Source organism: Hippopotamus amphibius, chromosome 1, assembly GCF_030028045.1.
Source record: "Hippopotamus amphibius kiboko isolate mHipAmp2 chromosome 1, mHipAmp2.hap2, whole genome shotgun sequence".
NCBI lineage: Eukaryota > Metazoa > Chordata > Mammalia > Artiodactyla > Hippopotamidae > Hippopotamus > Hippopotamus amphibius.
Genome location: NC_080186.1, coordinates 107,512,398 through 107,584,486, shown reverse-complemented (window position 1 = coordinate 107,584,486; position 72,089 = coordinate 107,512,398). Strand labels below are relative to the sequence as shown.

Genomic DNA, 72,089 nt, shown 5'->3' with positions numbered 1-72,089 from the left:
TAAGGATTCTTATCTTGGAAAAAGAGGTCTGTTACACAAATTCCTGCAGGTGAGATGGTGGCAGCCGAGATGTCGCCCTTATCCCTCCCCTTCCCCACTCTGGCCTGACCATACCAAATGCCTGCACTGGTGAGGGGGTCCAGGTGACAGAGGGTAGCCTGGGGCAAGAAGAAAGGAAAGTTATCTGACCCGCTTGATGCCTTTTAAAAATTAAATCCCAGAACCTAGTTCAAACCAACACAGGTCTGAGGGCCTGTTTACAGGGATGCCGCTCATAGCCTGTCCAGGTTGTTGGATACAAGCAATAGAAAGGCTACCTGGGGGCCCACTGGGAGTCGTATGCCCTTTACAAAGGAGTACTCACCATGTGCATCTGGAGCCGAGAAGACTTCCCGGTTATCCGATTGGAGTGAGGCACTTCTCTGAGGCCTACAGGAGTCTGACAGATGATGGTCAATAGAACCCACCAAATAACATTCGTCCAGTGAGTCCTGCTGGACTTCATTCTCTTCTCCCACCGGCAGCTCCATCCTGAGGCAGGTGGGATCAGAAGGACTGGTGATTACACAAGAGGGATTAGTGAACACAGAGTCCTAGGCGGTTTGGATGGGAGTTAAGGAACTAGTCTCAAAAAGCAAATGGGAAGTCCCCATAAAGGGAGACACAACAACCCTCCCCTATCTGGGGCTGGAGGGTGCTTGCAAAGGGAAAGGGGGGGGGCAAGGGAGAGTGAGGAGGAGGTACTTCCAGAACGGATCAGAAAGGAGCTCAGGAGGAGGGAGGCTGAACCACCCCCGTACACAACAGTCATCTCACACACACTCTCAGAAACCATAAAGGCAGCTTCAGCTCTTTTGCACAAGTCTTGTTGAAATTCACATGCATCAGCCAAGTGAACACAGGCTCTGGCAGCATAATGGGCTTCTAGAAATCCTGTATCTTCAGGGCCAATTTCTCTAATACTGGGATGTGACCTGAACGTTTTTTTCTCACTGCTTTCCTCGCCATGAAACACCCGCTAGTGTGGTAAGGCCAAGCAGGCAGAGGCAGAGACGCATCTCATGCTGCTTTTAAGAAAAAGGGAGAACAGGAGCGTGCAAGAGACCCTGTGACTGATTAGGACCCCTGCAGCAACTGACTGCAGGTTACTGTAACTGAGAGGGATTCACAAAGGGGCCCATCCAAGCACCACAGCAAAAGCAGACGACATCGTGAAAGGGACCCTTTGTGGTTGTCTGAGTGGAAGACACAGGCATATTCAGCACTTTCTGATTCCCCTGCAACTGAGAGGACCAGATGTCACCACTGAATTCAGACCCACACTTCTTTGAAGTTACCTAGAACAGATGAGGTCTTGGTCTTCCTCTTCCTCAAGAACAGCATGATTTTCTATGGATAAATTCAGAAACATTAAGCTGATCGTCCTGCGTACGTTAATAATCCAGTATCCAATACTACCACGGGGACCAAACGATCCCCAGTGGGACCGTAGGGTATTTTAAGAAGAAGATTCCAGGAGGCCTCAGGTTGGGTCTTGGGTACCTGCCTTGATTTGCTTTCCTGAGCCATCAGGCAAGCTCTCCCTGACCTGGCAGATCCCCACCACAGCATCCTCTTCCAATTCTGAGTAAAAACTTAAAAACATCTCAGACAGATGCTGGGCAACAGCTCACCTGCCTTCTAACAGAATCATATTCAGGCTTTTCTCATCATATGCTGGCTGGTTTAGCTGAATGATGATTGGAATCTACAAAACCTCGAATCCAAATGAATCTTTGCGGCTACTTTGAATCTTTGGCCATTCACCGGGTGGGGAAATGCCAGGACTCTGCCTTGGTTCACGGAAACATACAAGCAAGGTGAGGGTAGGGGTCTTCGTATCCTCATATCCAGATGATGGTTTTGCTAAGAGGACCAACTTAGAGGAGACAGACACTGGGGATGACAGCAGTGACACCAGGGAAACAACAAATCCAAAGATGGAGTTAAGGCTGTCAACATCGCTGGAAAGCCACAGACATCCAGGGATGTTTGGGGGTATGGAAATGGGAGCATTTGGGGTAAGAAGAGACATTTCATGGGTATCAGGAAAGAAGACAGTCATCTCTGCGCACTTGCACATTTGCAGCTGAGTGAGTTTGTCACACCTACCTCGGGTCCAGTGATCTAACTCAGGGCCTGACCCACAGGCTCGGCCAGGATGAAGAAGAGACACTGCTCTCTGACCCACCTGATGTCTGTGCTTAAAACTCTATCATAAAGCCTGATTCAGATCACTCTGTCTACGGAGCTTGTACACAGTGGGGAAAAATCTCAGCACCACCTGAGGCGTGGGGTACAAGGAATTCAGAGTGTACCTGGGAGTCCAGTTGGAGTTTTATCACATCGGCAAGAGAATACTCACTGCTTACATCTGGAGCATAGGGGACATCCACTTCCTCACATGAGAAGATGGCGGTGCTCCTATAAGGCCAGAAGGAGTCTGACCGACCAGGAAGCACTGAGTAAGTCAAGTGGTATTCATCCAGTGAGTCCTGTGGGACACCATTCTCTCCCATCTGCGGCAGCTCCCCGCTGAGCCTGGTGGGGGAGGGAGGACTGACGATTAACCCAAGAGGGATCAGCTATCCTAGAGTCCTATCTGGTTCTGATGGCATGTTTACGGGAGTGGTGAAGCAAGCCAAGGACCTGATCCACTAAAGATGGAGCAACTCCCTTTTGGGTGTGGGACAGAGTGTGTTTCTACAGGGGCAGGAGCTAGAAAGGACAGCAGGTGCTCAGTGCTCTGGCCAAATAACAAGCTGGTGAAGAAAGAGGCTGAATTATCTCCAGATGGTACAGCCATGACTCACAACATATAGGGTCACGTAACAGTGACTTTCACCTTCTCGTTTACATTGCAGTGAGTGTCACATGGAGGGGCCACGAGCATACAGCTTTTGGGGCATTCTGCTATCCCAGACATCTCATGCCACCAAGGCCTCTCTAAATATTGTAGCATTATATAATAATATTATTATCTATTCACTTTTCTTACTGTGACATACATGTCAACGTGCTAATACCAAACAGGCAGAAAAGAGCTATGCACTCACTCTCTAAACCATCCTGGAGATAACAAGTCTATGCAAGAAAATCACTCTCATTTAGTTCACCTGGGTCAACCGACTTGGGTTATGAACTTGAGATGTTACAAAGAACTGGAAAACAGTGTAAGTACCACAATGAAAGCAGAAGACATTATGATAAAGGATAATTCATGGTTGGCAACATTGATGATACAAAATATTCAGCACTTTCTGCTTTCCCCTGGATCAGAGGTCTGCAGGTGTCATCATTGTATGAACAGCCCACAAATATTCATAACTACCTGGGGGCAATAGCCTCTGGTCCTTCCAGGTCATCCTGATCACTTTGGTTTTCTGCAAATAAATTAACAGGACAATTACATGGGGCAAAACCCTTTCACAAAAGCCCAATTCGATGCCAACCTTCACACTGTCCTAACAGGCTTTGAGGGAAATATCCTAAGAGACCCCAGATAGAGCCTCATAAGAAGGCGCTGGGTTTCCTTCTTGAGCCATTGGACAAATCTGCTTGATATGACAGGTCATCAGCACAGTATCCTATGTCCTGAGTCTGTGCAAACAGCTAAACAAATCCTTCCCCTACAGATCCTGCGGAACTACCGAGCTACCTAGAGCACTGCTGTAACATTCAGGCTTTTTCTATCTGAAATGCTGTTTGTTAATGGGTTAGAAGAATTATACTTTGAGATTAGGTGGGAGTGGAATCCATACACCATCAAGTCAAAAGAATCTTCAGAGCTACAAAGAAACAGTGGCCATTCGTCAGGTTGGGAAGTTCCAAGGCCCTGCCTTGCTTCAGAGAAACATACCAAAGATGACAGTGGGGCTTACGTTCTGGTTTCAGAAAACTCTGGACAAGGTAATACAAATGAAAGGAGCTGGGATATGGGTTGACAGAAGTGAAACCAAGGAGTGACAACTCCATAGATATAAACAAGACTGCCAACAGCCTCGGACAGGTAAGGGAACTCAGGGACATTGCTCAGGAATGAAGATTAGAGCATTTCATGTGATATAAAAGATTCATTCAAAATTAGGAGGCCTGAAAGGTACTTCCTGTGCCACAATTGTAGTGGTACATGTGAGTCTGGCAGGACCACCTTGGGTCCAGTGATTTGCCACAGGGTCGTACATGACTAGCAACTGAGAAAACTTCACTAACCTGTGGAATGTCTTGTTTTAAATGCCATTGTAGTGCCTGGTTTGAACTTCAGTATGTTCGTATACTGTCTATCTAAGGAGATTCATTCTCTCAAGTAGACTAACAAAGAGGATGCAGATTACCTGGAAGACCAGTTGGAATTTTATCCTCTTTAGCATGGGAGCAACCACAGGCTCCTTCCACAGCAGACCCCACTTTCCCTTCATCAAATGCACATTTTCCATCACTGTAAGGCTGGTAGCAGTTAGCACCTTCCTGGACACTTGAAGGAGCCAAAACACATTCATCTTGGGATTCCTGGAGCACTTCCTTCTTTTCAACCTCCTGCAGCTCCACTCTGTGTCAGGTGGGAGAGGGGTGACAGAAGAAGATTAAATGAAGAGGATCAGACACCAAGCCATCCTGGCTGGTTTTGATGGGAGGCAAAGGGAGTGGTCACAGAAAGCAAAGGCGAAGTGGTCTTAAAGACGGAAATGACTATTCTTCTGTGTGTGCAGTGGAGTGTGGCTTCCATGGGGTGGGAGAGGGAGAGACCAGCAGATGCTAAGTGCACTGGCCACACAACTGGCTGTTGAAGGAGGAGAATGAATGCTCCCTGCACACTCTAGTCATGACCCCCAGCACACACGGAGAACTAAGACAGTGGTTCCAACTCTTTTGCATGCTTTGTATTGATCTGTACTTGCAGTGTCAAAGTGATACAGCTTTTGAGGAATTACAGACTCTAGATATTCTCCCTTCAGTAACTATTTTCTCAATATTTTGTTATAACATGAATTTTTTCTAGCTTCTTCACTTGCAGTCAAGTATTTACCAACATGCTGACGCCAAACAGGCACAAAGTAGGTGACTCTCGCCCTACTGTTAACCACACGGGGAAGAACACTTGATTACAGGAGCTCCCAAGTTTTCCTGTTCCACCTGGGTCAACTCACTGTACCTCACTGTACTTGAAGGATTAAGAAGTTGAAACACACACAACTTCTGAAGTGAAAATAGACAACATTCTTAAAAGGGATATTTCGCTGTTGACTGAGTGGATGAAAGAGTTATATTTAGTAATTTTTCCCCCCTGGATCTGAGGTCTCCTGATGTCACTCTTGACATTCACAGCCCACAGATCTTCAGAATTACCTGGGGGACACTGGCTCTTGTCCATCCACTTGCACATGATCATGCTGATTGTCTAGTAAGAAATTCAGACACAGTGGGTCACAAGAAACAAATTACACCTCACACGTACCAACTCAGTGAACACATTTACCACAAGGACATTCATACTCTCAGTGCAAGAACATAATACGATATTCCAGGACACTTAACTCCTAGAATCAGGGGGGACCACTTCCAGACCCATCAGGGAAATTCTCAGGAGTGCTCTCCCAATATCCTTTGTTCTGAGTCTGTGGAAATAGTTAATTTTCCCCAGTGATCCTAGAAAGTGAGCTGAATTATTTTCTAGAATTGTTTCTACAATATTGGTTAGGCCCATCAGATTTTGTTGCTGTTGATACTTTAGAGAAATTTATCCTTAACACTAGAGTGATGGATGAATTTTACAAACCCTCAAACTAAAAAGAATCTTTGGTGCTACAAAGAAACCATGGCCATTCAAGGCTGGAGGGACTGCCAGAGGCCAGCCTTGCTTCATGGAAACATCCAGGCAAGACAATGGTACAGTTGTTTCTGTCCTGGTTTTCAGATGACTGCTTAGCTAAGAGAAGCCAACATAGAGAAGATGGAGACTGGGGCTGAGAGCAGTGATACCAAAAAGAGAAATCACCTCTCCTAAGGTATAAGCCAGTCTGCCGTTGTGTTTGGATCAGAAGAGAAAGGCCAGGGACATTTACAAAAACAAAGTTAGATCATTGCAGGTGACAAGGCATATCTGATCTAAAGCAAGTCTGACAGACACCTCCTGTGGATGTCCACCCGAGGTGGGTGAGAGTTGTCACACTGATTTGGGTCCAAATGCCTGACACTGGGGCCAGGGTGACAGAGGCATGACCAGGGCCTAGAAAGGGGTGAAGGCTCCCTGGTCCACCTGATGTCTGTGTGTCTTAATAGATCCTTTTCCCTGGTTTAAATCAAGATGTGTCTATAGGGCCTGTCTTCAGAGACGAGCTTCCTCAGTCTACACAGGTTGAGGGGAATAAAGAACATGGAGGCTACCTGGCAGATCGGTTGGCATTCCATCCTCTGCAGCATGGGAGCAACCACAGGCTCCGTCCAGAGCAGGGCCCACCTCCCAGGCATCACATGCGAATTTGCCATCCCTGCAAGGCTGGCTGCAGTCAGAACTTCCTGGGAGACGCGAAGGAGTCAAAACACACTCATCCTGGGATTCCTGACGCACTGCCTCCTTTGCAACCTCCTGCAGCTCCAAGCTGTGTCAAGTGGGAGAGGGATGACAGAGAAGTAAACAAAAAGGATCCGACCCCTTGCCGTCCTGGTTGGTTTTGATGGGAGGCCTAGGGAGTGGTCACAGAAAGCAAAAGGGCAGTCCCCTTAGAGAGGGAAGGAACTATCCTGCTTATGTGAAGTGGAGTGTGGCTGCCATGGGGTGGGAGACGGAGACCAGCAGGTGCTCCGTGCACTGGCCACGTACCCTCTGATGAGGAATGAGACTCAACCCTCCCAGGATGGTACCTTCAGGAACATGAAGCACAAATCAGCTTCCACGCCAGGTGCTACCCCCTGGTCCTACGCCATGTTCAATGTAAGATCAAGTAGTCAAGTGAATACTGCTATTAAGGCAGTATACACTCTCAGAGACGTTAGGCCTTCTTTTTAGGAATAGAAAGGCCTCCAAGGCCTCTTTCTCTTACTCTTGTGAAATAGCAACCAATGTTTTGTCTAGATAGTTTTCCTGATCTTTAGTTTCTCTAGTTACTTCTCTGCTAATTCCTTTGCTAGGTACCTTCCTCCCAAGGACCTAAAACACCTGTGTAGGAATAGATATTCCTCTCCCCTTGGAGCTCCTTTAGGAGAGAACAGCTATCCTCTGTGTGTGCAGGAAATCCTAGGGATGGTGCGTTCAGCTTGGGTCACACGTACAAGTAGCACAGAGATCACAGACAACCAAGTTACCAGGCCATCTCCAGGTGGGTTGAGTGAAGTAACTCAGTACAGCCTGCAGGTTTGCTTATGCTTGCATCTGGCATCTATGACTCTCTTGACCTCACTTACTCTTTCTGTGACCCTGTCCATATGTTACCTACACATTACCTGCTCCTGACGGTTCATTGGTACCTGGGCGTGAGTGTTTCTTCTGCTGGTTCATCTTCCTCATCTTCATCAGTTTCTATAAGCAAATTCAGAAATATCCAGTCAGCTTCTTGCAACTTCACCCACGACAAACACAGCAACCCATATGGTCGTAGAGTCATGACTGTCTGTGTGTGAACTGGTACTGTGCGGAAGTTCTAGTGCCTTGTCTTTACACACCCCGCCCCCAGCATGGATTTCTGACCCATCAGGACGTCTGACTCTAGACCAGAGGATCACCATTGTGGCACCTTCTGCCTGCAACTGGGCAGACATTTAAAAGGTCTTTTCTTCCTTATATCACTGCACACTTGTCCACCTTCCATCTCGACCTCTACATCTGCATCATCCATCCTGCCACAAATTCTGCCAAAGACACAGGCTCTCTAAACCTTCTCAGCTCTCCCAAGATCCCTTCCTTCCTCTGAGGAGAGCAACCACGTCCCACATCCCTCCACCTGGGAACATCCTGGGCTCTTCAAGGTGGCTTCTGTGTGTTATCAAGGGAAAGTCTCTCTATGGAAAGGGGTCCAGTCTAAACAACATTCTCAGCACCAAGGCTGACTATATCAAGTACCTTATCGGACACCACACTGTGAAGGGCTTCTTTTTCTGCTGTGCATTCATACATATTTCCTCATTTTATCACTAGAGCTACCATCAACAGATTATTTGATCTATTTTACAGAGGAGGATACAGACGCTAAGAGAGGAAAAGTCAATCACTCGCTCGCTGTTACTGAAGGCAGCACTCAGGCTAAACCTGGAAACTTGCATGCTTAGTCCAGGGCTCTTTCCACTCTCACAAGCTGCCTCCTGTCACATCGTCCCTTCTGTGCTTTAACACTGGGTGGATGCTGCCTCCTGCCCCAAAGGCCATGGTCCATCAGGAAGGAATCAGTTGCAATACTATGCCCTCTACCCTGTGCATTTCTCCCCATCCTCCCACTCAGCCAGTCCTGCTCCTATCAGAGCCCCAAATGGGCCATGAAACAGGAAAGCTGAGAAAAAAGAAAACCACATCCTAGTCGAGGTGCAGAGTCTCTTGTGAGTGGCTCAGTGCTATCAGGTTCTGTGGGCCCCTTACCTGGGCTGAGCTTGCGGGCAAGGCGCTCTGCCAGCCTATGTCCCTCAGTCAGCTGCTCTCGGAAGCCCGGCCCCTGGTGGTTGTCAAGGTCATTGTGGGTGACGAGGTCCTTGAGGTGCTGCTTGAGTAGAACAGAGTCATCTTTCCCTTCCCGTAATGTCTGCCGTAACTGGGTCAGCTCTCGCGCCTGACTTCGAATTAGGATATCACACGTCCTAAGGTGGGACAGAAGATAATTTTAAAATGCAAAGAGTTGCATGACGACTGCGAGGGATTCCTGTGAGAACATCCTCAAGGAGCCATCGAAGCAGCATTGTGGCCCATATCTGGTGGCCAGCCTGTGCCAAAGAGAAAGAGGGACAACAAAGGACTCCCCTGAGACAGGGCGTGCGCCTATAAGATTGCCCATTCATCTTGTTCTGTAAACAAAACCTAGGGTCTTTCTAAACCTACATGAAGATGTCTCTTCATTTCCTCACTCAGCCATGCCCATTTCCATATAAAAATAGACAGAGGGCATGGTACAGTGGATGACACACAGCCACATATAGCGTGGACAGGTACAGCAGGTGTGAGTTGGAAAGAACAAGAGAATAACAGGGTCAAAAAAGGATGACAAGCTGTAGTCAGTCAGGAGGACATTGTGATTTAAAGGTCAATGAGGTACTGATTGAACAACACTGTGAAGGTACCAAATGCCACTGAGTTGACTTGTTCACTTGAATTTGGTGAATTTCATGCATGATATGTGATTTCAAATTAATAGTGTTTGTCAAAGCAGAGTAACTGAAGCCCTGAATAAAATCAGAGTCCATAATTCACCAGTTGGTGTCCTCCACCTGGTTGACAAATATTGTGCCCATGTGCCTGCCACGCACATCTCTGACCTCCTTACCTCAGCCTCTCATCGAGCGTTGGCTTCTCTGCCAGCTTCTCTGCCAGCCTCAGCGCCTCAAACGACAGCTTCTCCCCCAGCACGGATTCAATGATGTCCTTACAGGCTTCACACTCTGAGGAAAGAGAGACGCTGCCTCAGGGGAAAGCTGGACCTGCTGCTGTGGTCACGGCCTTCAAGGGAGGAGGCAGGGTCCACCCCAGGGGCAGATGTAACTCCAATACCAGGCTCTATGCAGCGATCTCCACATCTGATCCCTCAGCCTCCCAACTGCGTGGCCTTCGGTTACTTCTTGTTTGAGAACTGAGGAAAGAGAAGCTCCAAGGCCCAGAAAGTAACTAGACAAGATGAACTGGCATTTGGCAAAGTCAGAATTCACATCCCCTGAGACTGACTCTGAATCCTGGGCCACTTTACCAAGACCTGCAGCCTCTTGGGTGACACGCGGAACAGGGCCATGAGGTGGCGATTGCTGTGTGGTCGGGAAGACCCCTGATGGGGTCCATGCAACTATAGGCCTGATGGTTCCCTTCTGCTGGGATTTACTAATGAACAAGTGTCTCAAAGGTTTTCACCTTTGAGTAAAAACTCACCTGGATACACTTGTGTGAAATAGAATATGCGAAAGTATAAGGACCTAGAAAAAAATGTGCCCAAACACTATGAAAGCTTTTGTGATTAGAAATAGTATAGTGTGAATGTACTGTGCTTACACTGTGACAGGCACTATTTGCAGAGCTTTGACAGAATTTCTTCATTATTCATTACAACTGAAACAAGTAGCCCACAGTTTCAGTGAGGAGCAACCTCACCCTTAAGCTCCTTTAAAGCAGGTACTATCCTCTGCTTTCCCCAGTGTGTAACCACCACGTGACCCCAGTGTAACAAGCACAGGGCTTTGCCAGTGGGACCTCAGGGGAGCTGGGACTGATGCAGTTCATTAGTGCCAGACGTTCAGCCAACAGTGATGCAGGATCAGATACAGCACAGAAAAGATTCCAGTTGACACACTTTAGCTTGTTGCTGAGAGAAACAGGCAGTTCTGTGACTGCATCAGGAATCAATGTCTAGAATTTTAACTTGATTCTCACCCTACAACGCACCGCAAACTTGGAAAAGGGACTACACTCTTTGTACCTCAGTTTTCCCATCCTCAGGCAACTGAGGGTAAAACAGCCACTTCTACCTTTCCTGGATTGTGGTCAGAATGAAATTCAAAATGACAAGGGAAATAGGAGATAAAGTCTAGAGAGTTTAGTTTCTTGGAGGGAAGACGGTGATCATTCATCACTTTGGTGACCGTGACCCCTAGGACTTACTGTATTTCTGCAGCTGGTTGGCCAGGGAGTAGGCAGTTGCTTGGGATACAAGGAATTTCTCCGTGAGGTCTCGGAAGTCCTGCTTGTTCTTTGCCAGCTGCAACTGAAGCTCCCGGTTGATTTCCGTCAGTGTAAGTTCTGCCCTCGGATCAGATAAAGGGCCAAGAGATACTGCCATGGTGATGTGTGGTAGAAGGGGTAGAGCCAGGGGCTGGGGAAAAGAAAGCCAAACATATGTTGGATTAAAATCAGGTGAAATCACATAGGTTTACTCAGGACTGAGGGATGACAAAAACTGGCGTTCTTAACTTACTGTTGGGAACAACGGAGGGTTCACAACTGCAAAAATAAGGTTCAAGATGCCAGAGCTCAGAGCCAGAGGTACTGCCTGTAGCTCAGACTCAGACAGGAGTGACGGAAGGGGACCCAGTGTGCCAGGTAACCATCTGGAGTTGCAATAACAGAACTGGTAGGTGGGGGCGGGTCACGGAATCTTGGGGGCCCCTGCCTTCCAGTTGCCTTGGCCATGCTGGTACACAAGGCTGCCTGGGGTCCTGTGAAGGTCACCCCGGATAGCACCCAACCCCTCAGCAGCCACTCTTCAGTTGTCCACACATGTCCTGATACCACTTACCCGTCTCCTTCCAAAACATATCTAAGCTGAGTTCTCCCTGTTCATTCTTCTGTGCATAAAAAAAATTCATGAGAGAAATAGTTTGCCAACAAGTCTTAATTTCCATAGGGCTGTCATGAAGCCATCCCACCTTCTCTTTACATGGGTCTTAAGGTTTTTCCACAAGTGAGAGATGTCAAACTTTGAGACTGTCATGAAGTTGTTCACTGGGTCTTCTCCAGGTTTGTCTATATCCTGAAATCTGTAGGACAAAAAGCAGAGTATAATGCTATGTGAATGCATACTTAATTTTTTAAACTGTTTTCTGTCCCAATGTAATATTCTTTTGCTGCATCACAGTGTTGTATCAGATTCTTATCTTCCCTGGGCAGCATGATGGCTTTAGAATAAACTTAAGTTTGACATCCCTACCTTCTAAGCTCCTCCTCTGTATGTGGGTTGCTCTACTTGTGGGTTTTTTTAAATGTCACTAAACAGGACAGTTCATACTTTCGCTTATGGATTTCCTTGTAGTCCCAGAAGAGCTCTTTCCAAGCTGTCAAAGTGATTAAAAGAGTTTACATGTATATCCTTGGCTACCTGGCATGACCATCTGTTTAGGAAAGACTTGGGAGCCTGAGGCTATTGATCTGTGTTGATTAAATTCACCCACATCATGAACAGACCAGGGATCCAGGGCGGAGTTTATGGGACACTGCTTGATAGATCTCTTTGAGTTGTCCTCCTGCCATTGACCTGTGGTTGTACTCCCAAAACAGCACATGGTTAAGTTCAAGATCTTGGGTCAGGGATGGCTGATGATCCACAGGGAACATATGGATGTGTTCAGTGACATAAAAGCTGAGGTTGAGGAGAGAGGGACAGGCAGGCCCGAAGGGAGTTATGTTCTGAACCAACTCCACACTTCTTCAGCATCTGCTCCTAGCCGGGTCTTGTGAGCCTGTGACTTGGGAGACCCCTTTGCAACATCCGTCTCTTCAGTTTAGCTGCTGGTCTAACCTGGATTGAGGGTGAAATGGATGTGAGCATGGGTCATATGTGTCAAGGTAAAGGATGGAGGACTGGATCAACCAGTTATGAAAGTTCCTCGTCCCCGCACCCCAAGCCATACTCCAACTATCCTTCCTTCTTTTGTTTTTAATTCTCACCTTTTTACAAAACATATTTATTTATATCTTTTTGGCTGTGTTGGGTCTTCATTTGCTGTGCACGGGCTTTCTCTAGTTGAGGTGAGTGGGGGCTACTTTTGGTTGAAGTGCACAGACTTCTCATTGTGGTGGCTTCTCTTGTTGTGGAGCATGGGCTCTAGGCACATGGGCTTCAGTAGTTGTGGTATCTGGGCTCAGTAGTTGTGGCAAATGGGCTTAGTTGCTCTGAGGCATGTGGGATCTTCCTGGACCAGAGATCAAACCCATGTCCACTGCACTGGTAGGCGGATTCTTAACCACTGCACCACCAGGGAAGTCCCCTACCCTTCTTAATGAGACTGGTTTGTGAGATTAAGCAAATGCACTAAGGAAATCTATTTTCTGGTGTATGTGGGCCTGACATTCTGTGGGGGAAAGAAAAATGTATCACATTCCTTCATTCAAATAATCATGAAATGGAAGGCTCACAAAAGGTACCTGATGTACTTGAAGTCAAACACGGATTAGCTTTTACAGGGCTAATAAAAGTTATCACAACAGTTCTAGTTCATTGACTGATATTGGGGTCAGGCAATTTGTATAATCCTGTGATTATGATATTTTATTTTCCTTATAATCATCTAAGGTAATATTATTGTGCTAAGTAAATAATAAGAAATGTACAGAAGAGGACATTAAATAATCTATCTGGCTAAATTAAGAATTGAAGAAAATGCTTTTTATTTACCAAAGCAAGTAAGCTATTGCTTTGTGTTTTGTAAGTAAAGGAAACTTACTTTCATCTTTATCCTTCATTTGTGCCACTTAGTTCTCCTCTTTTCCTCTCTAACCTGGCTTTGTTCCCAGACCCCTACTTTTGTCTTACGAAACCATTTCTATACACAGTCCAATGCAGAAGTGATGGCTGGGCCCTTGCAAAGGCTCCCTGAAGTGGTTACAGGTGTCAGGACACCAAAGTCTGGAGGCAAAAGCAGCCCATCTTTTAGAATGGCTGCTTTCCCACCTCCTTGAAGTTGACATGATGTCCCATGACAGAAAGGGATCATCTCCCTTTAACTTGGGAGTCTCAAATCTCAGGGACTGTAGTCTATTGGGCTGACCTGTGCTGAAACTGAATGCACCTGCTAACGTTCTGGTTTCTTGTTAGGTGGCTAGAATATTTATAAGGTTTTCTAACAAACATCTTTGGAAAAGGTTGCATTTATAGCAATATGATTTATTTGTATAAAGTGGCAGCTTGAAGAAGACTGGTCCCATCAATAAGGAAAAAGAAAAGGTAAATTGAACTTTCACTGGAAACCAGCCTGAATTTGAAATTAGGGCTCTCACTTTTCTCAAGGTGGGTGGTCAGGTGCCTCAGCCATGTGTCCCCAAGGGCTTATGTCTCCGCTGTAAACTGGACAAGGGTAAAATGGGGTCAGATAGGCCAGGTCCCGTCAATTCTAGAGTCCTCCAATAGCTCTCGTCTGCTTTAGTCACTGGATTGGAAATATCTTTGTTCTTCTGCTCTGTCCTACTTCTGTGTGTTGGGTAAATTTTATGCAGCTCGGTCTGTTCTGCCCTCAAGTTGATCCCTGTAAGAGTCACCTTGGAGAGTTAGTACCCATACAAGTTCACAGTCCTCATCTGTAGCAATCCTGATTCATTGGGCTGAGGTGGCACCTGGAATCTATTTGATAAAGTTACTCAGATGTGCAGTTAGATTTACCCACTGATTTCAGTGACCTTCCTCATGATTTGTGGGCATGATTATATCATATATATGAGTAATTCTAGTCTTCACAATTGACTTGTGCAGAGATCATTACTCTCTGCTGCTTTGCAGATGGAGAAACTGAGGCAGAGAGAGGGTCTGTCACTGGCCAAGGCCCCCTTGCTGTACGTGCTGGAGCCAGACCCCAGGTAGCGTGCCCCTCCACCCCAAAATCCCATCCCACATTGTCCAGTTCAATCTTTTGTCAGATCTTTCCAAGTAGGTGCTTCCTTCACCTGTACTGCATTTCTACCAAAAACTGTCTAAATTTACTTTTTGTTTTTTTTCTGATATCTTTCTTCTCAACAGGCTAACAACATCACATTCTGGTCACTGGCTATTAATTTGAGACACTGGTTAATGAAACTACAGGGCATGGAACCTGCAAAGATGCCTTGTTGATGATGATGATGATGGCGGCATAATTCATGCACCATAACATTCATGTTGTGTACAAGTCAGTGATTTTCAGTCTGTTTACAAGGTTTGAAACCACCACCACTATCTAATTCCAGAACAACTGCATTACGTCCCAAATAATCCTTGGTCCTATTAGCAGTCACTCCCTATTCCCTCCTTCTTCCAGCCCTTGGAAACCACTAATCTCCTTTCTCTCTGTATGGATTTGCCTTTTCTGGGCATATCTTCAAAATGCAATCATCAGACATATGGCCTTTTGTATTTGGCTTCTTCATTACCATAACGTTTTCATGGTTCATCCATGTTTTTGCATGTCTCATTATTTTATTTTTTTTTACACCTAAATAATATTTCACTTTATGACTCTACTGCATTGTGTTTATTCATTCCTCAGTTGGTGGACATTTGGTGTTGTTTCTACTTTTGACGTCTATGAATAATGCTGCTTTGAGTATTCAGGTGCAAGTTTGTGACCATATGTTTTCAATTCTCTTGGGTACAAACCTGGGAGTGGAACTGCTCCCAGTATGTCAGTGTCAACTCTATATTGAATTTGAGAAACTGATAGCTGTTTCCAAGACAATTGCAACATTTTATATTCCCGCTAGCAGTGTAAGAGGATTCCAGTTTCTGCACACCTTTCACATCTTCCTGTGTATGTTTTTATCACAGTCATACTAGCGGGGGTGAAGTGGTATCTTATTGTGGGTTTCATTTCCATTTGCTTAATGACTAATGGTGTTGAGCATCTTTTCACATGCTTACTGGCCATTTTTAAGTCTTCTAAGGAGAATGATTGTTCAAATCCCTTTTGCATTAATATATTCGGTTTTTTCTCCTTTTTCTCTTGAATTGTAAGAGTTCTTTACATCTTGTGGATACTAGACACTTTGTCAGATATAAGTTTTGCAACAATTTTCTCTGCTTGTGTGGATTGTCTTTTCACTTCCTTATTAGTATCCACTGAAGCACAAAAGATTTTAATTTTTTTTTTTATAAATGTGTGCTGTTTTAATGTGTTTTGGTTTGTGGTATTTTGTTGTACAATAGATAAATAACACAAGAGGTATGGCCTCTAAAATCCCCAGACCCGCATCTCAAAATTTGGAACTTGAATGGATCTGAAGGCCACTTTGTCACCTTTCTTGTTCAAAAATCCTAACAGAGGGCTCTGAATGGCCCAGCTTGCATCAGGTTTCCACCCTACTAATTACCAGGGAGGTTGGAATCAGTAAAAAGATAGCAGTCCCATTCTGAATTAAACAGAATATTTTCCAGAATAAGAGCAAGTATGGGCAGGCAGAACAATAGGTGTTCATTGCAAAGGATGAATCATATAAACATGTTATTTTCTCATAATCCAGAGGTAGATATAAATGAGTTAATAGTCTATGAAAATGCAATAGTTTATGGGTTGCAGCTCAGGAAGTACCGGTCAGAAAGGGACCTTTCACACAGGCTTGAGAGTCAGGAAAGAATTTCCAGGCAAAGTGACAACAAGATAGACCCTGAAAACTGAATAAGAGTAATAAATAGGTAAATAAAGGGCAGGTAAGAATGTCTCAGACACAGGGAACATCATGTAGAAAAACCCAGGAGCCAGAGAAAGAATGAAGTGTTTGGTGACTTCAAATATTTTTAATCAGTCAGATCATAGCATGAAGCACGTGGGGAAAGGGCCAAGAGGGAGGCTGAAGAAACTTGTCAGGGCTGGAAAATAAAGACCTTGTATTGGTCAGCGTTCTTATTGACAAATCATACCACTCCCCTCGGTAGCTCACAGGGTTAAGACACCATGAAGCACAAAAGATTTTAATTTTGATGAAATCCTTTGATCTATTTATTCACTGTTGTTTTTGCTTAAGATGTCATCTAAGAAATCATTACCTCATCAAAGATCACAAAGATTATGCCTGGGTGTTTTCCAACACATTGCTTCGGATGAGAACTTCCTTGGGTTTTTAGGATGGGGGACATGTTTGAATTTTGTTTCCTATCAATGAATATATATACATTGTATATATACAATGACAGACCTGATTGATATCCACAGGCTTGTCACCCACTGCAGTGGAGCCTTCATGTGCTATAACAGCGATCTGGGAAACCGTATTAATATCCTGGCTGTGATTCAAGTGAGAGTTCTGGTGATGTGGTTCAGTTTAGCCTTGACCCCTCCTGGTTTCAAAAATTGTTCAGTATCTTTAGCGTGGAACAACTGATTGTTTTTCTGAGGAACACTTGGGAGTCAAGGTTGTTCTAAAGCTATAGTGGACTTCCTCATTTCATTCCAGACAGGGAAGACTGCAGGGGTGAGCCCTGGTCAAGACTTTCATCTCTCTTTTAGAAGGAAACTAGCCATGCTCCAGGGTTGAAGGATGGCTGTTCAAAAGGCTCTTGTCCCTCTCCAATTCTTTCTACTATTAACAGGACTTCTTTCTAGAAATGGTGGGAAAATAGTTGTTTTAGGACACATTATGTGTTCTCTGCCAATTGCATTCTATCAGTTTAAGGTGAATAAAGGAGAACAAAGTCAAGTATGTTCTTAGCACTTGTTATAGTTCAAGTGATCATATTTAATCCTCTGAACAATCTTATAAGTCAGGTGTTGTTCTTTTCCTCATGACACAAAAGCTCAGAATGGTTATAAAACTTCCTGACATCAAAATTTGGCAAGGAGAGCTTTGATCATTAGAAACCATTTCAATTTGTCCTTCAAAGGCAACCCTGTACCTTTACATTAAACTGAATGGCAGTACTTTTACAAGACTACATCTGCATTTGTTGTTCTAGGGTGATTTTTCCCAAGGGGGCAGTGTGTCATTTTAATATCATTTGGACTTTTAAATTTTATTACTTTTCTCATTAAGTATACTTTTGAGTGTTTGTTTTGTTCCATTGCTTTGGGTTTCTTCTCAAGGGAGCCTGTTATTTATATGTTGAATATCTCATCTATTTTCTGTCGTTTATCACTTGTTTTACCCTTTGTCATCCCTCTTTTCAATGCCTTCAGTTCTACATTGAGGTGTAATTTGCCTAGAACAAAATGCACAAAACCTAGAAGTACAGATCAGTGAATTTAACATACGGATGCATTGTATCATCACCATCCAGATCAAGGTATAGAACATTCCCCACCATTCCCCAAAGTTCTGTTGCGTTACTTGCCAGACCATCCCCTTCTGCCAAAGACAAACATGTTTTGATCTCCTCATCAGAGATAATTTTGTTTACTCTTGCACTTCATATGAATGGCATGATGCAGTATGTTCTCTTTTTCCTGGGTTCTTTCACACGATATCTGGTTTTGAGGTTCAATCTTAATTGGCCACGTCGATAATTTGGCTTTATTTTTATGCTAAGAAATATTCTGTTTTATGATTATAGCACAATTGGACTATCCATTTTTCAGGTAATAAACAGATTTGTTTTTGGCTACTCTGCACAAAGTAAGTATGAATAATGGTGCACAAATTATTTTGTCCACATATCCATGTGTTTCTTCTAGGTACATACACCTAAGAAGAGAACTGCTTGGTCAATGAATGGAAACTGACACAGAGGTTGCAAAATCGTTGCGTCATTTTACATTTCTCCCCCCAATATAGAGCTGTTCCAGTTTCTGTATGTTCCCACATACTTTATATATTCAGTCTTTTAAATTTTAGCCATTCTGATGTCTATAGTGGCTTCCCATTTTGGTTTCCAAAAGCTGATTGGTCATTTGGCTATCTTCTACTGAGAAATGCTGCTTCAAATCTCCTGCTCAAAAATACACTACATTGTTTGTAATTTTCTTTGTGATATATAAAAGTTCTTTATATATTTTACAGAAGTCTCTTGTCAGATATATGTATTGCAAGGAATAACTGCGGGTCTATGGGTTGCCTTTTCACTTTTTAAATGGAAATTATGGTAAGTTAAAGATTTAATAATTTATGAAATCCAGTTTATTCAATTTTTTAATCTGTGGTGAGTGCCTTGGCATTTTGTATAAGAAATTTTTGTCTATGCCTTAGTCAAGAAAACATTCCATCATTCTTTAAAAAGCATTGCAATTTTAAAAAGAAGATCTCCAATTAACTTTAGTATATGGAGAGAAGTGATATTTTTTTTTTTTCTGTTATCCTGTCCCATGTGTTGGTTGGAATTCTTTTTTTTTTTTTTTTTTTGGCGGGGGTACACCAAGTTCAATCATCTGTTTTTATAAAGAAGTGATTTTTAATATTAAATTATTTCTAAATGAATAGTCATTTGTTTTATCATATTTTGCAGAAAAACTTTTCATTACTCTGCTATGCATATTGGTGACTTTATTTAAAAAATCAAATAATTGCATACGGATGTGGGTAAATTTTTTACTCTCTACTCTTTCACATTGATATAATTGTGTTGTGTTTACATACACCAATAGTATAGTGTCTTAATTACTATAGTTTTCACCTGAATTTTGAAATCCAGTAGAGTAAGTCTTCCAACTTAATTTTTCTTCAGTGTGTCTTGGCCAATCTACATACTTTGACTTCATATACATTTCATAATTAGCCTGCAAATTCCCCCACAAAATGCCTGCTGCAATATTATTCGGAATAACATTGATTTGACATTCTAAAAATATTGACTCATCTAATTTATGTATATGATATATGTTTCTATTTATTTAGGTCTTTAATTTCTCTCAGCAATGGTTTTCAGGAGTCTTCAGTATATGTGTTCTTAAGCATTTAATGATTATGGATGTGAATCTCTATTATGTTTCACTGAATTTTATTTTCTAAACACTGCTAGTATGAAGAAAGAATTGCAGTAGATTTTTATATGGATCCTCTTGAGATATGATACAGGTAGAAGAGACTGCACCACTTTAAAGTATACAATAAGGGACTTCGTAGGTGGCGCAGTGGTGACAAATCTGCCTGCCATTGCAGGGGACACGGGTTCGATCCCTGTCCCAATAACATCCCACATACTGTGGAACAACTAAGCCTGTACAACACAACTGTTGAGCCTGTGTCCCACAATTACTGAAGCCTGCGCACCTAGAGCTGTGCTCCACAGCAAGAGAAGCCACCACAATGAGGAGCCTGCACACCACAATGAAGAGTATCCCCCACACACCAAAACTACAGAAAGCCTGTGTGCAGCAACGAAGACCCAACACAACCAATAAGTAAGTAAGTAAATAAATAAGTAAATAAATAAATAAATAAATAAATAAATAAATAAATTTTTGCCAAAAAAAAAAGTTAGGAATAGCTCTATGACTTACTTTGGCCAAAGCAATATGCGTGGAAGTGACATGCTTCACTTCTGGGTAGATGCTGAAAAAAATAAAGTATACAATTCAACGCATTTTGATTGATGTATATACTATTAAAACCACAGCTACAATCAAGATCCAGGGTATTTCCCTTCTGTCACAACTTTCCTGTGCCCCTTTGCAGTCCAGCACTCCCTCAACTCTCAGCCACAGGCAACCACTGCCAGAATAGATGAATCTGCCTTTTTAACAACTTTATATAAGTGGATCCATATACGTACTCTTTTCTGTCTGCTTTCCTTCATGCAGCATAATGATTAAAGTATATCCATCTTACTATATGCATCAACAGTTCGTTCTTTTTATTGCTAAGTAGTATTCCATTTGTATGAATATATCAGCTCTGTTTATACATGCATCTTTTCTTTTTATTGGTTATTTTTCATACACCTTTATTGGAGTATAATTACTTTACAATGTTGTGCTAATTTCTGCTATACAACTAAGTGACTCAGCTATATGTATACATATATTCCCATATCTCCTCCCTCTTCAGCCTCCCTCCCACCCTCCCTATCCCATCCCTCTCGATTGTCACAGAGGACCGAGCTTATCTCCCTGTGTATGCAGTAGCTTCCCACCAGCTATCTATTTTACCTTTGGTAGTGTATATATGTCAATGCTACTCTCTCACTACACCTCATTTTCCCCTTTTCCTTCTGTGTTCTCTAGTCCGGTCTCTACACCTGCATCTTTATTCCCACTCTGCCATGCTATTCGCCAGTATTATTTTTCTAGATTCCATATATATACGTTAGCATATGGTATTTGTTTCTCTCTTTGTGACTTACTTCACTCTGTATGACAGTCTCTAGGTCCATCCACCTCACTACAAATAACTCAATTTCATTCCGTTTTATGGCTGAGTAATATTCCATTGTATATATGTGCCACATCTTCTTTACCCATTCATGTGTCGATAGACATGACACATGTCCTGGCTATTGTAAACAGTGCTAATGTTTCCACATACTGGCTATTGTAAACAGTACTGCAGTGAACACTGTGGTACATGTATCTTTTTGAATTATGGTTTTCTCAGGGTATATGCCCAGTAATGGGATTGCTGGGTCATATGGTAGTTCTATTTTTAGTTTTTTAAGGAATCTCCATACTGCTTTCCACAGTAGCTGTATCTATTTACATTCCCACCAAGAGTTTACTTTCCCTTTTCTCCACACCCTCTCCAGCATGTGTTGTTCCTAGGGTTTTTGATGATGGCTATTCTGACCAGTGTGAGGTGATACAGCAGGTTTGATTTGCATTTCTCTAATGATAAGTGATGGGCATCTTTTCATGTGCCTCTTGGCTATCTGTAGGTCTTCTTTGGAGAAATGTCTATTTAGGTCTTCTGCCCATTTTTGGATTGGGTTGTTTGTTTTTCTGATATTGAGCTGCATGAGCTGCTTGTATATTTTGGAGGTTAATCCTTTGTTAGTTGCTTCATTTGCAAATTTTTTCTCCCATTCTGAGGGTTGTCTTTTCATCTTCTTAACTTTCAAGTTTCATTAGGTCCCATTTGTTTATTTTTGTTTTTATTTCCATTCCTCTTAGGAGGTGGGTCAAAAAGGATCTTGCTGTCATTTATGTCATGGAGTGTTCTGCCTATGTTTTCCTCTAAGAGTTTTATAGTGTCTGGACTCATATTTAGGTCTTTAGTCTATTTCAAATTTATTTCTGTGTTTGGTGTTCTCATTTCATTCTTTTACATGTAGCTGTCCAGTTTTCCCAGCACCACTTATTGAAGAGGCTCTCTTTTCTCCATTGCATATTCTTGCCTCCTTTGTCAAAGATAAGGTGCCCGTATGTGCGTGCGTTTACCTCTGGGCTTTCTATCCTGGTCCATTGATCTATATTTCTGTTTTTGTGCCAGTACCATACTGTCTTGACTACTGTAGCTTTGTAGACTCATCAAGAAGGTGAGTCAAAAATTATCCACGTTCTGGCTGTAGAATTTAGTTTAACTTTTAGAAAAGACAAATACATCATTTTCCAACATAATCTCCTTGCTTTTCAATACACTTTGTCCGTGTGTTAAAAACCTTTCATATTCCCTCATTAAAAAATGTTTTAGGCTGAGCTGCGAGCCACGAATGCACCATTGTCTTCACTTCTTCATCAGAAGTGAATCTTCGTCCTCATAGGGATGTTTTCAGGGGACCAAACAGGTGAAAGTTCAATGGAGCAAGATCAGAACTATAGGGAGGCCACTTTAACACCTCAAAACGAAGTAATCCATGATAGACTTAGGTTTCAAAAAGTGTCTGTGAGATGGGTACCCAAAACAACTCATGGAACAGCATAAACAGAAGTGCTTGGATATCTGCAAAGAAAATTTGGAGCCATACTCTAAGGAAGGTGAAAGTTTCTTAAAGAGAATCATTACTGGTGATGAGCTGTGGATTCATCACTACGAGCTTCAGAGTAAATGGAAGAGGATGGAATGGAAACATCCTCAACCACTGACCAAGAAAAAGTTCAAAACTCAACCATCATCAGGAAAATTGATGCTTACAATTTCCTGCGATTCCCAAGGGCCAATATTGGAACATTGCCAGGAAAAATGTTCAATAATCAACAGTGCTCGTTACAGTGAGATGTTTATTGAAGAGCTGAAGCCTAAACTTCAGATTAAATGCAGAGGACTGCTATCCAAGGGCATGGTAATCTTGCATGACAATGCACATCTGCACATTTCTGCCCACACTGTTGAGACTCTGCAAAAACTTCATATTTCATTAGGTCTTTTGACCAATTCTTTTTTTAAATTAATTTATTTATTTTAATATTTTTAATTTTTAGAGCATTTATTGAAGTACAATAGACACACAATAAACTGCATATATTTAAAGTGTACAATTTGATAATTATTTTCTTATTAGTAATGTATATATGGCAATCTCAATCTTCCAATTCATCCCACCCCAACCCCCGACCAATTTTTTTATTGCACTGTCTTATTGTACAAAACATGTGTAAGAACAGTATAATGAAAACCCAGAACATTACTTTGACAAATTAAAGAACTGAATAAATGGAGAAAAATAAATGGGAAACTTGTAGATTAGATGACTCAATGTTTTAAATGTCAATTCTCACCAAATTAATCAACAGATCTCTACAAACCCAATCAAACTTCCAGAAGATATTTTGGTAGACATTTATAAGCTAATTCTAAAAGATATATAGAAATTTGAATGTTCTTGATTCATCAAAGCAGTTTTACAAGAGAAGAGTTAGGTGGAGGACTTACATTGCCTGTTTCCAGAATTACTCTACAAATCTTTTCCCCAATGTAAAGTTGATCTCTTTGTCTTCTTTTTCAGTTTTAAGAGTTTCTGTATAGTCTGGGTATAAGTCCTCTATCGGATATGCAATTTATAAATATTTTTTACTAACTGTGGCTTGACTTGCCATTACTTACCAGTGCCTTTTAAATATGTATTGATTTAGCTGCACTGGATCTTAGCTGGGGCATACGGGATCTTTACTGTGGCATACAGGATCTTTTCTTGCGGCGCACAGGTTCTTTGTTGTGGCATGTGGGCTTCTCTCTCTAGTTGTGGTGTGTGGGCTCAGTAGTTACGGCACGTGGGCTCTGTAGTTGTGGCACACTGGCTCTCTAGTTGTGGCTTGCATGCTCAGTAGTTGCAGCTCGTGGGCTTCGTTGTCCCATGGTATGTGGGATCTTAGTTCCCGGACCAGGGATTGAACTTGTGTCCCATGCATTGGAAGGCAGATTCTTTACCACTGGGCCACCAGAGAAGCCCCCTAGTGCCTTTTAAAGACCAAAAGTTTTCAATGGTTATGAAGTCTTTTTTATCAACGTATTGTTCTATTGATTATATCTTTGGTATTGAGCTAAGAAATCTCTGTCTAAGCTGAAGTCACAACTACTTTCCTCGATGTTTTCTTCTACAAGTTTTACAGTTTTCAGGTTTATATTTAGATCTATGATCTATCTTGAGTTACTTATTGTACATGGTGTGAGATATGGATTCTGCTCATTTAGTTAACTACTTTTCATATGGATATAGATATCCACTAGCTGAAAAGGTTGAAAGAGATCATCACCATTTGAAAGATTTCTTCACCATTTGTTGAAAAGAGTGTCTTTTCTGGATTACCTTTTTTCATTGGTCAAAAAAGGTCAGGCTCTTTGTAAATATGGGTTTATTTGGGGACTCTTTATTCTCTTCCATTAATCTGTTGACTGACCACTACAGAATACCATAGTGATTTGATTACTACAACTTGAAAATAGTTCTTGAAACCAGGTAGAGTTAGCCATCCAACTTTTTTCCTCATTTTATAGAAAGTGTTTTGACTCTGCTATGTCTTGTGCATTTACAAATTCATTTTAAAATCAGCTGATCAGTTACCATCAAAGGTGCTCACTGTGTTTATTAGTTGGATTGCACTGAATCAAACTGGGGAAAATTGACACCTCAAAAATAGTGAGTCTTCTAACTCATGAGCAAAGAATTTATTTCCATTCTTTGCACAGTCCAAACAGTTGTTTCTGAATGTTCTGCCTATTTGACTGGACCCCAAACTCAGTATAAACATAGATTTACTCTCAGTGGTTTATGATCAACCAATTTAAGAGTTATGTACATTACATACCATTGTATACAGTGAGCTGGCTGACCCCGTCCTTTTTACCTGTTTCCTGTGGGGGGTCTGACAGGTGGTATAATGTCACTCACTACTTCGATTGACATTCCAGGATGACATTGTGGCAATCTGTACAAACAATTGCTTTACATTGTTGTTTATCAAAATCATCATAAGCTGTGTGTAAAGCTGCATATTAGTGAGCATGATCACCCGTTAATATTTTGGTAGTCAACTCTTCAGTTAGGTCAAAGACTATAATTTGAAAATGAGAAATAACTTTATTATTTTTAGCTTGTGAAAAAAATATGCCATTTCCATTTCAGGTATGTGTGCTGATGTGCAGGTTCCTGAACTCCTCTCAAAGGTCCTTGGTGGTCCAAGACAATACAGGTTAATTATGTACAGGATGATTGCAGATAATGGGCTGAACATTTAGTGTCCATGGGATACAAAATTTTGCTAAACATGTTTTTGTTACATGGAAGGTTCTTCTGAGCGAACTCATTTGCAGCTCCAAAAGCTCAAGACATTTTTCTCCACCACCTGTGGCTATTGTCATAAAACCTGCTCTGCCTCTTCCTAGGTCACCGACCATGGGATCTGTTTCATTCCATGGCCCTAGAGGAAGAGCCATTTTCAAGCTTATCTAATTTAAGTGCATTAAGGGCCCCTTGTTTCCATAAGACCAGTGGAAGTGAAAGGCTCTCTTTGTCATTTGGTAGGAAGGGTTATCATTTGGGTTATTTGAGGAATGTGCTGCCTTCACAAGTCATTAGATGCCTCTAAAGGCAATAAATTTTCTCTCACTGCATGACACTAAACCCCACCCATGCACTGCATTCCCTAAAACCTCACTTTCTGAGTGGGATCTTGATCTTTTAAAGATTCATTGCCCAACCACACATTATTCATTCTTTTCAAGTCCAACCCTCTGCTTTTTCTCTTGAATTTGCTACCATCTAAACAGAATCTGGGAAAGGAAACACAGTGAGGGAGCCCATGCCAAGAATTTGTGACAGTCAAATGTGACAGTTGGTACCCAGGACACTTTCTGGAGGAGACTCTCTAGGTGCTTTGTGACCTGACTCTTCAGGAGGGAGAAAGCCAGGTGCTGTCATTGCTCCTGTTCACATCTTCCCTTTGATCAGGATGAGGCTATTGCTGTCTGCTATTGATGTTCTCACCTACAGACACCCAGGCTGAGCTGGGCACCATCACCTTTCAACTTCTTTCAGTAAAGATTTATGTATCCTCCTTTTGTATCCTCCAATGGAATGACCATAGTGATTTACTCACAAAGGCTCAGTAATATCTTCATGGAGCTCCACTAACTGAGAATCCAAGTTATGTAGACGAGCAGAAATGTTATATTTCATAGAACTTGATAGGACAAAGAAGAGGAGGGAATTCGGGAGTGTTAGGTAATTCTGTTTTTAAGAAAACAAAAGTCATTGGGTTTATCAACCATCTGAATAGCAAAAGCCAGGATTTCAATCCCAGACCATCCTACATCTCACTGCAAACTTGGAGTTTGCTTTACTCCTTTTCACTTTAGTTATTTGATCTACAATTAGAGATAAAACACCAAATTCTACAAGTCTAGAAATATGGCTGATATTTAAATGATTTTTGATATGGAGAGTGAATCTTGAAGACTGGAGAGTATTTAACTTTGAGAGGAAACAGCTAATCACGCATCATGATGACAAGGATGAACCTATAAGACAAATCAAACTTGCCTCGTTGTCTCTCCAGCTGCCCAGGACATAGTCAGTAGCTACAGATATTAGCAGTTATCTCTGAAGACCGTGACAGTGTTGAATGCCTTGAGCCAACATGGAGCCCAGGTGTGAGCTGTATCCTGAGAAGCTGAAATCTGGCTGAGAACCAGGGTTCTTGGGCCAGGAGAGACCATGTAGCTGTTGGAAAAAAGAGAAGGGGGACCAGGACCACCCATGAGGTCATCCCTAAGCAGCGCTGATCATCTCTTCCAATGAGCCCACCATCACTACACCTCTCATGATTTTGTTGTTACTCGATGGAGAGCTCCATGAAGTTTGGGACAACATTTGATTCATCTGTGTGCATGACTCCTGGCACTGAGTCAAGAACCGAGGAGGCTCTCGGCAATATTTGTTCACTGACTGAATAAACATGCTTGCAAGTCTCCACTCATCTTAACGACATTTCTGTCCAACTGTCCTGTCAGGGATGCTCTGCTTTCTCCCAGGATGTAGCATCCCTTTCCTTAATAGGAGCCTTCCCTACGCTATCCTCATCCTAGGACACCTGCCTGTGGTGACTCTGATGAAGACACAACTGTCCTCAGGGATTCCTCTCAATGGTTCACTCTGTCATTAGGAAGAGAAGTCCTTGGCCTCCCCTCCCATCCTCTGGGCTGCCACAAAATCCCAACTGAGGGCCACCACGTTTTGTTGAAACTAGGCACTTGTATTCTTCCTCTCACTGCTTTAATCTCCTCATGGAAATATTACTCATATAGGAACTCCAAATTGTTAACACAACATAAGGCAAATTAAGCACTCAACATATAGTTCAGAGACGTTGTATGTAAAGCCTTTGAAACGGTAAATGCAGAAGAATATTATTACTCTCTCTGCTTCAGAAACAAGGGTCCCATTAGCCTGGTCCCTGGGAAGAATTAATATCTCGAATTCTTCTCCACACATTATTTATCCGTCTTAGTGAACACTTACTTGGGAGGGCATCCAGCACTGGGAAGCTCCAAGTTTGAGTTTGGGGGGTCTAGGACAGAGCATCGAGGTCCCATCCTCTTCCCCTTGGAGTTGGTGCTTCCCAGAAGTATAAGCCAACCCTGAACCATCCTGTGGATCTCCTCGGCAGGTGCGCAAGTTCACTGTGGAGTAACTTACTCTCCCAGTCCTCCCTGCTCAGCTGAGGTGCTCCTTGAGGACCTGGACGATGCTCTGTGCACGCCTCACTATCCCTTGATGTTTCTGGACTCAGCTTGTCCTTCGTCTCACCTCCCTTGGCAACCACCTCCCATACCATTACCTTGTTTTTCTCTGGATTTTTCTCATCCTTCAGACCAGTTGATTTTCTTTCTTCCATCTCCTCCCTCATTTCTGTGTTTTTGGTGTGTGAGCTCAGTTGAGGCTCCTGTAGGGGACACACAGAGAAGGGACCAAGGTCAGCTCTTGGCTGCAGGTCCCAGCGCACATTTAACATGCATCTCAGTCTCTCGTGCCCTCGGAAAAAAATTCAGCAAGAAGGGAGTTTGGAGAACCTGAATAACCTTATCTTACTGACGAGGAAGCTGAGATCTGTATGGAGATGTTCCCTACATGCCCACACCACTTGGTGGCAGCAGAGTCACCACACAAACCTTGACCATAAGCCTTTCTGTCCAAAAGCACCAGGAACCCATGGTTGAATTTCAGGGGACATTAGATCAAACATACGTATTTCCATTAGTAAGACAAAAATATCTGAAGGGGGACTTCCCTGGTTACACAGTGGTTACGAATCCACCTGCCAATTCAGGAAACACGGGTTCGATCCCTGGGCAGGGAAGATACTACATGCTGCAGAGCAACTAAGCCGGTGCGCCACAACTCCTAAGGCTGTGCTCTAGAGCCCTCGAGCCACATCTACTGAAGCCCATACGTCTAGAGCCTGTGCTCTGCGGCAAGAGAAGCCACCGCAATGGGAAGCCTGCACACTGCAATGAAGTAGCCCCGCTAGCCACAACTAGAAATAAAGCCCATAAGTAGCAACAAAGACCCAATGCAGCCAAAAAATGTCAAGTAATTAAAAAAAAAACTGAAGGACATTCTCCAAAAATAATTTTATGGCTGTTCAATAGTCTTCTGTTGATACTCAGTTATCAATCCTGGCTGACACAATGGGACCAAGGTACCCATGAGTATTAAATACATCATCGTCATTAATTTAAAAAATATATCAATATATATGTGATTCTCTATAAACATCTGGCTCCTGTGTTATGGGTCATCTTCCTGAGAGCAGGTGCTCTGCGTGCCTTGTTCCCCCCTCCTCCCCAGTGCCTGCTCAAGAGCCTGCCACATAGAACATTCAGTAAATACTTGTCAAGCAGTATTTATGTACTGCTAGTTACCAGGAGTTACTAACTTTTACCAGTGTCATCTACTCTCTACCCTAATTCCGATCAGTTTCTACCCTAGGTCTGTGCAAAAGCAATGAAAGCACAGTCCTAGGAAAAGCAGTCCAAGATGCAAATACCAACTCCACCATGCACCTAGCTTGCTTTACATGGTGATTTCATTACCCCCTTGGAACATATGGATCGCAAGTTTAATAGAGAACACTGTACAATGTAAAAGAGAGAAAATAGTATTAACCTTGGATGAGTAACTGTGATATCATGCAGCAGACAGGCTCCAATCCCTGGGCACTAGCTGCACCCTATAGAACACTACGTCACGGTCACTATGGGACTGTTAAAAACTTCTGGGGAGACGGCACAAGAAACTGCATTTCAGACAAAAATCTGAAGGAGATTCTCACGCAAGGAAAGGCCGAACCATTAAAGAAACAGCCTAGGACTCCCCAGTGGCAACAAGGATGACGCAGCTTAAGTACAGCAAGTCCCTTGGCAAGGTGGCCTCTCAAGGAGAAATGTCTCCTTTCCCAGGATGGGGGCCCAACCCCGCCCAGCCCCACTCTCCTCCAGGGGCAGCACAGCACTGGGCAGCAGTGGCCATGGGACAGGATGTGGCCTCCTGCAGAGAGCATATGTGGGGACCTCTCCCCGGGCTCCTGCGGGTATCAGCCCAGATCCAAACCCACAGGTAAAGCACAAAGCCGAGCAGCTCAGCCTGTGAAGTGAAATCTCGTTGAGGAGCCACCCCTTTCCTACCTGGGCGGCTCTTCCATTTCTCCCCTGGTGTCTGGCTCACGGCGTGGGGATAAAAGGAAAGGGCCCTTTCAGTGCTTAGTCCTTCCTGAGTGCATCCGTTATCCTCCCTGCCCAGGGCCTCGGTGCTGAGCAGGGGTAGGAGCAAGTCCGCGGCCACCTCTGTGCTCTCACATTCATGTCCTTCTCTGTCCCTGCAGCCTGGGCCCCTCGCAGCCCACTCTCAGACCCTTCCAGAATGCCAGGCACCAATAGTCACAGAACATTCTTCCATCAGTCAGGAGTTGTACAGAAAGGGAGGCGTTTCTACACAGATCCCCACCCCATAAACATGTCTTGTGGAGAAAATCCAATTCAAACTCTCCCTCTCACTGCTAGCTCCCCTGGTCAGGTCCAAGAGGCATCTCACCACCTGGACAGGTGTAGCTGTACGGGAGAACGCTGGGATGCAGCTCAGTGCCAACAGCAAGAGAACTGTGATCTTCAGAAAAAGGCTGTGTCTAAAGCAAAATGAGGCAGTTGACGTAGTCTGTCATTGGCACCCCTCCCACTGCTCTTTTCTGCATCCTTTTTCTTTTCTTGGGGGTGTTTTTCCCAACTCTCTAATCAGCTTTCAGACCCCTGGATCGGTGCCATACTGACAAGGAGCAGGCCCTACTGGAGATGTTATTAGGCAAACACAGATGCAGCCATTCGTGTGGTGGACAGTTGTGACCGAGACCTAATTGGCTTTTCTAAATCAGAGTTAGTTTCTGTGTTGGAGGAAGAAGAGCAGAGAAAAGCCATTTTAGTGCTGTTTGCTAGTAAAAAAGACATGGGCCAGGCCATGTCTCCCTTGGAGATGGCATATTCACTTGGGTTACCAGCTTGGAGGACTAAGAATGGCAAGTATTGAAAACTTCAGCCACCAAAGGCACTGGCCTTGACGAGGCAATGGAACGGTTCGTTGAAACACTAAGGGAAGGCAGTAGTACAATCACTCCAGCTCCTCTGCAGTGGACACCACCTGACATGTCCCTGTGGAAACAGTTAAGTGGGCTTTCTTCCTTTCACGTTAAAAGTAATTTGAGAGAAGCATTGAGTAGTAGTCATTAACCACATAGGATGAGCTGACGTGAGGACCTAACTTTTACCTTAGGCCTTCTCTCTAAGGGTGGAGGAAGGGCTTTGTCCCTTGCTAACAAATGTTCAGTCAAGGGTCAGTAAGAGGAAAGGTAGTAGGGCAGAGGAGAGGCCTGCCTCATTACGTGCAAACTTAGCTCAGGAGATGGCCAGACGTTTAGCAAGTGCTAGGCCGACTTCCACAGCCTTCAGTGATTTTTTAAAAATTTATTTATTAATGTATTTATTTATTGGCTGCATTGGGTCTTTGTTACTGCACGTGGGCTTCTCATTGTGGTGGCTTCTCATGTTGCAGAGCAGGGGCTCTAGGCGTATGGGCTTCAGTACTTGTGGCACATGGGCTCAGTAGTTGTGGTGCATGGGCTTAGTTGCATGTGGGATCTTCCCAGACCAGAGATCGAACCCATGTCCCCGAACTGGCAGGGGGATTCTTAACCACTGCGCCACCAAGAGAGTCCCTTCAGTGATTTTTTTTTAAACCATGTGAAACCCCTGACACTTAGCACCTACCCTAGTAACTGTACATGTGCACTTACAACTCCCTTACACACACCCCTGTATGGAGGAGGCCCATGGGGCTTGGTTAGCATCAGCTGTCCTGTGTTTGAAGCCAACTGACTCTTTAAACAAGTCACCTGAGCTTCTAGATGCCCCTGTGAGAGGACAGTGATGTTTAGGGATCTTGCTGGCAGAGCCCCAGCCCCTAACGTGGGCTCCAAAGGCAGGGGGCCAGCTTCTCATCTCCAACCTCCTCCTGCCCTGCTGGGTGGCTGCAGGGACTGACCTGCTAGATGAGCATCTTGGTGAAATCCAGAACCTGCGCCAGCGCCTGGAGGAGTCCATCTGCATTAACGACTGCCTGGGGGAGCGGCTGGAACACAGGCTCAGCTCCACTGCCCACGGAAGCGGTAGGAGAGGCCCTCGGCTTCCTATTTCTGGTCATAAATTAGGGAGAATATGAAAGTTGCCCTTGGGCAGAGCTTCAAAATTTTCAAAGCACCTTGGTCTGCTTCCCTCCACTTGCTCCTTACAGTCAACAAGGCAGGGGGGTAAGTACTATTCTCCTCCCTTTGCAGCTGCATCTGAGCTCAGAGAGTAGCTTTCCTCACTGCACATCTAACCAGCTATGGTCCCCAGAATCCTCTCTCTCATCCATCCTTAACCTGCTCACATGCTGCCTGCTGACTTCTGTGCCCTGGTCCTGTGATTGGCAAGTGGTAGAGCCAGGTCTGCAGGGCCTCCCCCAGCCCCTTCCCGAGGTGGCCTTCCTCCCCGCACTCTCCCCCAGGCTGCTGACACTTGGAGGCCGTCCCTTCCACACGCCCTTGTCCTGACCACACCGCAGCAGCCGCTATTTAGGGAGGAGAGCCTCCTGAACAGCTGCAGCCAGGGCATGCGAAATGCATGCAAAGAACCCACGCAGAGGAGCCCCTCGAAAGCCAGGCATTCGACCCAACAGGCTTTAGGCCCAGGACTCAAGTCCTCAGGGTTTTCTGCTGGGTTGAGACAGTGTGTTTGGAGACACAGAGTGAGCAACACAGGGAGGCTCTGATACCCAACTGTGTGACTTGCCTGCTTGCACTTCCCGAGACAGGACCCACCTCTAACTTCTAGAGTCCGAGCCTGGAGTCCACGCCTCAGCTCTGCAGTGAGAACAGAGTCCTCAGGGAAGGAAACCGGAGCCTTCAGGCTCAGCTCAGTCATCTTTCCATTGGTGGATGGTAAACTTTCCTCCCTGGCCACACCAGTCACCAACTGGAGAATCAAAGAGAGAAGGTGGAGAGAACAGAGCTACCCAGACCCACCAACCCAAAACTCCCAAGGCTGGTATCAGTCTAGAAAACAGCCTCTCCTTCCTACAAAAGACCATGTCTGTATGCACATGTTTCCTACTAAGCACTTCTTTTCCTGGGAAATCATAAAAAACCACCCTTTTGCTCCAAAGTGAATTGGAGAGGGAACTGGCCCCTGAAGAGGGTGTGGTAGGATCCGGCCACCCAGTGGGCAGTGGCTTTGAGAAGAGACATGACCACAGGAGGTGGTGGGAAGCTTGTCCTCTAACCTGGTGGCACCAGTTGCTCCTCCAGACCTCAGCCCACCCCTCAGCTCATCCTCTTGACAGGCTCTCACCGTGCTCCTGGCTGCTGTCACCACTCAGCGCTCGCTCCAGCCTCAGCCACCAGCAGGGCCTGATAGTGGACTCTTAATTTGATTGTGTTCTTTTGGCCTCCAGCTGAAATCCCTAAGGGCTCTGCCACGCACTCCAGCCCTGTGACCCTTGCCTTCCAGGAGCCAGGCAAGAAGCGAAGCCACCAGAGGTCCTTCAAACAGCAGGAAGGAGGGGCCTGCCCCCCTTCTTCACAGCTCCCTGTCTGCTGAGGAGGATCTGGGCCCCCCTCCTCCACACCTGCTGGAGGGTCTGGAAGGAGTCACAGATGTGGCCTGCGGGGGCAGGGTGAAAGGCAGAGGTGCTTTCCTGCGGTTGAGGAATAACCAGCCAAGGACCACTGGGCCCAGCACGAAGCAAAACAGGCACAGTGTGTAAGGACCTTGTGACACTGCCTGTGAGCGCCCCAGGGGCATGGGAACCAGCAACAGCACGTTTCTCACCCCTCATCACCTACCCCCAGAGGGTCAGCTCAGGGGAGATGGGCCCTGCTCCCCAGCAGTGGAGCATGTGGTCCCGACACTGGAGCTCCACGGCAGATCTAAAAGCACAGGACTGAGCAGCAGTGCCCTGCAGGACGGTGTTGGCAGGGGCCCGACGACCTGACCCGGGCCAGCGCAGCTGGGTCACAGTTACCCTGGGGGTCCGTCTACACGGCAGCACCTGAGAGCTTTGAATCCACATGGTGAAAGGGATGACTTCCAGATGCCATCTCATGCTTAGCCTAGACCACCTATTTCTATTCTTTCATGATCTCCAAAGAGTATACTGACCTCACTTGAAATGTACTGTCCGATGTTGTCATCCTAACTTCTCTCTGGGACTTGGGGACTAATGGCCTCACCAAGCCCGTTGAAAGTCTTGTGTACAGCAAAGCCGTGACCATTCTTAAGGGACGTGAGTGGTTGTGCGAAAGCCTAGTCTGTGTCTTCACAGTGCTCTCGAATGTGTGTGTGTGTGAATAAACGTGTGATGTGTATTTGTACATATTGCTACAGCGATATGTAAAAGGCCAACATAACGGGTGGGCAGGCTCAGTGAGAGGAAATGAAACAATCTTTTTCGTGGCTATTATAGCAAAATGTGTATAAAGAAATGTTTTTCTTCCCCTACTTTGTTTCTCCTTTCTGCACGTGTCCCTAGGCTGAGTGGGGAAGAATAGGAAAGACAAACTGTCACTAAGAGCTCACCTCACTGTCTAATGCTTCAAGTCTAAGTGTAAAAAAATGATTTACCCTCTTGTCATTTTGTAAGAATCCCCTACCTAAAAATATTAAAAGGTAGTTCTTACAATTAGAGCGCCTTAGAATCAGCAGTGGACAGTAAAGAAGCTACTTCCTGGGCTCCAATCCCCAGAGATTTAGTTGGTGTGGGGCCCCAGAACCTGCATTTTTCACAGAAGCACAACCACATGTTTCTGATGCGGGTGGGCTGCAGAGCACAGTTTAAAACGTCCTTTTCGATAAGACTGATTCAAACCTATAAATAAGCTTGCTTGCCTTAATTAAGAAACTGTAATTGAAAAGTGGATGTCACCACAAATTGACATAAAGATCTCAAAGCGTTCCCTGGGAAAAGTCCTTAGTTATGTTCTTTTGCAGCCCAGGATTAACATCAAGCACTTGCTCCACAATTATTTCCTGGTAACAGCTGAAACATTAAAATAGACAACAACATGAAGAAAAAACTCAAGGACTTCCCTGGCTGTCCAGTGTTTAAACTCTGAGCACACCCTGCAGGCAGCACAGGCTCAACCCCTGGCAGGGGAATTAAGATCCCACAGACCCCTCCCGCACGGCCAAAAATAAATAAATAAAATAAAGATAAAAAATGAAATAAAAAACAAAAAAACTCAGCCATTGTCACCATCACCACCAATTTACAAAAACATCCATCAAAGGACTCGTGCCTGAGGTAGACACACGCCCCGTTTTCGTAATAGTTGAAGTAACCTCAGCTTCTGCTTTTACACTAAACATATTGTACATAAGTGCCTTTGGCTGTCACTACAGAGGAACTCACTGGCAGAATCAGAAGAATGGATGACAAGTCAGCCAAACTATGATGTATTACTTAAAGTAGGAACATTTGAGGACCTCTTGCTCTGAGCTTATCAAGCATCCCCTCATCCCCGTGCCACCAGGGCTGGAAGGCATTGATGATACAATCATTAATCCCTGGAGAACTCAAATAATGCTGTTGAGAACTTCATTTTATGGACACAGCATTCATGAAAACAACAGCATACGTATTGTCTAAATCTCAGACCTGGTCAGGACTGAAACCACGGACAAGCCCCTGTGTCCTTGTCTTTGGAAGTAAAATGCTGGCTCAAGAGTTAATGACTAGGAAGTGTGAAGATGTAGAAACAAAGAAGAGCTGTTGAGCTGGGGAACTGGTAACAATTTAGATAATAACTCTGCCACATCACAGAATCACCAAACTCCCAGTTTCCTGAAAGATATAGATAAAGGCTTGGCACACATCCCTAAGTTGTTTCTATAGGACGCAGACGGCCACCAGATGAAAACTGCTGACCACAAGCACATAGAGCGTAGACAGGCTGACACCAGAAGGGGGATGATGCTGGAAACTTCCCCTTGATGCCAACCAATCCCAGAAATGTCCACCAGCTGACCACGCCCTGCTCCTCCAACACTAGAAGACTCCTCGCTACCCCCTCCAGGGTGGGTCACATGGTCTTGAGGACATTAGCCCCCTGTAGCCCCCTCTGCCTGGCAAAGCAGTAGAAGCTACTCTTCTGCTCCACCCAAAACTCTGTCTCCACCTTTCTATTCGGCACCTGAGAACAGAGGCCAAGTTTTGGCAACAGGATCCAGTCACAAATTACCTTGGGGGAAAATTCCTAAAAGCCATTCTTGTGTTTCACCCTTTGAACAGTAGTTCTTCACCTTAGTGTAAAAAAAACAAAACCAAAACCAAAAAAAGTTGCAAAAAATGTATCTTTGGAAAGGAGGATTCTACACTATTTAACTTTCCATAAATTACATTCTTTCCCTCTACATGATAGAATCCATTTACAAAGCAAATGAGATCAACCTGTGTCACCACCAATGTCTTCCAGTTTGCTGTAATTCAAATGAGAACCATGCTGGGTACACCTGTGCGGGAAATAGGGTGCGCGTCCTTTAGGGGAAAAGGGAAAGGAAGAAAGATACCTAATGTAAGGCTGCAAACAGGTACCAATATCTCTTGACCGGTCCACCTGAGGTAGACACACACCCTGCAGACTTACACAGGGTTCATTATGTCTCCAACTTATTCCTGCTAAAGTGAATGCGCTAGACACTTACAGAATTGGCATTCTATGTGTGCTGTAAAGAGTGACCAGACGTTTAGTGGCTTCAAAGAACACCTATGTATTATATTACAGTTCTGTTGGTTAGGAGTCCAACAAAGGTCTCACTGGGATAAAATCAAAAGGTCGACAGGGCTGCCTTACCTTCTGCAGGTTCTAGGGGATAATGCATTTCCCCGTCATTTCTACAAAGGTTTTAGAGGCCCCCCACATTCCTTGGCTTGTGCCCTCTTTACCCATCTTCAAAACCAGCAGCAGCAAGTAGAATCCTCTCACTTTGCATCATCCTGACCTTTTCTGCTTCCCAGCTTTCAGGAAGGCCGTGTGTAATTACAGGGGGCCCACCTGAGTGGTCGAATATAATTTCCTCACCTCAAGGGCGTTAGCCCAATCACACTGGCAAAGTTTCTTTTTCTGTGTAATGCAATACCTGCACAGGTTTGGGGAATCACAACAGGGACAACCTAGAGGGGGTGTTACTCCACTGTTGGCAACACTGTTAACTAAGGTGCCAACTAATATTGGAACTGAGGGAAAAAAACCCCAAAACTTGTCTCCTTTCAACAAAGTTTAGTAAAATGAAGACAGGATATGAAGGTGCCACGTAGCACAGCAAAGCAAGACCAAGTCACATCAGCACCTAGACGTGTTCCATCGATGAGCTTGCTAATGCACAGGAGCTGGTCGGTTTAGATTCAGCTTCTTTTCCCAGATGTTGCTTCCCCCTCCCCCCTCCCCCCAGGCTGACTATCTGGGAGAAATCTCATCCTTGACGAAGAGCCTGTGGTGGAGGAAGTGACGGTGGAGTCGGTGCACCTGGGACCCCACTAACTTTGGACCAGGAACCTGCAGCTGCTCTGCATGGAACAGCAGAAGGGCGGGTTCCCTCACACCTACCCTTGCCTGAACAAAGGGAGCGCCGTGCGCCTTCGCCAGGCCGCCAGGAGGGGGCGACGTGGTCCTTCCCCTGGAACTTGCCTTGTGAAGAAGGCAGGCACCGAGCAGTTAACTTCTCTGGGATCTTGTGGACCAGATGCTGGCCTTCTGTGTAGAGAGCTCCCTGACTTTTGCTCACACATCCCCGGGTTGGCCTAAGGCCCGTGCTGCCTGGGCGGGCTGTGGAGGCTGAGCTCCTCAGGCGGAGGCCATCTTGCCCTGTCTCCTCCAAACCAGGTTCTGACCAGAGAGAAATGTGTCCCTGCTTCTCAGGCTGGTGGAAGACACTCCCTCATGGTCCTCTCAGACGGGGGCAGCCCCTTCCTTGGCTGGCCTGCTTCGTCGCGTGGGGGAGGCGTGGGGAGGATGGGAGCAGGAGGAGCAGGGACGAGGAGGAGGCGTGGGAAGAAAACAAGCCTGGGGAGATGCTAGGGGAGGAGGGGGCCGAGGAGCGGAAACTGGAGGCAGAGGAAGAGCGTGAATGCCAAGGAGGCGCTCGTCTCTGGTCCCAGAATGGCAGCTGCCCTCTCGTGAACTTCGCCTGACCTCATGCTGGACACACACCCCCCCCCACCTCCCTCTCATCCTCCTTTATTCCCACAAGAGCAGCCTCTCATCACTCCCCGCACCCAGCCCTCTTACACGCCCTGATTTGGGGGATACTTTCCTTTGTCCCTCGGTTTCCCCAGAGCTGGGCACAGATTCCTCACCAGCAGCCAAACCCTTGCCTGTGGTTCTGTAGAGTCCGAAGCACAGAAATCTCCCAGGAGAAGAGCAAATGCAGGCCACGTGGGGTCATGGGGTCACTCTGCAGACTCCCAATCCAGTTGTCCAAGTCATGCTATGTTGATATTTGGGAAGATGTCAGACTTGTTTAAAAACAACAACAACACAACTCTAAGAAGATCCTTGGTGCAGGTCATTGTTACATGGAGTAAATTACACTCTGAAATCCTAAACCGGGTGCTCAATCCTCATTCTAAAGTCGCAGACCAGCCTGAAGAAGGGCAGGGCAGGCTGTGAGTACTAATTACAGGAAATGAACAAAACTGGGGCAGATCCCACAAAGGCCCAGGTAGGAGAAGCAGCTTAGGCCAATGGCTAAGTAACCATCTGTATTAGTCAGCCTGGGCTGCCGTAAGAAATTACCCTAGACCGGGGGGCTTAACCAGAACTCTGTTTGCACACATTCTGGGGGCTGGAAGTCCAAGATCAAGACGGACGTTCCTGCCAATGCAGTTTCTGGTGCGAGCTCTCTACCTGGCTTGCAGACAGCGGATGCCTCCCTGGGTCCTCACATGGCCTTTTCTCCTTGCTTGAGCTGGGGTAGGGCAGGAGCCCAAGCTCTCTGGTATCTCCTCCTGTAAGAACACTAATCCTACCTGATCAGGGCCCCAAGCCCATGGATGCATTTAATCTAAGTGACTTCCTTAAAGGCTCCTTCTCCAAATACAGTCCCACAGGGATTAGGGTTCCAGATATGAATTTGGGGGTGGGGGTGGGGGGGACACATACATTCAGGTGCTAACACCCTCCACAGCCTCCTCCTCCCATGAAGGCGCTTGCAGCCCTCAGCTCTGGTCCCTGGGAACTTTCCAGGCACTGGGTCCCTTCGATTCCTCTCCTCACAGACGTCCTCCTTCTCTCTCTCTGACTCAGAGGCCTCCAAATGAGGCACAGCTGTTGCCTGGCTGACACTCAAAGGCAGTGGACTGACTTGCATTCACCTGGATGACTTTCAGAAGACAGGGGCCACCACTGACTGATACGCTTGCAGAAATGTGTTCACCGAGGAGACGGGCTGTGGTGGCAGAATAATGCTTCCCCAAAGATGTCCACATCCTGATGCCTAGAGTGTGTGAACATGCTACCTGACATGGCGAAAGAGACTTTGCAGGTGTGATTACATTCAGGCCCTTGAGATGGGGAGGTTGTCCTGGAGGGCCCCATGGAATCCCAAGGGTCCATGTAAGTGAAAGAGGGAGGAAGGAGAGTTGGGGTCAGAATAGTGCGTTCTGAGAATGACTTGATCAGCCGTGACTGGCTCTGAAGACGGAAGGGGGCTATGAGAGTAGAATGTGGGCACCTTCCAGAGGCTGGAAAAGGCAAAGAAAGAGATCCTCCCCTAGAGCCTCCAGAAAGGACCTCAACCCCACTGTCACATTGATTTTAGCCCAGTGAGATGCATCTTGGAATTCTGATCTCCAGAACCATAAGATAATAAATGTGCGTGGTTTTAATTCACTAAGTGTGTGGTAATGTGTTACAGTAGCAACAGGAAACTCCTACAGTGGACATCGGTGGCCATTTGTTACCATGGCTGTAGACCAATTACTCTAGCCCCAGAAATGTGAACTTTCAAGCTTGTCAATTCTCAGTGGAGATAATGTAAATAATACTGGATGGTGTACCAAACCATCCCCTTATAAGAGGCTGAAACCCTCACCCTGGGCTCAGGGATAAACGTCTAGTACGCTCTGAGGCTGGGTGGTACACGCGTGTATATTTGAGACAGGGTTGCATGGCCTTGGGCACTGGATTTACAATGTTCTCCACGGGGCTAGCTGCAGGGGGTTTTATCTGAACCCCCTGCCTGTGTATGAGGAGCTTCCCACATTCCACAACTTTTAAGGATCACATACTGGCTTTCACAGTTTTCCTAGGGGCTAAGATGTGGGTCTATTACCAAGAGCTGGCCAATCCCCATGAGTAACAATGACCCCAGCATTTGACAGGAGTTGAGAGACACAAGGAGTAGGCCCTGGGGAAATTCTTCCCGTCCCATGCAACAGAAGACTCTCCCCACCTCCAGATCCTTAGTTTAACACCGACCAGGTGCAGCAGAAGTCGCAGAGCCATTGGCGGTGTCTAGTGTCCAGGGCCAGTAGTGTCACCTGTGCAGAGCCACAGGGGTTGTCACTCAGCAGGGGGCACCCGTGCCCTTCCCGTTTGGTCTGTGTGCTCCCTTCCATTGGCCTTGCTTATTCCTCCCTGTTTGTAGAGCCTGGTTCTCCAGTTGGCTGGAGAGTCTCTGAGCTAGCACTATCCCTTGAAGAAAGTATATTTCAGAGGAAAGGAGCCAGAGTCTATTTCTGATGGCTGCAGAGAGAGAAAGGAGGGGAAAGGGAGAAAGCAGGGAGGAGGAAAGGAAGCTTCTTCCTGGAAGTTGGCTGGGTGCTGAGTTCCTCTGCGTCCAGGATTCTCCGCAAGAGTCACTTTCCCCCTTAAGCCAGAGGCACCCTCAAGGATCCAGTCACTCCACTCCTTGCTCTCTGGTCTGAAAACACAAGCTGGCTTCCTTCTCCAGCCTCCGCGGCCCCGGCCCCCACCCCCACCCGCAGGGCGAACCAGTCTTACCCAGAAAGAGAAAACAAATCAACAAACAAACCAACCGCACTCTCCAAGCAAACACGTCATCTTTCTAACCCCTTCTTTTGGTCATCCGCTTCTTTTTCAGAATCTTCATTTCTCGTATTCTGTTCGGTGAGGAAAGCAAAAGCACGGTCCCTGGGGCACCATGAGAACCAAGCAGGAAGGACGAGCACAGACAATACACCGAGCAGCACTGTGAGAGGCAACCCTGAATCTGTGTGTCTATGCACAGGACACAGACATGTGCTTTCATTGTGTTCCTATAAATATATACCTGTAGCCCTTGCCTTACGACTTCTTTACTACTAACAAACATTTTGGGTCAGTCACACACGATCCCGGAATTCCCCTCCTCGATGTGTAACACAAGACAGAAGGGAAGAATGCCAGGAGGCTGGCAGAACCCGCCAGTATTTCAGATGAAAGCTTAGAGGTCCGTTACCTACGTGGGCAGAAATCACGACGTCACGTCCCCTTTCGGCAGCCGATGCGCCCATTGGTCGTCTGGGCAGGGGTGAGGGGAGATGACGGCCCAGGGACCCGGCGTGGGTGGGAGGAGAGGAGCCGCCTTAGAGGTCAGGGATAGGGCTTGGCTTATGTAAATCTTGCAGTGCAGGGGTGCCATTCCTGGCCAGCCACTCCCCGGGCTGTGGAAGTGTTCCGGAGATGTTGCTCGGATTTTCTTAGGAGAGTTGTTTGGAGGGGCGTGGAAGAGGAGGGGGTGCGGGGGGTGGTGGAGGGGCTGGGGTGGGGGTTGTGGCAAAGTGAGCGTGTGTGTACAGCGGAAGAGCCTAAGGCTGTGCGGGGACGGGGAGCGAAACGTTCATACTTACCTGGCAGGGGAGATACCATGATCACGAAGGTGGTTTCCCCAGGGCGAGGCTCAACCCATTGCACTGGGGGTGTGCTGACCTCTGCGATGTCCCCAAATGAGGGAAACTCCACTGCGAAATTTGTGGTAGTGGGGGACTGCGTTCGCGCTCTCCCCTGACAATGAGTCCTTAAGTGGCAGATCTATCCAATACACCTGGAGGAGAGAACGTAATAAGCGACTTGCGCAAGAACTGTAACCGTCCTGCTTCACCCACATTTTCTGCGCGTGTTGGTGGTTTTTTTTTTTTTTTTTTTTTGCCTTTTTTTTTCGTTGTTAACCCCGGCGCATCGGGTAAGAGTGGCAGGTAACCCCGAAACTCTCCGAAGAAAACCGCGAGGTCTCCATCATGGCCTACGCCTAACCAGGTTCTTTCTTGCCGGGCACAAATCACAGGCTTTTGCTACCACTGCAGATATGAGTTTCTCTGCGCATTCAAGCTTCAAGGGGGTTTTCCTACTTCAGGATTTCATTCTGACTGTGGAGCTCTGCAAAAATCTTGCACAATCTTCACCGGTGTTTCCAACTTGGACTTCAAAGTAGGGGTGGCCCACCATGCACACTCATAACGACCTCGGTTTATCCTCCTGCCAACAACAGAAAACATCAAACAAAGACTTTGAAGAGACTGGGGCAACAGGTGAAAAAGGACAGTGCGTGGTTCTGGAGAGATGGGAAACAATGGCTCCAATTTACTGTCTGCAGAGAGTTTCCAAGCAGGGCACTCAAGGGCAAACTGCAAAGCAGCCTGGTGGACCTTGCTGAGTTGAGGATACTGAACTCGGATGCCAGGGAGGCCAAAGGAGCTAGGGTCCACAGAACAGACTCCCCGGGGGAGAGAGATGCTGGAAGTAACTCAGAGAGAACTGCAGAGGAGATCCCTCCTGCGTGCAGCACAGTACTGATCAGTGCAGCCCTGGCAGGAAACTCCCCAAGGTCAGGGGGAGAGCTTTGACAGGATCAGAGAACAGTGCCTGGCACTCACACAGATAGTGCTTGTCCCCAACAGATAGACTGCAAGGAATAAAACAAAACAAAACAGACAGACAAAACCTCTCAATTCATGAGGGCGTGGGGTGGAGTACTCAGGAATGTCTTGCCTCAGGAGGGCAACTAGTTAGCCCTACGCTGAGTGCTGCTCAGAACCACTTAGCGAATCATCAAAGCACGACCTGAAAGGATCAAACTGTTTGCAAGTAACTTGAACGCATCCCTGAAGAAAGCCCAACGTTTACAGGAACACACAACTCTCCATCATCCAACAAGGCAACATTCACACTATCTGGCATTCCATCAGAGATTCGGAGGTATCCAAACAGGCAGGGCAAATGACCCATAATGCAGAGACACATCGATCATGTGCAAACTACCCAGAGCTGACACCGGAGAAGGACATTAAAACATTTATTCCAACTGTATTCCGTAACTTCAAACAGTTCAGTAGACACATGGGAAACATAGAAAAGACCCAAGTGAACTTTAAGAGATACAAAAAGAAAAAAAAAAAAAGATGAAAACTACAACGTATTGCAAGGGATTAACAGCGAGCAATTAGAAAATGCAGAAAACAAAAGTTTTTTAAATCATTTTTTTATCAAGAGAAACTATTCCGTAGCCCAGATATTCATAGTTCACAGTTTCACAGTTCAGGAATACAGGTAAGTGCCAAACTTCCATGGAACTCAACCCAAAGAAATTATATGGCACTTAGAATGCTCCTTCAGGAACAGTCTGCCTTTATATTCCAAAATCACTTTGCACTCTGAAAGATACCAGCCTTCCTCATCTCCTCAAAATCTTTCATGGAATCATAATTTCTGTAGAAATCTGCATATGCCTTCTTTCTTGGTTCAGCCACAGCAAACTTACACAAAGTTGCAACTCCCAGGGAGACAATGAATGCTCCAACCATATGAAATCGCAGACGCTTGGCCAGAAGGCCACGCATCTGAGGTTTCATCAAAGAACTGGAAGCCATGGTAGTTTTTCTCCTTGACAGCTCAACGACGACGTCCTTCCAGACAGATGGAGAAATGGACCAGAAGAAACAAATTTTTTTTTTGAAGGTGGCAAAACAACAGTAATTGTTGACTTAAGTACAGAGGAAGGAGCAAACTCTTCTAATGAGTTCATTAGGTGCACAGGCAGCTTCCTAAAAGGTTCCTGGCAGCACCCACTTATCCAGCACGGAGCACAGCTCTGAGATGCCACCAAGGAAGGGGCTCGCCCACCAGGGAGTTCTTGTATTAAATACCCAGGTTGAAATAATGTGGGCCCCGTTTGCAAGGAGTTGAACTTTGTCTTGGGTTGGCAGTAATGTAGGAGGTCCATCCAGCTCCTCAGAGGGGAATGCAAAGATTTTCTGTGATTCTGTTTTCCTAGTCATCCAGTCAAGGCCTGGTCTGTGGCTCGGTGTGGTGGGGTGCCAGCCCAGTGAGTGCTGGCAGTGGTGACGTCATGAAGCGTTACCCACGAAAGGGTGTGGGTCCTCTGAAGTCCAGGATTTGAGGAATGGCCTGAGGACAGATTATGCTATTTTTAGTCGTCATGTTGAGCCCACTGTAAAACAGCCACTGTGAGGAGAATCATGTCCGAGAAGGATTGCAGGCATCTCCATCTCTTTTTCTCCCCCAGTTCGGGATGGAGCTGGAAGGAGTTAAGGTACTCTTTAGACCAAGGCATGGCAGTTTTCTAGGCATGTTTAGAGATGTAGGTGCTCTTCCTGGAGGGCTAGATTATCCACCACTTTCAGTGCGACACCACTTAGAGATCTTTGGGTCTGCCTGTTGCCTCCTGCACCAGTGCAGCTTTGTGAGGCCCTCACTGTTGTCTAATCCAGCCTGTGTCCCCTCCTCATCACACCCCAGCAGGTGCCCTGGCCCCAGCGAGGGCTTCTTCTCATTGCCTCCCAAATTGGCCATGACATAATTTTTTTTTTTTTTAAGTGTAGTTGATTTACAGTGTTGTGTTAGTTTCAGGTGTACCACGCAGGGACTCAGTTATATTGGGTTGGCCAAAGAGTTGGTTCGGGTTTTTCTGTAACGAACTTCAGAAGACACAGATTTGAATAGGAATTGCATTGACTCTGCAGATCACTTTGAGTCGAAAGCCACAGTCCCAAATGAAAGCGTGCAGGCGCCCTGAGACCGGGCGGTGAATACTCCGCTTTGGGGGTGCCGCGCAGGTGGTGCACAGAGCCTGATTGCCGACGTCAGAGCTTGAGTAAGAGATTCCCCCCACCCGTGTGCCTGTGCCTTCATCCTCTGGCAGCTGCCCTGGAATGCACAGGGTGGATGAGTTAGCGAGGGCAGCCCTCCAGGTGGTGCCAAGAGACCGGGGCACCAGGGTTAAAAACCGGGAGGAAAGAGAGCGTGCTGGGGATCGGCTGGGTGGAGGTTCCCAGAGAGTTCCGGGAGAGGGGCGCGGGAGGAAGGCACTGCAAGGGCAGACGCATAAAAGCGGCGGCTGAGACCTCGCTAATCAGATACCAAGCCAAGTCCGTCCCTGGGTGGGCTCGAACCACCAACCTTTCGGTTAACAGCCGAACGCGCTAACCGATTGCGCCACAGAGACAAGCGCTTGCGAGGTTTTATTGTAACATCCTGGAATCAGAATGCATTCTCCGTCCCTTCCAATCCAGCGGCAAAGAGAGTCACATGCCTCTATCTTGTCCCACCTCACTGGTGCCAGAGGCATTGAGTCTCGTCCCTCAGGAACGTCCGGCCGTGGACACCGAGCCCGAGTCAGCTGCGGGCTCCAACAAAACAACGCCGGGCCCACGACCATCCTTGCCTGCTCCTGGCCGCCTCAAAAGCGGCCCCTCTAGGCGGGACGACTGCAGGCTCTCTCGGGCCCAAGTCTCCCGTTTCCCACTCATGATCGGCCTCACTCTTCGCGCTCACTGCAGGTCCCCCCTCACCCCACCCCACCCGCAGGCCCGGGTGGTCGCGTGGGGGAAAGGACAGCAACTGGCTGTGTCCCCACCGTGCTGCCTCCTCTCGGCGCTTCCAGAGAAGGGCTCCATGAGGCACGACCTGGAGTTTGCGCACCAGGCAGCCCCTCACCCGGAGCAGGGCCTGGCATCCAGCAGGTGCCCAATAAATGTCTGGCTGAGGATGCATTCCGCCGCAGGGGCCGGAGGTGGTGGGTCCACCGAGAATTCTTATGCCACTTCTAAGTTTTTCATCCTAGAGGAACCTAGAGTTTTCCAATCGGCTGCTCTTCAAAACCTTTCTTCTGGCAGTGGATTTAGAACCAGGTAAAAGTTCTAGAAAGTCCAAGAGGGCACCACCTGGATCGGCTCTGAGCTCCCCATCCAAGACAGTGAGGCGGCCTCAGCCTGCGGGTGCAGGGGGCAAGTCTGAGAGGGATAAAGGAGGAAAGCTGCCAAGGAGAAAGACAGTGTATTGTGTGTCTATTGTACTTCAATAAATGCTCTAAAAAAATTAAAAATATTAAAATAAATATATAAATAAATAAATAAATAAATAAATAAAAAGAATTGGTCAAAAGACCTGATGAAATATGAAGTTTTTGCAGAGTCTCGACAGTGTGGGCAGAAATGTGCAGATGTGCATTGTCATGCAAGATTACCATGCCCTTGGATAGCAGTCCTCTGCATTTAATCTGAAGTTTAGGCTTCAGCTCTTCAATAAACATCTCACTGTAATGAGCACTGTTCATTGTTGAACATTTTTCCTGGTAATGTTCCAATATTGGCCCTTGGGAATCGCAGGAAATTGTAAGCATCAATTTTCCTGATGATGGTTGAGTTTTGAACTTTTTCTTGGTCAGTGGTTGAGGATGTTTCCATTCCATCCTCTTCCATTTACTCTGAAGCTCGTAGTGATGAATCCACAGCTCATCACCAGTAATGATTCTCTTTAAGAAACTTTCACCTTCCTTAGAGTATGGCTCCAAATTTTCATTGCAGATATCCAAGCACTTCTGTTTATGCTGTTCCATGAGTTGTTTTGGGTACCCATCTCACAGACACTTTTTGAAACCTAAGTCTATCATGGATTACTTCGTTTTGAGGTGTTAAAGTGGCCTCCCTATAGTTCTGATCTTGCTCCATTGAACTTTCACCTGTTTGGTCCCCTGAAAACATCCCTATGAGGACGAAGATTCACTTCTGATGAAGAAGTGAAGACAATGGTGCATTCGTGGCTCGCAGCTCAGCCTAAAACATTTTTTAATGAGGGAATATGAAAGGTTTTTAACACACGGACAAAGTGTATTGAAAAGCAAGGAGATTATGTTGGAAAATGATGTATTTGTCTTTTCTAAAAGTTAAACTAAATTCTACAGCCAGAACGTGGATAATTTTTGACTCACCTTCTTGATGAGTCTACAAAGCTACAGTAGTCAAGACAGTATGGTACTGGCACAAAAACAGAAATATAGATCAATGGACCAGGATAGAAAGCCCAGAGGTAAACGCACGCACATACGGGCACCTTATCTTTGACAAAGGAGGCAAGAATATGCAATGGAGAAAAGAGAGCCTCTTCAATAAGTGGTGCTGGGAAAACTGGACAGCTACATGTAAAAGAATGAAATGAGAACACCAAACACAGAAATAAATTTGAAATAGACTAAAGACCTAAATATGAGGCCAGACACTATAAAACTCTTAGAGGAAAACATAGGCAGAACACTCCATGACATAAATGACAGCAAGATCCTTTTTGACCCACCTCCTAAGAGGAATGGAAATAAAAACAAAAATAAACAAATGGGACCTAATGAAACTTGAAAGTTAAGAAGATGAAAAGACAACCCTCAGAATGGGAGAAAAAATTTGCAAATGAAGCAACTAACAAAGGATTAACCTCCAAAATATACAAGCAGCTCATGCAGCTCAATATCAGAAAAACAAACAACCCAATCCAAAAATGGGCAGAAGACCTAAATAGACATTTCTCCAAAGAAGACCTACAGATAGCCAAGAGGCACATGAAAAGATGCCCATCACTTATCATTAGAGAAATGCAAATCAAACCTGCTGTATCACCTCACACTGGTCAGAATAGCCATCATCAAAAACCCTAGGAACAACACATGCTGGAGAGGGTGTGGAGAAAAGGGAAAGTAAACTCTTGGTGGGAATGTAAATAGATACAGCTACTGTGGAAAGCAGTATGGAGATTCCTTAAAAAACTAAAAATAGAACTACCATATGACCCAGCAATCCCATTACTGGGCATATACCCTGAGAAAACCATAATTCAAAAAGATACATGTACCACAGTGTTCACTGCAGTACTGTTTACAATAGCCAGTACGTGGAAACATTAGCACTGTTTACAATAGCCAGGACATGTGTCATGTCTATCGACACATGAATGGGTAAAGAAGATGTGGCACATATATACAATGGAATATTACTCAGCCATAAAACGGAATGAAATTGAGTTATTTGTAGTGAGGTGGATGGACCTAGAGACTGTCATACAGAGTGAAGTAAGTCACAAAGAGAGAAACAAATACCATATGCTAACGTATATATATGGAATCTAGAAAAATAATACTGGCGAATAGCATGGCAGAGTGGGAATAAAGATGCAGGTGTAGAGACCGGACTAGAGAACACAGAAGGAAAAGGGGAAAATGAGGTGTAGTGAGAGAGTAGCATTGACATATATACACTACCAAAGGTAAAATAGATAGCTGGTGGGAAGCTACTGCATACACAGGGAGATAAGCTCGGTCCTCTGTGACAATCGAGAGGGATGGGATAGGGAGGGTGGGAGGGAGGCTGAAGAGGGAGGAGATATGGGAATATATGTATACATATAGCTGAGTCACTTAGTTGTATAGCAGAAATTAGCACAACATTGTAAAGTAATTATACTCCAATAAAGGTGTATGAAAAATAACCAATAAAAAGAAAAGATGCATGTATAAACAGAGCTGATATATTCATACAAATGGAATACTACTTAGCAATAAAAAGAACGAACTGTTGATGCATATAGTAAGATGGATATACTTTAATCATTATGCTGCATGAAGGAAAGCAGACAGAAAAGAGTACGTATATGGATCCACTTATATAAAGTTGTTAAAAAGGCAGATTCATCTATTCTGGCAGTGGTTGCCTGTGGCTGAGAGTTGAGGGAGTGCTGGACTGCAAAGGGGCACAGGAAAGTTGTGACAGAAGGGAAATACCCTGGATCTTGATTGTAGCTGTGGTTTTAATAGTATATACATCAATCAAAATGCGTTGAATTGTATACTTTATTTTTTTCAGCATCTACCCAGAAGTGAAGCATGTCACTTCCACGCATATTGCTTTGGCCAAAGTAAGTCATAGAGCTATTCCTAACTTTTTTTTTTGGCAAAAATTTATTTATTTATTTATTTATTTATTTATTTACTTATTTATTTACTTACTTACTTATTGGTTGTGTTGGGTCTTCGTTGCTGCACACAGGCTTTCTGTAGTTTTGGTGTGTGGGGGATACTCTTCATTGTGGTGTGCAGGCTCCTCATTGTGGTGGCTTCTCTTGCTGTGGAGCACAGCTCTAGGTGTGCAGGCTTCAGTAATTGTGGGACACAGGCTCAACAGTTGTGTTGTACAGGCTTAGTTGTTCCACAGTATGTGGGATGTTATTGGGACAGGGATCGAACCCGTGTCCCCTGCAATGGCAGGCAGATTTGTCACCACTGCGCCACCTACGAAGTCCCTTATTGTATACTTTAAAGTGGTGCAGTCTCTTCTACCTGTATCATATCTCAAGAGGATCCATATAAAAATCTACTGCAATTCTTTCTTCATACTAGCAGTGTTTAGAAAATAAAATTCAGTGAAACATAATAGAGATTCACATCCATAATCATTAAATGCTTAAGAACACATATACTGAAGACTCCTGAAAACCATTGCTGAGAGAAATTAAAGACCTAAATAAATAGAAACATATATCATATACATAAATTAGATGAGTCAATATTTTTAGAATGTCAAATCAATGTTATTCCGAATAATATTGCAGCAGGCATTTTGTGGGGGAATTTGCAGGCTAATTATGAAATGTATATGAAGTCAAAGTATGTAGATTGGCCAAGACACACTGAAGAAAAATTAAGTTGGAAGACTTACTCTACTGGATTTCAAAATTCAGGTGAAAACTATAGTAATTAAGACACTATACTATTGGTGTATGTAAACACAACACAATTATATCAATGTGAAAGAGTAGAGAGTAAAAAATTTACCCACATCCGTATGCAATTATTTGATTTTTTAAATAAAGTCACCAATATGCATAGCAGAGTAATGAAAAGCTTTTCTGCAAAATATGATAAAACAAATGACTATTCATTTAGAAATAATTTAATATTAAAAATCTCTTCTTTATAAAAACAGATGATTGAACTTGGTGTACCCCCCCAAAAAAAAAAAAAAAAGAATTCCAGCCAACACATGGGACAGGATAACAGAAAAAAAAAAAATCACTTCTCTCCATATACTAAAGTTAATTGGAGATCTTCTTTTTAAAATTGCAATGCTTTTTAAAGAATGATGGAATGTTTTCTTGACTAAGGCACAGACAAAAATTTCTTATACAAAATGCCAAGGCACTCACCACAGATTAAAAAATTGAATAAACTGGATTTCATAAATTATTAAATATTTAACTTACCATAATTTCCATTTAAAAAGTGAAAAGGCAACCCATAGACCCGCAGTTATTCCTTGCAATACATATATCTGACAAGAGACTTCTGTAAAATATATAAAGAACTATTATATATCACAAAGAAAATTACAAACAATGTAGTGTATTTTTGAGCAGGAGATTTGAAGCAGCATTTCTCAGTAGAAGATAGCCAAATGACCAATCAGCTTTTGGAAACCGAAATGGGAAGCCACTATAGACATCAGAATGGCTAAAATTTAAAAGACTGAATATATAAAGTATGTGGGAACATACAGAAACTGGACCAGCTCTATATTGGGGGGAGAAATGTAAAATGACGCAACTATTTTGCAACCTCTGTGTCAGTTTCCATTCATTGACCAAGCAATTCTCTTCTTAGGTGTATGTACCTAGGAGAAACACGTGGATGTGTGGACAAAATAATTTGTGCACCATTATTCATACTTACTTTGTGCAGAGTAGCCAAAAACAAATCTGTTTATTACCTGAAAAATGGATAGTCCAATTGTGCTATAATCATAAAACAGAATATTTCTTAGCATAAAAATAAAGCCAAATTATCGACGTGGCCAATTAAGATTGAACCTCAAAACCAGATATCGTGTGAAAGAACCCAGGAAAAAGAGAACATACTGCATCATGCCATTCATATGAAGTGCAAGAGTAAACAAAATTATCTCTGATGAGGAGATCAAAACATGTTTGTCTTTGGCAGAAGGGGATGGACTGGCAAGTAACGCAACAGAACTTTGGGGAATGTGGGGAATGTTCTATACCTTGATCTGGATGGTGATGATACAATGCATCCGTATGTTAAATTCACTGATCTGTACTTCTAGGTTTTGTGCATTTTGTTCTAGGCAAATTACACCTCAATGTAGAACTGAAGGCATTGAAAAGAGGGATGACAAAGGGTAAAACAAGTGATAAACGACAGAAAATAGATGAGATATTCAACATATAAATAACAGGCTCCCTTGAGAAGAAACCCAAAGCAACTGAAGAAAACAAACACTCAAAAGTATACTTAATGAGAAAAGTAATAAAATTTAAAAGTCCAAATGATATTAAAATGACACACTGCCCCCTTGGGAAAAATCACCCTAGAACAACAAATGCAGATGTAGTCTTGTAAAAGTACTGCCATTGAGTTTAATATAAAGGTACAGGGTTGCCTTTGAAGGACAAATTGAAATGGTTTCTAATGATCAAAGCTCTCCTTGCCAAATTTTGATGTCAGGAAGTTTTATAACCATTCTGAGCTTTTGTGTCATGAGGAAAAGAACAACACCTGACTTATAAGATTGTTCAGAGGATTAAATATGATCACTTGAACTATAACAAGTGCTAAGAACATACTTGACTTTGTTCTCCTTTATTCACCTTAAACTGATAGAATGCAATTGGCAGAGAACACATAATGTGTCCTAAAATAACTATTTTCCCACCATTTCTAGAAAGAAGTCCTGTTAATAGTAGAAAGAATTGGAGAGGGACAAGAGCCTTTTGAACAGCCATCCTTCAACCCTGGAGCATGGCTAGTTTCCTTCTAAAAGAGAGATGAAAGTCTTGACCAGGGCTCACCCCTGCAGTCTTCCCTGTCTGGAATGAAATGAGGAAGTCCACTATAGCTTTAGAACAACCTTGACTCCCAAGTGTTCCTCAGAAAAACAATCAGTTGTTCCACTCTAAAGATACTGAACAATTTTTGAAACCAGGAGGGGTCAAGGCTAAACTGAACCACATCACCAGAACTCTCACTTGAATCACAGCCAGGATAGTAATACGGTTTCCCAGATCGCTGTTATAGCACATGAAGGCTCCACTGCAGTGGGTGACAAGCCTGTGGATATCAATCAGGTCTGTCATTGTATATATACAATGTATATATATTCATTGATAGGAAACAAAATTCAAACATGTCCCCCATCCTAAAAACCCAAGGAAGTTCTCATCCGAAGCAATGCGTTGGAAAACACCCAGGCATAATCTTTGTGATCTTTGATGAGGTAATGATTTCTTAGATGACATCTTAAGCAAAAACAACAGTGAATAAATAGATCAAAGGATTTCATCAAAATTAAAATCTTTTGTGCTTCATGGTGTCTTAACCCTGTGAGCTACCGAGGGGAGTGGTATGATTTGTCAATAAGAACGCTGACCAATACAAGGTCTTTATTTTCCAGCCCTGACAAGTTTCTTCAGCCTCCCTCTTGGCCCTTTCCCCACGTGCTTCATGCTATGATCTGACTGATTAAAAATATCTGAAGTCACCAAACACTTCATTCTTTCTCTGGCTCCTGGGTTTTTCTACATGATGTTCCCTGTGTCTGAGACATTCTTACCTGCCCTTTATTTACCTATTTATTACTCTTATTCAGTTTTCAGGGTCTATCTTGTTGTCACTTTGCCTGGAAATTCTTTCCTGACTCTCAAGCCTGTGTGAAAGGTCCCTTTCTGACCGGTACTTCCTGAACTGCAACCCATAAACTATTGCATTTTCATAGACTATTAACTCATTTATATCTACCTCTGGATTATGAGAAAATAACAAGTTTGTATGATTCATCCTTTGCAATGAACACCTATTGTTCTGCCTGCCCATTCTTGCTCTTATTCTGGAAAATATTCTGTTTAATTCAGAATGGGACTGCTATCTTTTTACTGATTCCAACCTCCCTGGTAATTAGTAGGGTGGAAACCTGATGCAAGCTGGGCCATTCAGAGCCCTCTGTTAGGATTTTTGAACAAGAAAGGTGACAAAGTGGCCTTCAGATCCATTCAAGTTCCAAATTTTGAGATGCGGGTCTGGGGATTTTAGAGGCCATACCTCTTGTGTTATTTATCTATTGTACAACAGAATACCACAAACCAAAACACATTAAAACAGCACACATTTATAAAAAAAAAAAATTAAAATCTTTTGTGCTTCAGTGGATACTAATAAGGAAGTGAAAAGACAATCCACACAACCAGAGAAAATTGTTGCAAAACTTATATCTGACAAAGTGTCTAGTATCCACAAGATGTAAAGAACTCTTACAATTCAAGAGGAAAAGGAGAAAAAACCGAATATATTAATGCAAAAGGGATTTGAACAATCATTCTCCTTAGAAGACTTAAAAATGGCCAGTAAGCATGTGAAAAGGATGCTCAACACCATTAGTCATTAAGCAAATGGAAATGAAACCCACAATAAGATACCACTTCACCCCCGCTAGTATGACTGTGATAAAAACATACACAGGAAGATGTGAAAGGTGTGCAGAAACTGGAATCCTCTTACACTGCTAGCGGGAATATAAAATGTTGCAATTGTCTTGGAAACAGTTATCAGTTTCTCAAATTCAATATAGAGTTGACACTGACATACTGGGAGCAGTTCCACTCCCAGGTTTGTACCCAAGAGAATTGAAAACATATGGTCACAAACTTGCACCTGAATACTCAAAGCAGCATTATTCATAGACGTCAAAAGTAGAAACAACACCAAATGTCCACCAACTGAGGAATGAATAAACACAATGTAGTAGAGTCATAAAGTGAAATATTATTTAGGTGTAAAAAAAAATAAAATAATGAGACATGCAAAAACATGGATGAACCATGAAAACGTTATGGTAATGAAGAAGCCAAATACAAAAGGCCATATGTCTGATTGCATTTTGAAGATATGCCCAGAAAAGGCAAATCCATACAGAGAGAAAGGAGATTAGTGGTTTCCAAGGGCTGGAAGAAGGAGGGAATAGGGAGTGACTGCTAATAGGACCAAGGATTATTTGGGACGTAATGCAGTTGTTCTGGAATTAGATAGTGGTGGTGGTTTCAAACCTTGTAAACAGACTGAAAATCACTGACTTGTACACAACATGGATGTTATGGTGCATGAATTATGCCGCCATCATCATCATCATCAACAAGGCATCTTTGCAGGTTCCATGCCCTGTAGTTTCATTAACCAGTGTCTCAAATTAATAGCCAGTGACCAGAATGTGATGTTGTTAGCCTGTTGAGAAGAAAGATATCAGAAAAAAAACAAAAAGTAAATTTAGACAGTTTTTGGTAGAAATGCAGTACAGGTGAAGGAAGCACCTACTTGGAAAGATCTGACAAAAGATTGAACTGGACAATGTGGGATGGGATTTTGGGGTGGAGGGGCACTCTACCTGGGTTCTGGCTCCAGCACGTACAGCAAGGGGGCCTTGGCCAGTGACAGACCCTCTCTCTGCCTCTGTTTCTCCATCTGCAAAGCAGCAGAGAGTAATGATCTCTGCACAAGTCAATTGTGAAGACTAGAATTACTCATATATATGATATAATCATGCCCACAAATCATGAGGAAGGTCACTGAAATCAGTGGGTAAATCTAACTGCACATCTGAGTAACTTTATCAAATAGATTCCAGGTGCCACCTCAGCCCAATGAATCAGGATTGCTACAGATGAGGACTGTGAACTTGTATGGGTACTAACTCTCCAAGGTGACTCTTACAGGGATCAACTTGAGGGCAGAACAGACCGAGCTGCATAAAATTTACCCAACACACAGAAGTAGGACAGAGCAGAAGAACAAAGATATTTCCAATCCAGTGACTAAAGCAGACGAGAGCTATTGGAGGACTCTAGAATTGACGGGACCTGGCCTATCTGACCCCATTTTACCCTTGTCCAGTTTACAGCGGAGACATAAGCCCTTGGGGACACATGGCTGAGGCACCTGACCACCCACCTTGAGAAAAGTGAGAGCCCTAATTTCAAATTCAGGCTGGTTTCCAGTGAAAGTTCAATTTACCTTTTCTTTTTCCTTATTGATGGGACCAGTCTTCTTCAAGCTGCCACTTTATACAAATAAATCATATTGCTATAAATGCAACCTTTTCCAAAGATGTTTGTTAGAAAACCTTATAAATATTCTAGCCACCTAACAAGAAACCAGAACGTTAGCAGGTGCATTCAGTTTCAGCACAGGTCAGCCCAATAGACCACAGTCCCTGAGATTTGAGACTCCCAAGTTAAAGGGAGATGATCCCTTTCTGTCATGGGACATCATGTCAACTTCAAGGAGGTGGGAAAGCAGCCATTCTAAAAGATGGGCTGCTTTTGCCTCCAGACTTTGGTGTCCTGACACCTGTAACCACTTCAGGGAGCCTTTGCAAGGGCCCAGCCATCACTTCTGCATTGGACTGTGTATAGAAATGGTTTCGTAAGACAAAAGTAGGGGTCTGGGAACAAAGCCAGGTTAGAGAGGAAAAGAGGAGAACTAAGTGGCACAAATGAAGGATAAAGATGAAAGTAAGTTTCCTTTACTTACAAAACACAAAGCAATAGCTTACTTGCTTTGGTAAATAAAAAGCATTTTCTTCAATTCTTAATTTAGCCAGATAGATTATTTAATGTCCTCTTCTGTACATTTCTTATTATTTACTTAGCACAATAATATTACCTTAGATGATTATAAGGAAAATAAAATATCATAATCACAGGATTATACAAATTGCCTGACCCCAATATCAGTCAATGAACTAGAACTGTTGTGATAACTTTTATTAGCCCTGTAAAAGCTAATCCGTGTTTGACTTCAAGTACATCAGGTACCTTTTGTGAGCCTTCCATTTCATGATTATTTGAATGAAGGAATGTGATACATTTTTCTTTCCCCCACAGAATGTCAGGCCCACATACACCAGAAAATAGATTTCCTTAGTGCATTTGCTTAATCTCACAAACCAGTCTCATTAAGAAGGGTAGGGGACTTCCCTGGTGGTGCAGTGGTTAAGAATCCGCCTACCAGTGCAGTGGACATGGGTTTGATCTCTGGTCCAGGAAGATCCCACATGCCTCAGAGCAACTAAGCCCATTTGCCACAACTACTGAGCCCAGATACCACAACTACTGAAGCCCATGTGCCTAGAGCCCATGCTCCACAACAAGAGAAGCCACCACAATGAGAAGTCTGTGCACTTCAACCAAAAGTAGCCCCCACTCACCTCAACTAGAGAAAGCCCGTGCACAGCAAATGAAGACCCAACACAGCCAAAAAGATATAAATAAATATGTTTTGTAAAAAGGTGAGAATTAAAAACAAAAGAAGGAAGGATAGTTGGAGTATGGCTTGGGGTGCGGGGACGAGGAACTTTCATAACTGGTTGATCCAGTCCTCCATCCTTTACCTTGACACATATGACCCATGCTCACATCCATTTCACCCTCAATCCAGGTTAGACCAGCAGCTAAACTGAAGAGACGGATGTTGCAAAGGGGTCTCCCAAGTCACAGGCTCACAAGACCCGGCTAGGAGCAGATGCTGAAGAAGTGTGGAGTTGGTTCAGAACATAACTCCCTTCGGGCCTGCCTGTCCCTCTCTCCTCAACCTCAGCTTTTATGTCACTGAACACATCCATATGTTCCCTGTGGATCATCAGCCATCCCTGACCCAAGATCTTGAACTTAACCATGTGCTGTTTTGGGAGTACAACCACAGGTCAATGGCAGGAGGACAACTCAAAGAGATCTATCAAGCAGTGTCCCATAAACTCCGCCCTGGATCCCTGGTCTGTTCATGATGTGGGTGAATTTAATCAACACAGATCAATAGCCTCAGGCTCCCAAGTCTTTCCTAAACAGATGGTCATGCCAGGTAGCCAAGGATATACATGTAAACTCTTTTAATCACTTTGACAGCTTGGAAAGAGCTCTTCTGGGACTACAAGGAAATCCATAAGCGAAAGTATGAACTGTCCTGTTTAGTGACATTTAAAAAAACCCACAAGTAGAGCAACCCACATACAGAGGAGGAGCTTAGAAGGTAGGGATGTCAAACTTAAGTTTATTCTAAAGCCATCATGCTGCCCAGGGAAGATAAGAATCTGATACAACACTGTGATGCAGCAAAAGAATATTACATTGGGACAGAAAACAGTTTAAAAAATTAAGTATGCATTCACATAGCATTATACTCTGCTTTTTGTCCTACAGATTTCAGGATATAGACAAACCTGGAGAAGACCCAGTGAAGAACTTCATGACAGTCTCAAAGTTTGACATCTCTCACTTGTGGAAAAACCTTAAGACCCATGTAAAGAGAAGGTGGGATGGCTTCATGACAGCCCTATGGAAATTAAGACTTGTTGGCAAACTATTTCTCTCATGAATTTTTTTTATGCACAGAAGAATGAACAGGGAGAACTCAGCTTAGATATGTTTTGGAAGGAGACGGGTAAGTGGTATCAGGACATGTGTGGACAACTGAAGAGTGGCTGCTGAGGGGTTGGGTGCTATCCGGGGTGACCTTCACAGGACCCCAGGCAGCCTTGTGTACCAGCATGGCCAAGGCAACTGGAAGGCAGGGGCCCCCAAGATTCCGTGACCCGCCCCCACCTACCAGTTCTGTTATTGCAACTCCAGATGGTTACCTGGCACACTGGGTCCCCTTCCGTCACTCCTGTCTGAGTCTGAGCTACAGGCAGTACCTCTGGCTCTGAGCTCTGGCATCTTGAACCTTATTTTTGCAGTTGTGAACCCTCCGTTGTTCCCAACAGTAAGTTAAGAACGCCAGTTTTTGTCATCCCTCAGTCCTGAGTAAACCTATGTGATTTCACCTGATTTTAATCCAACATATGTTTGGCTTTCTTTTCCCCAGCCCCTGGCTCTACCCCTTCTACCACACATCACCATGGCAGTATCTCTTGGCCCTTTATCTGATCCGAGGGCAGAACTTACACTGACGGAAATCAACCGGGAGCTTCAGTTGCAGCTGGCAAAGAACAAGCAGGACTTCCGAGACCTCACGGAGAAATTCCTTGTATCCCAAGCAACTGCCTACTCCCTGGCCAACCAGCTGCAGAAATACAGTAAGTCCTAGGGGTCACGGTCACCAAAGTGATGAATGATCACCGTCTTCCCTCCAAGAAACTAAACTCTCTAGACTTTATCTCCTATTTCCCTTGTCATTTTGAATTTCATTCTGACCACAATCCAGGAAAGGTAGAAGTGGCTGTTTTACCCTCAGTTGCCTGAGGATGGGAAAACTGAGGTACAAAGAGTGTAGTCCCTTTTCCAAGTTTGCGGTGCGTTGTAGGGTGAGAATCAAGTTAAAATTCTAGACATTGATTCCTGATGCAGTCACAGAACTGCCTGTTTCTCTCAGCAACAAGCTAAAGTGTGTCAACTGGAATCTTTTCTGTGCTGTATCTGATCCTGCATCACTGTTGGCTGAACGTCTGGCACTAATGAACTGCATCAGTCCCAGCTCCCCTGAGGTCCCACTGGCAAAGCCCTGTGCTTGTTACACTGGGGTCACGTGGTGGTTACACACTGGGGAAAGCAGAGGATAGTACCTGCTTTAAAGGAGCTTAAGGGTGAGGTTGCTCCTCACTGAAACTGTGGGCTACTTGTTTCAGTTGTAATGAATAATGAAGAAATTCTGTCAAAGCTCTGCAAATAGTGCCTGTCACAGTGTAAGCACAGTACATTCACACTATACTATTTCTAATCACAAAAGCTTTCATAGTGTTTGGGCACATTTTTTTCTAGGTCCTTATACTTTCGCATATTCTATTTCACACAAGTGTATCCAGGTGAGTTTTTACTCAAAGGTGAAAACCTTTGAGACACTTGTTCATTAGTAAATCCCAGCAGAAGGGAACCATCAGGCCTATAGTTGCATGGACCCCATCAGGGGTCTTCCCGACCACACAGCAATCGCCACCTCATGGCCCTGTTCCGCGTGTCACCCAAGAGGCTGCAGGTCTTGGTAAAGTGGCCCAGGATTCAGAGTCAGTCTCAGGGGATGTGAATTCTGACTTTGCCAAATGCCAGTTCATCTTGTCTAGTTACTTTCTGGGCCTTGGAGCTTCTCTTTCCTCAGTTCTCAAACAAGAAGTAACCGAAGGCCACGCAGTTGGGAGGCTGAGGGATCAGATGTGGAGATCGCTGCATAGAGCCTGGTATTGGAGTTACATCTGCCCCTGGGGTGGACCCTGCCTCCTCCCTTGAAGGCCGTGACCACAGCAGCAGGTCCAGCTTTCCCCTGAGGCAGCGTCTCTCTTTCCTCAGAGTGTGAAGCCTGTAAGGACATCATTGAATCCGTGCTGGGGGAGAAGCTGTCGTTTGAGGCGCTGAGGCTGGCAGAGAAGCTGGCAGAGAAGCCAACGCTCGATGAGAGGCTGAGGTAAGGAGGTCAGAGATGTGCGTGGCAGGCACATGGGCACAATATTTGTCAACCAGGTGGAGGACACCAACTGGTGAATTATGGACTCTGATTTTATTCAGGGCTTCAGTTACTCTGCTTTGACAAACACTATTAATTTGAAATCACATATCATGCATGAAATTCACCAAATTCAAGTGAACAAGTCAACTCAGTGGCATTTGGTACCTTCACAGTGTTGTTCAATCAGTACCTCATTGACCTTTAAATCACAATGTCCTCCTGACTGACTACAGCTTGTCATCCTTTTTTGACCCTGTTATTCTCTTGTTCTTTCCAACTCACACCTGCTGTACCTGTCCACGCTATATGTGGCTGTGTGTCATCCACTGTACCATGCCCTCTGTCTATTTTTATATGGAAATGGGCATGGCTGAGTGAGGAAATGAAGAGACATCTTCATGTAGGTTTAGAAAGACCCTAGGTTTTGTTTACAGAACAAGATGAATGGGCAATCTTATAGGCGCACGCCCTGTCTCAGGGGAGTCCTTTGTTGTCCCTCTTTCTCTTTGGCACAGGCTGGCCACCAGATATGGGCCACAATGCTGCTTCGATGGCTCCTTGAGGATGTTCTCACAGGAATCCCTCGCAGTCGTCATGCAACTCTTTGCATTTTAAAATTATCTTCTGTCCCACCTTAGGACGTGTGATATCCTAATTCGAAGTCAGGCGCGAGAGCTGACCCAGTTACGGCAGACATTACGGGAAGGGAAAGATGACTCTGTTCTACTCAAGCAGCACCTCAAGGACCTCGTCACCCACAATGACCTTGACAACCACCAGGGGCCGGGCTTCCGAGAGCAGCTGACTGAGGGACATAGGCTGGCAGAGCGCCTTGCCCGCAAGCTCAGCCCAGGTAAGGGGCCCACAGAACCTGATAGCACTGAGCCACTCACAAGAGACTCTGCACCTCGACTAGGATGTGGTTTTCTTTTTTCTCAGCTTTCCTGTTTCATGGCCCATTTGGGGCTCTGATAGGAGCAGGACTGGCTGAGTGGGAGGATGGGGAGAAATGCACAGGGTAGAGGGCATAGTATTGCAACTGATTCCTTCCTGATGGACCATGGCCTTTGGGGCAGGAGGCAGCATCCGCCCAGTGTTAAAGCACAGAAGGGACGATGTGACAGGAGGCAGCTTGTGAGAGTGGAAAGAGCCCTGGACTAAGCATGCAAGTTTCCAGGTTTAGCCTGAGTGCTGCCTTCAGTAACAGCGAGCGAGTGATTGACTTTTCCTCTCTTAGCGTCTGTATCCTCCTCTGTAAAATAGATCAAATAATCTGTTGATGGTAGCTCTAGTGATAAAATGAGGAAATATGTATGAATGCACAGCAGAAAAAGAAGCCCTTCACAGTGTGGTGTCCGATAAGGTACTTGATATAGTCAGCCTTGGTGCTGAGAATGTTGTTTAGACTGGACCCCTTTCCATAGAGAGACTTTCCCTTGATAACACACAGAAGCCACCTTGAAGAGCCCAGGATGTTCCCAGGTGGAGGGATGTGGGACGTGGTTGCTCTCCTCAGAGGAAGGAAGGGATCTTGGGAGAGCTGAGAAGGTTTAGAGAGCCTGTGTCTTTGGCAGAATTTGTGGCAGGATGGATGATGCAGATGTAGAGGTCGAGATGGAAGGTGGACAAGTGTGCAGTGATATAAGGAAGAAAAGACCTTTTAAATGTCTGCCCAGTTGCAGGCAGAAGGTGCCACAATGGTGATCCTCTGGTCTAGAGTCAGACGTCCTGATGGGTCAGAAATCCATGCTGGGGGCGGGGTGTGTAAAGACAAGGCACTAGAACTTCCGCACAGTACCAGTTCACACACAGACAGTCATGACTCTACGACCATATGGGTTGCTGTGTTTGTCGTGGGTGAAGTTGCAAGAAGCTGACTGGATATTTCTGAATTTGCTTATAGAAACTGATGAAGATGAGGAAGATGAACCAGCAGAAGAAACACTCACGCCCAGGTACCAATGAACCGTCAGGAGCAGGTAATGTGTAGGTAACATATGGACAGGGTCACAGAAAGAGTAAGTGAGGTCAAGAGAGTCATAGATGCCAGATGCAAGCATAAGCAAACCTGCAGGCTGTACTGAGTTACTTCACTCAACCCACCTGGAGATGGCCTGGTAACTTGGTTGTCTGTGATCTCTGTGCTACTTGTACGTGTGACCCAAGCTGAACGCACCATCCCTAGGATTTCCTGCACACACAGAGGATAGCTGTTCTCTCCTAAAGGAGCTCCAAGGGGAGAGGAATATCTATTCCTACACAGGTGTTTTAGGTCCTTGGGAGGAAGGTACCTAGCAAAGGAATTAGCAGAGAAGTAACTAGAGAAACTAAAGATCAGGAAAACTATCTAGACAAAACATTGGTTGCTATTTCACAAGAGTAAGAGAAAGAGGCCTTGGAGGCCTTTCTATTCCTAAAAAGAAGGCCTAACGTCTCTGAGAGTGTATACTGCCTTAATAGCAGTATTCACTTGACTACTTGATCTTACATTGAACATGGCGTAGGACCAGGGGGTAGCACCTGGCGTGGAAGCTGATTTGTGCTTCATGTTCCTGAAGGTACCATCCTGGGAGGGTTGAGTCTCATTCCTCATCAGAGGGTATGTGGCCAGTGCACGGAGCACCTGCTGGTCTCCGTCTCCCACCCCATGGCAGCCACACTCCACTTCACATAAGCAGGATAGTTCCTTCCCTCTCTAAGGGGACTGCCCTTTTGCTTTCTGTGACCACTCCCTAGGCCTCCCATCAAAACCAACCAGGACGGCAAGGGGTCGGATCCTTTTTGTTTACTTCTCTGTCATCCCTCTCCCACTTGACACAGCTTGGAGCTGCAGGAGGTTGCAAAGGAGGCAGTGCGTCAGGAATCCCAGGATGAGTGTGTTTTGACTCCTTCGCGTCTCCCAGGAAGTTCTGACTGCAGCCAGCCTTGCAGGGATGGCAAATTCGCATGTGATGCCTGGGAGGTGGGCCCTGCTCTGGACGGAGCCTGTGGTTGCTCCCATGCTGCAGAGGATGGAATGCCAACCGATCTGCCAGGTAGCCTCCATGTTCTTTATTCCCCTCAACCTGTGTAGACTGAGGAAGCTCGTCTCTGAAGACAGGCCCTATAGACACATCTTGATTTAAACCAGGGAAAAGGATCTATTAAGACACACAGACATCAGGTGGACCAGGGAGCCTTCACCCCTTTCTAGGCCCTGGTCATGCCTCTGTCACCCTGGCCCCAGTGTCAGGCATTTGGACCCAAATCAGTGTGACAACTCTCACCCACCTCGGGTGGACATCCACAGGAGGTGTCTGTCAGACTTGCTTTAGATCAGATATGCCTTGTCACCTGCAATGATCTAACTTTGTTTTTGTAAATGTCCCTGGCCTTTCTCTTCTGATCCAAACACAACGGCAGACTGGCTTATACCTTAGGAGAGGTGATTTCTCTTTTTGGTATCACTGCTCTCAGCCCCAGTCTCCATCTTCTCTATGTTGGCTTCTCTTAGCTAAGCAGTCATCTGAAAACCAGGACAGAAACAACTGTACCATTGTCTTGCCTGGATGTTTCCATGAAGCAAGGCTGGCCTCTGGCAGTCCCTCCAGCCTTGAATGGCCATGGTTTCTTTGTAGCACCAAAGATTCTTTTTAGTTTGAGGGTTTGTAAAATTCATCCATCACTCTAGTGTTAAGGATAAATTTCTCTAAAGTATCAACAGCAACAAAATCTGATGGGCCTAACCAATATTGTAGAAACAATTCTAGAAAATAATTCAGCTCACTTTCTAGGATCACTGGGGAAAATTAACTATTTCCACAGACTCAGAACAAAGGATATTGGGAGAGCGCTCCTGAGAATTTCCCTGATGGGTCTGGAAGTGGTCCCCCCTGATTCTAGGAGTTAAGTGTCCTGGAATATCGTATTATGTTCTTGCACTGAGAGTATGAATGTCCTTGTGGTAAATGTGTTCACTGAGTTGGTACGTGTGAGGTGTAATTTGTTTCTTGTGACCCACTGTGTCTGAATTTCTTACTAGACAATCAGCATGATCATGTGCAAGTGGATGGACAAGAGCCAGTGTCCCCCAGGTAATTCTGAAGATCTGTGGGCTGTGAATGTCAAGAGTGACATCAGGAGACCTCAGATCCAGGGGGGAAAAATTACTAAATATAACTCTTTCATCCACTCAGTCAACAGCGAAATATCCCTTTTAAGAATGTTGTCTATTTTCACTTCAGAAGTTGTGTGTGTTTCAACTTCTTAATCCTTCAAGTACAGTGAGGTACAGTGAGTTGACCCAGGTGGAACAGGAAAACTTGGGAGCTCCTGTAATCAAGTGTTCTTCCCCGTGTGGTTAACAGTAGGGCGAGAGTCACCTACTTTGTGCCTGTTTGGCGTCAGCATGTTGGTAAATACTTGACTGCAAGTGAAGAAGCTAGAAAAAATTCATGTTATAACAAAATATTGAGAAAATAGTTACTGAAGGGAGAATATCTAGAGTCTGTAATTCCTCAAAAGCTGTATCACTTTGACACTGCAAGTACAGATCAATACAAAGCATGCAAAAGAGTTGGAACCACTGTCTTAGTTCTCCGTGTGTGCTGGGGGTCATGACTAGAGTGTGCAGGGAGCATTCATTCTCCTCCTTCAACAGCCAGTTGTGTGGCCAGTGCACTTAGCATCTGCTGGTCTCTCCCTCTCCCACCCCATGGAAGCCACACTCCACTGCACACACAGAAGAATAGTCATTTCCGTCTTTAAGACCACTTCGCCTTTGCTTTCTGTGACCACTCCCTTTGCCTCCCATCAAAACCAGCCAGGATGGCTTGGTGTCTGATCCTCTTCATTTAATCTTCTTCTGTCACCCCTCTCCCACCTGACACAGAGTGGAGCTGCAGGAGGTTGAAAAGAAGGAAGTGCTCCAGGAATCCCAAGATGAATGTGTTTTGGCTCCTTCAAGTGTCCAGGAAGGTGCTAACTGCTACCAGCCTTACAGTGATGGAAAATGTGCATTTGATGAAGGGAAAGTGGGGTCTGCTGTGGAAGGAGCCTGTGGTTGCTCCCATGCTAAAGAGGATAAAATTCCAACTGGTCTTCCAGGTAATCTGCATCCTCTTTGTTAGTCTACTTGAGAGAATGAATCTCCTTAGATAGACAGTATACGAACATACTGAAGTTCAAACCAGGCACTACAATGGCATTTAAAACAAGACATTCCACAGGTTAGTGAAGTTTTCTCAGTTGCTAGTCATGTACGACCCTGTGGCAAATCACTGGACCCAAGGTGGTCCTGCCAGACTCACATGTACCACTACAATTGTGGCACAGGAAGTACCTTTCAGGCCTCCTAATTTTGAATGAATCTTTTATATCACATGAAATGCTCTAATCTTCATTCCTGAGCAATGTCCCTGAGTTCCCATACCTGTCCGAGGCTGTTGGCAGTCTTGTTTATATCTATGGAGTTGCCACTCCTTGGTTTCACTTCTGTCAACCCATATTCCAGCTCCTTTCATTTGTATTATCTTGTCCAGAGTTTTCTGAAACCAGAACGTAAGCCCCACTGTCATCTTTGGTATGTTTCTCTGAAGCAAGGCAGGGCCCTGGAACGTCCCAACCTGACAAATGGCCACTGTTTCTTTGCAGCTTTGAAGATTCTTTTGACTTGATGGTGTATGGATTCCACTCCCATCTAATCTCAAAGTATAATTCTTCTAACCCATTAACAAACAGCATTTCAGATAGAAAAAGCCTGAATGTTACAGCAGTGCTCTAGGTAGCTCGGTAGTTCCGCAGGATCTGTGGGGAAAGGATTTGTTTAGCTGTTTGCACAGACTCAGCACATAGGATACTGTGCTGATGACCTGTCATATCAAGCAGATTTGTCCAATGGCTCAAGAAGGAAACCCAGCGCCTTCTTATGAGGCTCTATCTGGGGTCTCTTAGGATATTTCCCTCAAAGCCTGTTAGGACAGTGTGAAGGTTGGCATCGAATTGGGCTTTTGTGAAAGGGTTTTGCCCCATGTAATTGTCCTGTTAATTTATTTGCAGAAAACCAAAGTGATCAGGATGACCTGGAAGGACCAGAGGCTATTGCCCCCAGGTAGTTATGAATATTTGTGGGCTGTTCATACAATGATGACATCTGCAGACCTCTGATCCAGGGGAAAGCAGAAAGTGCTGAATATTTTGTATCATCAATGTTGCCAACCATGAATTATCCTTTATCATAATGTCTTCTGCTTTCATTGTGGTACTTACACTGTTTTCCAGTTCTTTGTAACATCTCAAGTTCATAACCCAAGTCGGTTGACCCAGGTGAACTAAATGAGAGTGATTTTCTTGCATAGACTTGTTATCTCCAGGATGGTTTAGAGAGTGAGTGCATAGCTCTTTTCTGCCTGTTTGGTATTAGCACGTTGACAACATGTATGTCACAGTAAGAAAAGTGAATAGATAATAATATTACTATATAATGCTACAATATTTAGAGAGGCCTTGGTGGCATGAGATGTCTGGGATAGCAGAATGCCCCAAAAGCTGTATGCTCATGGCCCCTGCATGTGACACTCACTGCAATGTAAACGAGAAGGTGAAAGGCACTGTTACGTGACCCTATATGTTGTGAGTCATGGCTGTACCATCTGGAGATAATTCAGTCTCTTTCTTCACCAGCTTGTTATTTGGCCAGAGCACTGAGCACCTGCTGTCCTTTCTAGCTCCTGCCCCTGTAGAAACACACTCTGTCCCACACCCAAAAGGGAGTTGCTCCATCTTTAGTGGATCAGGTCCTTGGCTTGCTTCACCACTCCCGTAAACATGCCATCAGAACCAGATAGGACTCTAGGATAGCTGATCCCTCTTGGGTTCATCATCAGTCCTCCCTCCCCCACCAGGCTCAGCGGGGAGCTGCCGCAGATGGGAGAGAATGGTGTCCCACGGGACTCACTGGATGAATACCACTTGACTTACTCAGTGCTTCCTGGTCGGTCAGACTCCTTCTGGCCTTATAGGAGCACCGCCATCTTCTCATGTGAGGAAGTGGATGTCCCCTATGCTCCAGATGTAAGCAGTGAGTATTCTCTTGCCGATGTGATAAAACTCCAACTGGACTCCCAGGTACACTCTGAATTCCTTGTACCCCACGCCTCAGGTGGTGCTGAGATTTTTCCCCACTGTGTACAAGCTCCGTAGACAGAGTGATCTGAATCAGGCTTTGTGGTAGAGTTTTAAGCACAGACATCAGGTGGGTCAGGGAGCAGTGTCTCTTCTTCATCCTGGCCGAGCCTGTGGGTCAGGCCCTGAGTTAGATCACTGGACCCGAGGTAGGTGTGACAAACTCACTCAGTTGCAAATGTGCAAGTGCGCAGAGATGACTGTCTTCTTTCCTGATACCCATGAAATGTCTCTTCTTACCCCAAATGCTCCCATTTCCATACCCCCAAACATCCCTGGATGTCTGTGCCTTTCCAGCGATGTTGACAGCCTTAACTCCATCTTTGGATTTGTTGTTTCCCTGGTGTCACTGCTGTCATCCCCAGTGTCTGTCTCCTCTAAGTTGGTCCTCTTAGCAAACCGTCTTCTGGATATGAGGATACGAAGACCCCTACCCTCACCTTGCTTGTATGTTTCCGTGAACCAAGGCAGAGCCCTGGCATTCCCCCCACCCACCCACCCATGAATGGCCAAAGATTCAATGGAGCAACAAAGATTCATTTTCATGTGAGGTTTTGTAGATTCCAATCATCATTCAGCTAAACCAGCCAGCATTTGATGAGAAAAGCCTGAATATGATTCTGTTAGAAGGCAGGTGGACTGTTCCCCAGCATCTGTGTAGTTTTTACTGAGACTTGGAAGGGGATGCTGTGGTGGGGATCTGCCAGGTCAGGGTCTGAGTTTCAATGAGGAGGATGAGTGATGCTCAGACACAGGTCTCACGAGTGAGATGTGTGTGATGTGGCCCAGCCCTGCCAGGCCCTCATTCAGAACGGCCCCGGAGAGGCCAAGTCACCCACACAGATGGGCTGAGAGGAATGAGTGGAACATCTAAATAATCCACGGATCCATCCTGTGTCTGGGTTCTGATGATAACCTGAGAACAGTGTGGATATAAGAGTGTGGACAGCTGTGATGCAGCGGTGTGGGCACAGGTGGTCGCGTCTGCCCCACCCTCTCTCTGTATAAGGAGAAACCCTGTGGAAACAGTGCAAACACTATATTTTTAAATTACAACATGAGCTTTTCTTAGGGCCTCTTCCCATCATGCCAAACTAATAATATGAGGCAATAGTGTCGATGTTTGATGAAATGTTTGTCTTTTTCCCATGCAAATGCAAAGAATATTCAAAGCATAAATTTAATAAAGCCCATTAGTCTGCAGAAGAGGGTAAGGAGTGATCACTGAAAACAATCCTAGGGACTTCCCAGGTGGCTCAGTGGTTAAGAATCTACCTGCCAATGCAGGGCACATGGGTCCAATCCCTGGTCCAGGAAGATCCCGATGCTGTGGAGCAACTAAGCCCGTGCACCACAACTACTGAGCCCATGCGCAGCAGCTACTGAAGCCCTCACACCCAGAGCCTGTGCTTCGCAACAAGAGAAGCCACTGCAACGAGAAGCCTGCACACCACAAGGAAGAGTAGCCCCCACTCGCCACAACTAGAGAAAGCCTGCGCACAGCAATGAACACCCAACAAAGCCGAAAAAGAAAAAAAAAACAACCCACCAAAAAAACCCTTCAAAACTACAACTACAACAACAAACAATCCTAGACCTTGATTGAAAATCACATTGGAGAATGGGGATACCTGGTTTTGATACATCTTTCACCCACCTAATTTGTTAAATTAAAAGGTTTGACCCATATGAACTGTGAATTACCATATGATCTGATGAAGTGTCCTAACATTGATGATTAATGATTAAAATACTCTGCCTGGAGGAAATATGAAGGGCACACCAGGCTAAGAGAAGTGCTTGTGAAAAAAGCCCTGGAGGCTCAAAGAGGCTCCTGGTGCAGGGCTGGGGTCAGGGAGGGGCCCGCCTGAGTCTGGGAGGATTTGTAGAAGGGAGATGTGGGAAATGATTTTGCAGCAGAAAGAGGAGCCAGATGACAGGAGGACTACAAAGGCGTGAGGAGTGCAGAGCTCGTGTAGTAGAGAAGGGAGGATGAATTTCCATAAGCCAAGGAGTGTGCGATGAAACAGAATTTGGGGGTAATAAGACAGGTGACCTTTGCCAGTGTGGAGAGGCCAGAATCAGAGAAAGCAAATAGAAGGAGATTGGATGAATCATTGTTGAGAGTCAGACATAGATGCTCTCTGGAAGACTCAGTGGTAACAGATACATGAGAGACACTTTAAAGAAAAAGTTAAACAAACCTTGTTGAGGATGCGGATGTATAGGAGAGAGGCCAGACGGGAGCCTCACAGCAATGTGGAGCAGGTCCTGTGGGGCACAACCCCACCTGAGCCTGACCTGGACTGGATGAGGGTACTTGATATCTTTGCTTAGCCCACGTTCTGAGAATATGTATTCATTTCACAGGAGAAATAGCAACACATTTGCTTAGGGGCACTGCCCAGACCCCACTGGAGGGGAGTGTAATATAAGGATTGTGCATTGTGTTACATTCTCCCTAAAGAAGCAAACACTCTGATTCTGTAGCCCTTCTGCACCTAAGCTTCCAATAAGGGATTCGGGCCTCTGCTACAACTGCTTCTATCTGCTGATACCATCCACGCCCACTCTGCCCCATGTGGCAATAGAATATATATATGTATGGGTGAGTGGAAAGGTAGACAAAAATTACAAGTAAGGAAGTTAAAAGGTTCCAGAACTGTGAAGCATTCTCTTAACTTGGTTCATATACTGTCGTTACCCAACTCACTTTTCTAGTGGTACCTGAAGCCTTTAGGCCATACTTCTTCCCCTGTTCTTTTATTCTTGTGGGTAGATATCAACAACTCTTTCTCCTCCATGCCTTGAGGCCTGCCTAGAGCTTTGTCTGTAAGCTACAGGATTAAGTTTAGTAATAATTTAGTAATAGATGGGACCACAACTGCCATCCAAAACCCTCTAGACTCAAGTGGGTAATTTTTCATTTCAAGGATATTGCAGCCTAGCAACTGCCATCCCAGCATCTGCCCAGCCAGAAACACGACCTCTCCTTCATGGACACGATTTCTGCCTTTATTGTTGGGTCACTGGATGGTCTCACTGATAGGAAGGCACATCCATTCTGGGAGGGATTAGCAAAGGAAAACTTGGATTGGTCCTACTGCACACTCTTTCCCTTGCAGGTGACACATGGGAGGACTGTCACCGAGGGCCTGTGAATTTCCAAGGGTCAGAGGTGCAAACTTCACAAGCACAGTTGCAGAAAAGCACCCAGGATACCAATTATCTGCAAGTACGGCTGGACCAGGATTTCGATTGTGGTGACAGCAAAGCCTCGCTCAGTCTTTCCTTCACCATCGGGGGCTTTAACACCGACACTGATTATGTAAACCAGGGACCACTCTTCCTAGGTAAGAAAAAAACAAGGATTAGAAGCTCTAGTCAGCAGAGGGTTGTGGGTGGAGGAGGCAATGGGGCCTCTTCCACACCTGCTGTAGGTCAAGTTGAAATCTGTGATGCTCTAACAGAGTGAGTGAGCAAGAACCTGGGATTTAGGACCAGCTCTGCCTCAGGTCCTGGGTTTGCAAATGCCTGGTGTTTAACTGGTGTCTCCATCTCACATCTCTCATCTGAACTCTTGAAGAATTCTATCTTCATTCCATGGTTGTTGAGAATATTAAGCAACGTAATGTCTAGAGTGCATGATTCAGTAAAAATGGCTTCAGAATTACTATGAATATATAATCCCTAACCATTAGGTCTTTCTGGTGCTTAGCAGTTAGTAAATGCTTGCACGTGCATTGTTTCTCCTGCGGTAGCATAGTTTTTATGATCTCCATTTTCTCTGGACCCCATCTACCTTTGCTTTTTCAGAAAGGCATGTTGGCCAATATTTTTCTCTCCCTTCAACATCTATGCTCAAGCCAAATTTTCCCTGTTAGATGCTCTCAGTAACAGTGTATTAGTAACATTCTGTAGCAATGTAAACAGGGCCCCACAACTCAGTCTCCTGTATGCTTTTCATATCCAGGTTATTTTCCTCTTGTTTTCCTCTCTTTTTAAAATAAAGGGCCACCCTCATCCTTGAAGTGCACTGATCAGTCTCTTTGACGACACTCCCTGTGATTCACCCTCTTCACTCAGCTCCGTGGCCGTGTCCTCAGTTTTCTTCTCCCCAGGATCCACCACTGCTCAGATTGTCTTAAAAGAGCTTTGAAACCCTCACATCCATTTCACCTGGGACGAATGTATCCTTACCCTCCACCTCTCTCCACATCTGCACCGGAGCCTGGGGCTGCCTGGGGCTTATCCCTCAGGTGATGGCCTCATCTGAGAAATGAGGAGAGCACCACATCCTCGGTGGGGGTGAGATAAAAAGGAGCGCCCCTGTGGCACCAGGGAGAGTCTCATAGAAGGTGCTCAGGGAGTGCAGGGATGCACAGCCCTGCCACGTGCCAGTAGGTCTTGTGGTATTTAGTTGTCTCCTCTTCCCTCTAGTCTCTCCTTTTCTTGTCCTTGGCTTCCCACATTTCCAGCCAAGACCTAACCCCGCTGGCTCAGTCACTGTCTCCTACTCAATTTCCCCAGAGGACTCAGCATAAATCCAGGCTTTGCATCAGACTTTGCAGCAAAGGATAATCTTCGTGGACTTTATGTTCATCCTCCTCCACCCTGGGATCCCTGCCCCCCCATATATAACAGTTCATGTTTCCCACCAGAGCTTCATTTTTTCATTCTTCTTATTTTCCTCCTTGCTTTTTCAAACTCAGCTCATCAGGAGGCCGTTAGAATGATCCAGCCGATATCTCATCACCCTCATGCATTCGTTCCTTTATACACACACACTTGTGAGTGTTGTTGCATTGTATCATATCTTCCATGCCTTATTTAGATTGACTATGTATAAATATTACACATAGTATGTGTGCATATATATGTGAAATATATATTGATGTATATTTTTAAATTTTCCAGTTTGAGACTTCCTGCATTCTCTTCTATCTCAAGGTTTTCCTTCAACTGTGACTTTGCCTGATCTCTACACTCTCTTTCCTCCAGAGAGTACAACCTGTATCTGGAATGATTTCCTTGCCTTTACCTTTTCTAGCTAGGAACTTTTTATCAATTCTATTTTTCTTGACATTTTTTTTATTATTTGGGAGCATGTTTGCCTACTGGCAGTCTTACCATTTATGGGTAGTGTAAGGAATATCAAGAAAAAAGAAAATACTCGTGTCGCCATTGGCTTCACCTGACCATGGCCTTTCAGGTGGCCTTTCTTGTTCCTGGACACTTTCCTTACTTGCTGTCCCTCTTGGGTGGGGGAATAAGTCATAGGAAGGTCATGAGTAACAATGGATCCTGTTGTCTGTGGTTTTATGTCAGAGCTGGGTTTGGATGCCTCCATCGGAATGAAGACCCCTCCCAAGCTGGAGGGTGAGGGCTCAGCTGCCAGCAAGCATGAGTGTCTGGTCTGCAGCAAGATTCATGCCTTAAGTGTCCTGAAACAGAGGATTATCAGAAGAAAACTGCTGTTCAGCACGTGGAGACTAGCATGCAGATTCCCTGGCCTTCAAGCTTAGGGTACAGAGGTAAGCACACCTGAGGCTCTTCCATGCACTCCTGCCTTTTACTCTTCATCTAAGGTTACAGCTCAGTCTCATACCAATTTCCCTCTTCCTCCTTTGTTCCCTCAACAGCTGATGCTACCTCGTCTGGTCTTTGC

The 72,089-nt window shown here is 44.9% G+C and overlaps 1 protein-coding gene and 2 non-coding genes across 3 annotated transcripts; 1 reads left to right on the top strand and 2 right to left on the bottom strand.

Annotated features, from left to right (window-relative positions):
- The first annotated feature begins 41,334 nt into the window (after positions 1-41,334).
- Positions 41,335-41,499, top strand: LOC130843662 (U1 spliceosomal RNA). The gene has a single exon (XR_009051084.1). It is a non-coding gene; the product is annotated as a U1 spliceosomal RNA (small nuclear RNA).
- Positions 41,500-43,117: 1,618 nt separating this feature from the next.
- LOC130844780 (cytochrome c oxidase subunit 6C-like) lies at positions 43,118-43,358 on the bottom strand. Its single transcript, XM_057720951.1, has one exon. The coding sequence runs from the start codon at positions 43,356-43,358 to the stop codon at positions 43,131-43,133; it is 228 nt and encodes a 75-aa protein (XP_057576934.1). The 3' UTR covers positions 43,118-43,130.
- A 1,521-nt stretch (positions 43,359-44,879) lies between these two features.
- Positions 44,880-44,953, bottom strand: TRNAN-GUU (transfer RNA asparagine (anticodon GUU)). Its single transcript has one exon. It is a non-coding gene; the product is annotated as a tRNA-Asn (tRNA).
- Positions 44,954-72,089: the final 27,136 nt, after the last annotated feature.

Bases quoted from the DNA above. Each gene is read 5' to 3' on its own strand.
- LOC130844780 (XM_057720951.1), bottom strand. From the start codon at position 43,358: ATGGCTTCCAGTTCTTTGATGAAACCTCAGATGCGTGGCCTTCTGGCC.